Source organism: Phoca vitulina, unplaced genomic scaffold (assembly GCF_004348235.1).
Source record: "Phoca vitulina isolate PV1807 unplaced genomic scaffold, GSC_HSeal_1.0 scaffold5, whole genome shotgun sequence".
In the NCBI taxonomy this organism is placed as follows: domain Eukaryota; kingdom Metazoa; phylum Chordata; class Mammalia; order Carnivora; family Phocidae; genus Phoca; species Phoca vitulina.
Genome location: NW_022589708.1, coordinates 67427073 through 67499161, shown reverse-complemented (window position 1 = coordinate 67499161; position 72089 = coordinate 67427073). Strand labels below are relative to the sequence as shown.

Genomic DNA, 72089 nt, shown 5'->3' with positions numbered 1-72089 from the left:
TGCTACACGATGATGTATTATTTGTAGTTGGTTCAGCTGGGTAAGCACTGTTTGCTTCAACTACTATGAACTTATTTGTTCATCAATCATTTTAACATTCTGCTACAAACCAGGAAATAGGTGGTTTAAAAAGAATAATACCTTGACCGAACCTGCTCAGAGCCCTCTGATGTTTGTAAATCCTTGACTATCTACTCAGTAGACTGTCTTAAAGAGAAAGTTCACAGAATTTGAAATTCCAGAATTTGAATATTTAATGCAAGGCAGGGGCTAGATATTTCCAAATTTGAGGAAATTCTTGCCTGTAACTGAGAAATTCTCACCTATAGTCTTTCCCTATTTGCACTTATCCTTGCAAGCTTTTTTTTTTTTTTTTTAGGAGAGACAAGAGGAGCCACAGGAAACAAGTTTGAGTTCAGAAATAGAGAGAACAGCTGACGTTACCAGCAAGTGTTGGTAGAGTTTGGGCACTTTACCTCCCTCAGTGACAGTGGGCAATTACTATCACTTCCTGGAATCTCTGTCCACAGAAGTAATATGGGGATATTGTGTGTCCTGATTATATCCTAAAGAAAAATGAGTTTCTGAAGAGTGTGACCTTGAGGTCCTAAGCAGGTTGCAAATTTAACTTTTGACACTTGAGATCTGAGACCTTTGCTCTCAGGCTGAACCAGAAGAACCTAAGAAGAGCATTTGTCTCCCGCTGAGTCAAAGTGGAGACTGTGTGTAAATCCATTTGCAATTCACACATATTTAAAAAGCATGGAACTGAAACACAAGGCAGAGTGATTATAGAAAAAAAAAATTGATTTAAAACTACTCCCAAGTTAATTGGTTTTCTTTGGTTCAGTATTTTCAGTTTAAGCAAAGCCTTGATTACCCCAATTACTGGATATCTCTGAGTCAAAGGCTGCCAAAGGCCACAGACCTAAGTCTTGGGGGTGTTGCAGTGTGTAGCTATCAATTTACAATTGTCCAGTAAGGGCCCATGACTTGAGGGCACCGCATTCATTACTTAGGTCAGTAAGAGCTCAGTGACCTGGGCTGACTCTTTGCCTCTCTTTATTGGACCACTCCCCTTTCTGACCCACAGGCTGCCCAGGTGGTCAGCCCAATTCCCCGCACAACCATTTATTCATTCATTTATTGATTCATTCAACAAACAGATGTTGAGTATTTAACACATGCCAGGGACTGATGGAATGAGGGTTGAAACTTAAGGCAAATTTTAGAAAATAAAGTTACATCTTTGGCATCCTGTATTTATGACTGGGTTGTATATTTGTTACCTATCACAGTTGGGAAGAACCACTGATATGCTGCTTCTAGAGAATGTTGTGTCTAGTTCGCTTTCCAAATTTTAAAACAGATATTTAGGAAATGATGACAAACATTTCTAGACTATGAAAAGAATGATAATTGAAGGAAAGTAGGATCCATGAAGATACTTTGAAGATCATGGAAATGCTTCACCAAAGACTTAATGAGGAAAGTCATGGAGAAAGAAGCTGCTATTTACCAAGCACATGCCATGTGCCCATCACAGACTGGGTTCTTCATGGACATGGTATCTAGACTCGATTTCAATGGTTTCCAAAGAGGGCAGTACAAACACAAGATTGACTGTGCCAGGTTTCCTTAAAACCTCTCAAAGGCACATAGCAAATCATGAGAAAAGAACCTCTCTGCAATTTGTTAAAGCTAGATACCTAAACTCAGCAGATGCAGCTGAAAACTGGACAATTCAACACGTAGAATGGTACATGAAGTTCAGTGCTTGCTTTTGTGTAGTATACACATACACACACACACACCATTGATTAGTTATAGATATGAAACTTATGTGTCCTTTAGTTGTATCAACAAATTCCCTTTCCAACCTTGACTTTCCATTGCTTCTCATTACTGACCCTAAGCTTTAACAAAGCTTAACTACTCAAAGTCCATAATTTCGTGCCTCAATGACTTACTTGCTCATCTTATTACCTAACTGAATTAATTTGATCACCTGGCTCAATGTCGTCTCCTTTGAGATGTCTCCTTGGCTTTTTCACAGTTTCTTTCCTTGGCATTCCGTAACACTTTACTTGTCCTCTTATGATAATGGCCTTGTTTCCTTTTGAATTTTAATTATGTTGTATCTGAATTCTACATTTTCAGGACAATTATTAGCCATCATTAATAATAAATCCTTATTTCTACATCAAGGAGTCCAGGTGAGAAGCAGCTCTGTCACAAACCAGTGTCTGGAGTTTGGAATGTCTGATGAGTTACACTATGGGACTCATATTTGAAATCTCTGTGTATAAGTGATTTCATATTTCTCTTCCCATCAGCAGCCATGTGGGCCTCTAGCTGTCCTTGGGAGATGCCTGTGGTATCAGCTAGGGTTTTTCGGTTGAAAGCAACAGAATTGTGGCTGGATGAATTTTTTTAAGATAATTTATTAAAAGACCATAGGGAAACTTTCAGAATCCCATGGAAGACTGAAGAACCAGGCATAAAACAGAGATCAGAACCTATCACAGATCTCATTGCCAGGGGAGGCAGCCAACCTCACTCACCACCAGGATGAGCCAGCTCCAGTAATTTATTCTTTTATGGGATTACTCTGTTCAAGATTCTAAGTCTTGGGAGAGAGAAGCTGTTTGGTCAGTCTTAGTTCACTTGCTTGCCTGTGGCTGTTCTCAGAGGTGGGGAGCACTCATAGGAGGCCCTTCAGCATCTGTTGTGAGAGGGCTAGATACCTTGATTTACCATCTTGCTAATATTGCATGCAAAGAAGAAGTAATGCCTCTCTCCAAAAAAAAAAAAAAGGTACCATTAGATGATGGGTGGCTCCAAATAGCTAATATCTGGGAAGGCAGCCTATCTGGTTGAGGGATTCTCTAAGGTCCCCCTGAGTGAATTTCCAGTATGCTACATAATCTGTATTTTAAGGCAGTACATCCCAAATATGCCTTCCAAATTTGGTGAAAACTGTCCATAAAAAAGTTAATATTGATTATTTAGATGAAAGCTTTTTAAAAGAGACCTTGTGTCTGATTCATCTTATAACAGAATTGGTGCTCAACAAATATTAATAAGTGAAATGTACACATGATACACTTAAGTTTCAGAATTGAACGTCTCTAAATGAATGAATGATATATGTTCACATATGTTAAATATTTGTATGTATAATCATGCAAATAGGGTTTGATTTATAGCACCGGGATCCTGTCAATGATGATAGGGAATAGGTTACATCCTTAGCTGTTAATTATTTTCAGGCTTTTATTATTCCATGAAAGAAGTAAGTGGAATGATTTTGTCCATGTCTCATGCTTGCTCCCTAACCAATCCATTTTGCTCTCAGAGAATATTTTGTTGGTCTCCCCTCCTCGATTCTTTAGTGAAGGGACCATGTCTTACTCATCACAATTTCTGTGCCCTAGCAAGCACTCAATAAATGTCTCATGAATAAATTACAGCAATTTAATATTTGCCCTGGTAATGAGGGCTGAAACCCCTTGCCAAGATGTGAGGCTAGAACAATTATACACTAGTGAGAACCCGGTTTTGGTGACAGGTGACCGTGGATCATGGGGAGAGGGGCAGCCTGAGCTTGTTTGGGGGTTGGCCCCCAGATCAGCCCTTAGTCTGGAGTGTTCTGCCAACACTTGCAAGCTGATGAGAAGAAAGGAAGTGGAGGAGGAACAAGAAGATCAATCATGATCCATGAAAGACAAGTAATCCCTTCTAGCCTGGTGAGTGGGAAGCCTGACTAGAAGGTAGGTGGCTAAAACAGTTGGCATGTTATGCTCTTCCAGACTGGATGTGGCAGCGAGTAGAATAATTATGCAGATATTTTCTCTAAACATCTATCACTGACTCTACTTTCACTGTCCTTTCCTCACATAATATCTTTGCAATGTTACACCTGACAGCAGTGAGCAGCAGAAGTAGGAAATGTGTGGAGAATGGTGCCAAGGGATATTTCTCAACTTTTATTAAAATCCTTAATTATCAACAGCTTGATATCTGACTGGCTCTGATTTATTCCAGGTTGTGAGTGCTTGTTTGCATGACTGTCGCATAGCATTTTTCTTGACAGTTATAACTATGCTAGAATTATTGTGCTCTGAGCATCTGGAGGACGGAGGATGTGCTTTATTTATCTCTGTATCTTCAAGCTCTAGGACAGCTATCTGGAGCTATAAATTCTCAATAAATATTTATTGTTTAATACACAGAACGGAGTAGAGGAAGAAAAAGGGAAAAAGGAATTTTGCCATTGTGATAGTTCTTTAAGAATATGCCCGTTGTTGTCGCCTGGGTGGCTCAGTCCATGAAGCATGACAGACTCTTGGTTTCGGCTCAGGTCATGATCTCATGGGTCCTGGGATCAAGCCCTGCATAGGGCTCCATGCTCAGTGGGGAGTCTGCTTGAAAGAGTCTCTCCCCCTGCCTCTTCCCCAGAACCAAAAAAAAAAAAAATCTTGTAAAAAAAAAATGGAATACACCCATTGATGCCTTCCAAAAGTCCTCCCATCCACTGAGGGCTTCTGCTGAATTTAATGTTTGTAGGAATCCTGAAAACAAGTCAACCCAGTTGTCATTCACCTGAGATATCCCTTGCAACACCCTCAGTCAGGCAAAATGATTCACTCTTTCCCTAGAGGCCTTTTTAGACTGGGCCTGCGGAGACAAATAATTTTGGCAATCTTGAGGTTAGAAATCCTCCCATGCCTCACATTCCCATCCAAAGCGCTGGAAGCCCTGTGAGCATTCCTTCTTTCCTGTAATCTCATTCCACTCCAGGCTGCTGGGTAAACACTTTCACCTGGGTCACAATCATATTGCTCATTGCCCTTCCCCTGCCTTCTCCTTCCTTCCACTTCCTTCCCTCCTTCCCCTTCTAAGCATTCCTGTTGTGCTTTGGAATATTCGATGTGGTAAACCAAACCTTTGATATTGGAAACCACTTGGGACTCTTGCCTTAACTGAAACCTGACATCCCCTTGAAGACACTGGATCTGAACTGCCCTTTTTAAGTGGAGTTGGCCTATTCTTCCAACCCCACATAGTTTTGGGCTAAGATTTAATCTCAGTAACTTTCAATATTCCCTGCCATTTTTGGACCATTAGTACTTCATCTTCATGTAAAAGCAATGGCTCCTCGAACCCTGTACCTCTACTAGTAGCTATAAACTCTTGACATCTATCTACACTTGATGGTCCTTATTTTACTTGTTTTTTTAAAAAATAGCACTTAACACTGTTGCCCACTCCTTCCTTCTTCCTCTGGCCTCCAGCATTTCCAACACCACACAAGCTACTTATTGCCCTACTACTTCTCTACCTGCTCTTTAGAACTTCTAAACTTTAGGCTTTTCTTTCTCTGCTCACCCCTTACATTTCTGCATTTCTCAGTGTGGTGGACATGGGGATGTGCTGCTTGGGTTCCTCTATAGGCAGGGACTTGCTACCATAACTACTGAGAGTACAGACAGGGACTGCTTATCTCAGCCTGGTGTGGTCTCAGTTGCAAAGAAGGTTCTCACGTAAGGTCCACATTATTTCCAGGACACATATCCAATGATTAACTGATGAAGGCAGAGCATAAAGAGCTGGTAATTTGGGCCAAATATAGGATGACTCTGACAGGTCATTCCACCTGGAGAAACCCTTTTGGGGGCGGCATTGCAGCTCAATTTCTCCTTCTTCCTAACCCTGCTTCCTCCACACCCTTTCTGCAGGTGTGGATCTCAAGTGCACTCCTCAATACACATCCTGAGCACCAAACTCTGTGTCAAGGGCTGCTCTCTGGGAAACTCAAACACCAGCATACAGGGCTCCACTCTTTACCTCCTCTCATGTCACACTGTGTGGTTTCCCTTGGTGAACTCACCTGGTGTGCCAACATCAATTACCCTCCGTACATCAACCTCTGTCTTCTGTCTAGATCTCCATTGTGAACTCTGGGGTGTGAATATGCAAGCTCTTCTTTTATACTTCCACTTGGATGGCCCATGAACATCTTAGACTCAAGGGAGCCAAGACTGAGCTCATCTTAAAGTGCCCAACACCCTTCCCCCAGCCTGTCTGTGCTGATTCCTACTGTAACAGAGAGAAGCTATCTGGTAAACTCATTCTCCCTTGGACTGTAAGGAATTGTTTGAGCACAGGGAATAGGGGAACAATGTTAAAAACCAAGGAATAATAAGCAAAGAATTCTACTAATTGTGCCTTCCTGGTCTCCTTTACAATTACCACTCAGTACTAGGCTTATGAGTAACATTTATCCTACCCTAGTGCTAAAGTAAATAGATTTTGGAGTTTTCTGTTATTATCATGGAACTAAGGAGCTATTAATTGCTATCCTTATGTTCATAAAATGTAAGTATCATATTTTTTTATTCTATTCAGATAGATTCCCGGTAGTAGAAATAAAGAAAAAGGAAAGAAAAAGAAAAAGGGTAAGACAGGGTCTCTGTATAAAATGATTTCTAATAGGAAATAATTTATTCTTTCTTTGAGACTTCATGATACTTGTTCTCAAGTTCCAGATATATATCTCCAGTGGATATCTACCTCACTCTGTGGAGGACAGGGATGATTTCCTACAGGTTGGGTCACTCGGGCACTAGCATGATCTGATGCTTTATAAGTAGGTTGCAGTACATGCTTGTTGGTGACGTTATGGTCTCCTCATTGGCCATTCCCAAGGAACTGCTTTCTCATGCACTAAATAACAATGGCAGCCATTTATGCCACGTCTTCTGTGACGTGACTCACTATAACATTTAAATCCATGCCACTGCCATTGTTGGCCCAAAGATGGACGTTCTGGAAAGGTTCTGCCTTTGTACAGATTCACCCACATTTTTCACCTATTCTACCTTATGATATTTGTACCTGGTGGCACTTGTGTCATGGAAAAGAATACAAAAAAACCCATGCACAACAAACTACAGTTTGTTACCATGACCTCAGCAACCACATGTAGTTGTGCTTTATTGATAGTCCAACTGAGAGTTGCTCCAGAACCTGGTAATATTGAAAACAAATTCCATGGACAGTTGGAATTTAATACTTAACTAATAGAACTGCCAAAATCTGCAGTCATATGAGGGTTCTTTCTCCTTGGAACCCTCCTATCTTAGCAAGTCCTCCAAAATGACCAATAACTGTCCTCTCCCAGCCCAACCCTTGAAGAAAGTATCTGTCTGTCTCATGGCTTCCCTCTCCCAACCCCAGTATATATCTTGTCAAATTCTGTCCTTTGGCAAGTGTCCGTTTTTGAAAAGTTTTACATTTTATTGGCCCTTCAAGCTGTTTTATAGGCATGAATGATTATAATTTTTAACATTTAGTATCTAAAGAAATACAGATAGACAAAATGCCCTTTATTTTAATCTCACCACTCTCAGACACCTGCTGTCTTGAAGTATTCTAATTAAACTTTCATCATCTTTGTGCTTAAAGGAAAAGTCCTATTCCCAAAGTAGGCGGTTTGCATTTATAAGTTCTGACAAGTTGCTTGGTACCAGACAGCCAAAAGTGATGAACAGTCTCAGCAGATTAAAATGTAAATTTGATTGAAGAAAACAACCTACAAAAATTTATGCTTCTGTATAATCTATGTGATTAAATGTTACTTGTTTCAAAGCTAATGTTTCTGACACTTTGAATTACAGCTTTTGGAAGTTTTATTCTACATCATTTAATCTATTTTAAATAACTCTCCCTTTTAGGATTCACACACAGTGATGCATGCTTAGCATCAATCTCCAATGCAAATTTGGAAATAATCTCTGTCCACTCTACAGTAAGATTCATTTTATATGGAGGTTACAGGGTTTAAAACCTTAACCTTCAATCTTCTTTCTTATAACTAAGAAAATATTAGGTCTCAGTATAACTAAGAGTGTCCTTTTTTAAAAATTGTGTTTAGAAAACACATAACATAAAATTTACTATCATCTTAACCACTTTTAAGTGTACAGCTCAGTAGTGCTAGCTATATTCACATTGCTGTGCAACAGATTTCTAGAACTTTTTTATCTTGGGAAACTGAAACTCTATACCCATTGAACAACAGCTTCCCATTTTCCTCTTCTCCAGCCCCTGGCAATCACCACTCTACTTTGGTTTCTTTTCTTTTGACTCCTTTAGATACCTCATATAAGTGGAGTCATATAGTATTTGTCTTTTTGTGTCTGACTTATTTCACTTAGCAGAATGTCGAGATTCATGAGAGGGTTTGAAGCACAAGACAGGATTTCCTTCTTTTTTTAAAGACTGAAGAATATTATGTTATATATATATATATATATATATATATATATATATATATATAATTTTATTTATTCATTCATCTGTCAAGGGACATTTGAGTTGCTTCTGTCTCTTGGTTATTGTGAATAGTGCTGCAATGAACATGGGTGTGCAAGCATCTCTTCAAGATTCTGCTTTAAGTTCCTTTGGATAATACACAGGAGTGGGACTGCTAGATCATATGATAATTCTGTTTTAACTTTGGGGGGAACCTCCATCCTGTTTTCCATTGAAGCTGCACCATTTTACATGTCCAATAAGCTATAGTCCTTTTTATGACAGATTATATTAACTAAATATTAAATGATGTTGGTAATTATTAAATACTAGTAAAGTACCAATAATACAAGATCACTAGGCTAACATATAACTGAGCTTTCAGTAGTTTGCATTAGTTTCAAACAGTAAATTTAGTCACGTGCCATTTTGTGGCTGCCTAGCTTTTGTTTTGTTTTGATTTGGGGATTTGGATTGTCAGGGCACTGCTCTACCATAAATTGATCTAAATGAGATTTCCATGTAATCCAAAGAAAATTGTAAGCCCAGGAAAGAAGGGATATTGCCATTTCCAAGTGGTCCCCTCAGTCTGAGGAAAATTAGTCAGGGACTTCTAGGGTTGGGGATGACCGATAATGCCCCCTGAAGTGAACCACAGAAGAAGCATTTCATGTTTTTGCCTCCCATTTCAGGTCAGAGGGCTAAAGTAGGAAATCAAACGATTTTCAAGATTCAAGCTTTCAAGATTAAAGCAAAAGACTAAAGTAAAGGAAAACTAGAACTGCAGAGATTCTTGTGGCCTGACTTTCTCTGCTGCCCTTCAAAACTTTGCTGAGAAAGTTCGGTAAAATAGGCTGTAAACTTGTTGAGGGCAAGAACTGTTTCTATCTTTTCACTGCTGAATGCATTCATTTATTTAGCACATAAATTTGGGTGCCAACCCACCTGGGCACTGAGCTTGGCCCCAGGACCAAAAAGGAAAACAAAATCCAAACACTATCCTGAACTTCTATATCCCACCAAAATGTCTAGTTTTCAAATCAATACCCTCGGGAAGTATTTGTTGACAGATTGATTGAATGACTAAGCTGAGGTTATAGAATGAGGGAAACAGATAGGAACCACAGCATAGAGACTGAAGGAGATCATTGAGACTGTTTTCAACCTAACATTTGTTTGGCCTCATCTTGTGAGAAACCTAACATTCATACTTCAGTGGAAGCTTGTATTTGATTAAAAAAATAAAAACAAAAACAAAAAACAGGTCTCTAGTGACTAAACAGTCCCAGCCTGAAGGTTCAGGTCTCCAATACAATGACAATATTAATAAAGTGGAGCAATCTTTTCTTGGTGGTTCCCGCGTTGCTTGACTTACCATTCCCTGAACAGATTGTCTGCTGTAGGCAGAATGTGTAGGAGGTCACACCTTCACTGGACATGGCAAGTAGGCAGTGTACTGTAGCTAATTTTAAAATGCACAAGTGCCTTAAAGAATGCCAGAGGTAGAAATGTTCCGCCTCAGGACACATCAGGTAGAATCGTAAACACTTACAACATCCTAGAGCAACACCGAGCCTGGCCTTCTGCCTGAAGTCCTCTGGTAACTGCCTTCACATGCGAAGGGGATGTGGGGATTAGTTTCCTTAGAGATACCGGTTCTTAGAACTCCTTAGTTGTTCTAATGGCGATTTATGTAGGAAGAATTGTACAAATATAAGTCCTTGGTCAGCCATCTTATAAAAGCCTATTTTGTTACCAATGAAGGGATTGTGAATAAGTATGTGTAAATCCATCAACAATACTAAAAAAGAAAAAAAAAAGGTTTTAAAAGATCATGTTTTGGTAGGGCAAACAGGGTCTCTGGTTAAATATGGATTTCAGATAAATGGTAAAAAATATTTTGGTATAAGTATGCCCTATGAAATATGTGGGACATACATATATACTAAAACATTCTTTGTTATTTTTCCGTTCGGTTGACTGCAGGTAGGAACAAGATGTGACTGCAAATGAGCACAAGGAATCTTTTTGGGGTGATGAGTATGTTCCAAAATTGGATTTTGGTGGTTTTACAACTGTAAATTTACTAAAAACCATTGAAGTTTGCACTTAAAAATGGGTGAATTGTATGGTATGCAATTAACCCTAAAAAAAAAAAAAAAAGCTGTTAGAAAATGCCCATGTTTTATTTTAGATGATTCAAGGTTAACATGTTTTTTTATTTTATGGTTGGCTCCTTATTTCTTGTGGCATCATTGTGATGAGCAAATGGAGTGATAATAAATGGAGGGATTTTATAAATGCTAGAGTACTATATAAACACAAAGTAGCATAATAATACTTCTTTTGCTAATTGCAGTGTATATGTTGCTTTTAAGATTACTTCATCTATAATAAACTCTTACAAGATGTTATTCTCTGAACTTCAGATTTTGACTAATTCATAGTCACATCATGACAGGGATAGGGTCATCCCACTAGAAGTCATCTGACCCCTAGCACAGTGTTGTTCCAAAACACCATGGTTAATTAATGGAGAAAATAGTTATACTTATCCTTTTTCTCCTATCTTTCATTTTGGACTATAATAAAAATATACAGGTGGAATAAAAATATCAAGATAAGATTGTGTCAAAATAACTGTGTAGGGGCGCCTGGGTGGCTCAGTCATTAAGTGTCTGCCTTCAATTCTGGTCACAATCCCAGGGTCCTGGGATCGAGCCCCGCATCGGGCTCCCTGCTCAGCGGGAAGCCTGCTTCTCCCTCTCCCTCTGCTGCTCCCCCTGCTTGTGCTCGCTTTCTGTCTGTCAAATAAATAAAATCTTAAAAGAAAAATAAAATAACTGTATAAAGATCTTTTATGATAGCCACCATACCTCTCCTCCAGTCATTGAACAATTGTTAATTGCATGTCGACTGCATGTTGAGTAATATGCTAAAGATGCAGCGGTAATGAACAGGGAAAACGCTGCCCCTGTTCTGATAGAATTCCCAAAGAGAAAGGACTCTGTAGAAATTTCTTGTTTTTCCATTTTGACCTATATTATTTATTCTTGCTCCTACACAGCTATTCACTGGCTTAAAGGGTAAGTTAGAACAGTTTTTTTTTTTTTTGATTACTGAAACAGTTCATCCGTTATTCCCCATGAATCCCATTTACTGATAAAATTTTATTCTCCATTACATAAGAATTGTTGGTTATTGTTGAATGGGAAATCACTGTGTAGGCTCCTCCAAGCTCTTAAATTCACATACGGAGTTTCCCAGCCCATTGTTGTTGTAAAAGGCATTATCCTTTCAGTATATCTGATTGAAAATAACCCTGAGGCATTGTGGGACTGGAGAAGTGCTGTGTCAAGGGAATGCTGTTTTATTCCATAGGACTCAAAGGAAGGAATCAGAAAGCTTCAGCTTCCTGCAGGGTCCCAAACAGTTATTTAACATTATCTGAGTGACAGTTAGACTTGGGATCTCTGAATTGATGTGATATGAAGTTAAAAGATCTCCAGTAGCAACTGACAAAACAATTATTATAATTTGCTTCCATGAGACAAAGGAGAAATCAAAATCCTGAAGGAGCTGAAAATTTCCCCCAAGTAGGCATTTATTATAATTATTATTTTTATTGCTACTCTTGGTATTTCTAGTAGTTAATGTTGTTACCATGGAGTTTGAAACCAACTGGTGGCACTGATTGGCATGAAGATGAATGTTCTTAATAAAGAACACACACTGAAAGAACACTTTTCTTAGAGAGATCTGACAGGGACAGAAGTTATTGCTTTTATGTTCTAATGCACTTTTAAGTATTGTTTCCCAATTGCTCTATAAATTAAAAAATCTCCTAAGTAATAAATGTATTCTTCTTCAATACTCTTGCTTTTCTTAGTTTCATTTTCAAAAAAAATGAAATTAGTATTAATGCATGATATTTAGTGTTGGTATCTTCCAAGTATTATTATTCAAGGTGGCATTTATCCTGTAGGACCCCAGCATTACTTATTTATTTATTTTTAATTTAAATTCAAGTTAGTTCATATAGTGTATTATTAAGTTTAGGGTAGAGTTTAGTGATTCATCGGTTGCATATAATACCCAATGAACATTATATCAAGTGCCCTCCTTAATGCCCATCACCCAATTACCCCATCCCCCCACAATTTAGAAAGCTATCTTGCAAATTCCCTGATAACCTTCTCTTGGTATGATTTGGACAGCGTCCCATCATCCATGTCTACTGTCAGTCAAGGCTTACCTTACTAATTACAGTAGTCCCTAGGCATTTGTGGATTCACCATTTGCCACTATGGTTTTGACCTCAAAGGTTGATGACATGTGGAAATTTGCATACATTATGCCTGAGGCTTGTGTATGGGAATGTGTCACTTGGCTCCTGAGTGCATCTTGAATTGGCCTGGCAACCACATTTTTGGTTTCTTATTCTCCACTTTTATGAAATGACAAACTTTCTTCCTTTCTGAAAAAAAAGAGATACCAAAGGAAAGTGAACTTCTAGTCCTAGAAATGCAAGTAGGAAGGAAGTAAGGAAGTTTTATTTACAACTTCTACAACTAGTAGAAAGAAAGGACATTTTATTTATTTATTTATTTATTTATTTATTTATTTATTTATGCTTTACATAAAGAGTGGAATGTCAAGCTCAGTGTTGGCTCAGTTCTGTTGCAAAAACTAGTGTCCACTAATATACTGTACAAATAAAAGAAAAACAAGAAATAAATATGATATTTATTTTAGAAGCAGAAACATTTTAAGTGCTATATAAATCATTTCAGTGCTGATTGGTCATTTCAATATTTCAGTTATATTTCACTCTATTTTATGTGATAGTGGTATTTACACATTTGGGTCTTTAAAACATATTTTGCTTAAATTGTCACAACCCTCCTATATATAATTTTTTAATTTGTTTAATTCTTGTTTTATTCTTCTTGCATCCATGTTTATTTAAGTGAAAAAAATTGGAAGATAAAAGAACTTTAAAAATTCCTCAGAAGGTAGATCACCAAGGTGAAAAGATGAGTTTGTGACATTATTGAGGATGTAAGAAATAATAAGCAACTGTCTACTGCAAGACATTTCACTTTTGATATTACACTCTCAAGTTCAAGTTTGGGATACTTCAACAAATTTCTCAAAAGAAACATTCATTTTAGTTCCATAACCCCTGATGTATTTTTGTATTCCCTTTTCCAGCCTCTTAGTTGTTCTTGTGGAGAGAATAGGAACCACTCAGAAGTGGTTATGTCTATGCATATTATTATGGTGAGTGGGAGAGAATCCTCAGTGCAACTCAGTTTATTAAAGGAGCTCTTGTATTTGTTTCCTAGGGTTGTTGTATTACAAAGTGCAAAAACAAAAATTAGGTGGCTTAAATGACAGAAATTTATTGTCTCATAGTTTTGGAGGCTAGAAGTCTGTAATCAAACTGTCAGCAAGCAAATGATGCTCTCTGTGACAACACCAGGGGAACATCTTTCCTAGCTTCTTCTTGGCCAGCCATCCTTGGCTTTCCTTGGCATCATTATAGTCACATGGCTATCTTCTCCCTGTGTGTCTTCACATTGTCTTTCCTTTGTGTATGTCTGTATCCAAATTTCCCCTTTCTATAAGAACACCTTGTTGTAAGTCATATTGGATTAGGGCCCACCATAATGGTCTCATCTTAACTTGATTAAATCTGCAAAGACCCAGGAAGTGACATCAGAAAGATGGTGGAATAGGAGTCCTAAGACACTCAAATGGTCAAAAGCCACAAAGAGAGAATTTTGAAATCAGCAAAAGTGACTCATCACATACAAAGGAACCCCTATAAGACCAAGTGGATTTCAAAAAAAAAAAAAAAAGACTAAGTGGATTTCTCAGCCAAAACTTTGCGGGCCAGAGGGACTGTAATGATATAGTCAAAGACCTGAGAGAGAGAAAAAAAAAAACAAAAAAAAACGGCCAACCAAGAACTATATCTGGTAAACTGTTCTTCAAAAGCAAAGGAGAGATAAAGACTTTCCCAAATAAACAAAAGCTGAAGGAGTTTATCACCATTAGACCTATCTTAAAAGAAATACTGAAGGAAGTCCTTTAAAGTGAAAAAAGATGCCAAACAACATGAAACTATAAAGCTCACTAACAAAGACAATAATAAAATACACAAATGTAGAATACTGTGAAACTGTAACAGAAGTGTATACATCACTTTAGGAGTTAAAAGTCAAAAGTATAAAAGAAACTATAACTGTAAAATACGTTAATGGATACACAACATAAAAAACAATAATAGACAAATGGGACTACATCAAGCTAAAGAGCTTCTGCACAGCAAAGGAAACAACAGATTGAAAAGGCATGGAATAGGAGAAAAGGTTTGCAAACCATATTATCTGATAGGGGTTAATGTCCAAAATGTGTAAGAAACTGCTACAACTTAATAGCAAAACAAACAAACAAACAAACACAAATTATCTGAATAAAAAAAAAAAATGGACAAAGGCATTTCTCCAAAGAAGACATGCAGATAGTCAACAGATATATGAAAAGATGCTTGACATCATTACTTATCAGTAAAATGCAAATCCAAATTACACTGAGTTACCACCTCATACCTGTTAGAATGACCACTATGAAAAACAAAACAGAAACACCCAGAAAATAGCAAATACTGATGAGGATATGGAAAAATTTGAACCCTTATGATTGGTGGTGAGAATATAAAATTATGAAACCACATAGAAAACAGGGTTTTCTCAAAAAATTAAATATTGAAATACCAAATGATCCAACAATCCTACTTCTGGGTATTTATCAAATATAATTGAAGTCAGGATCTTGCACACTTACTAGTACTCTCGTGTTTAATACAGTAATATTCACAATAGCCAAGATGTGGAAACAGCTTAAATATCCATTGATGGATGAATATATAAAGAAAATGTGGTATATATACACAGTGAAATATTACTCATCCATAAAAAGAATGAAATCTTGTTGTATTAATCAGGGTTCTTCAGAGAAATAGAACCAAAGAGACTTATTATAAGGAATTGGCTCACACAATTTTGTAGGCTAAAGTCCCAAGATATGCATCCAGCAAGCTGGAGATACAGGAGAGCTGATGATATATTTCCAGTCCAAATTCAAATGCCTAAGAACCATGAGAGCTGATTTTGTAAATTTCAGCCAGAAAGCTGGAAGCCTCAGACCTGAGAAGAGCCAATTTTTCAGTTTGAGTCTGAAGTCAGGAAAGGACTTATCTCCCAGATCCAGCAGCCAGCCAGGAAGAGTCCCCATTCATTCAGCCTTTTTGTTCTATTCAGGTCTTCAACCTATTGTATGGGGCCCACTGTATTAGGGAGGGCCCTCTGCCTTATTCTGTCTACTGATTCAAATGTTAATCACACCCAGAAACACATTCACAGATACACACAGTCAAGGTGACACATAAGATTAACCATCACACCTGTCACATACTACAACATGGATGAATCTTGAGGATGTCATGCTAAGTAGAATAAGCCAGTCATAGAAGTTGATAATTCATGATTCCACTAATAGGAGGTATCTCAAGTCATAAAAATCATTGAAGCAGAAGGTAGAACAGTGTTTGCCAGAAGTTGGGTGGAGGGGAAAATTAGAAGTTGCTGCTTAATGGGTATACAGTTTTAGTCATGCAAGATGAAGAAGTTCTAGAGATCCACCTACTGTACAAAGTTGTGCCTATAGTTAACAATGCTGTTCTATACACTTAAAAATTTGTTAAGAGGGTATGTCTCATGTTATGTGTTTTTTTACCACCATTAAAAAAAAGAGACGTGATATGAATGAGTTTTGTAGTAACTATCTACTCTTGTAATTATTGAAGTTCCAGTTATGTTAAATCATCAAAGTAAAGCCCATGAATCACCTCTAAAATATCTGCAAAGACCCTTTCCAAATAAGGTCACATCCTGAGGTAGTGGGAGTTAGGGTTTTATCATATCTTTTTTTGGGGGGGCACATTTCAACTTATTTCGAGTTCAATTTGTCATTTTTTCATTACAAAATTGTTATTAAGACAAAATTGTTATTAAGAAAAATTGTTATGGACTGAATTGTGTCCTTCCAAAACTCATATGTTAAAGCCCTAACCCCCAATGTGCCTGTGTTTGAAGATAGGGCCTTTATGGAGGGAATGAAAGTTAACTAAGATCAGAAGACTAGGACCTTACTGTGATAGGACTTGTTTCTTTATGAGAGCGGGGAAGGATTTGAGCACTCTCTCTCTTCACACATGCACGGAGGAGAGGCCATGTGAAGACACAGTAAATAGGAAGCCAAATGTAAGCCAGAAGAAGAGAGGCCTCACCAGAAACTAATCCTGATGGCACCTTGATCTTGGACTTCTAGCCTCCAGAAGTGTGAGAAAATATATTTCTGTTGTTTAACCCACCTGGTTTGTGGCGTTTCTCATGGAAGCCCTTAGCAGACCAATATAGCAACTTAACAATGACAATACCATGTTTGCTTTCTTACACCTTTCACATTTCTTACATCGCTCTTCAGATTTGAAGAAGCAGTTCAGGTTGAAAAAGGACAAATCAAGGAAAGAGGGTAAAAGAGGAGGAACAATTTGCAGTCTTTTAACAATATGTTACAGTTACGATTTCTGCCATTGTTAGTAATTTCTCAAAAAAGTCTCAAACTTATTCAACCTATGGATTTGCAGATACAAATTATTAATTCTTTAAGGGGTCTATCAAATCAACTGTGGGCAAAGAGAAGGAAAGCAAAATGAAAGAGTTATCCTTTTCTTTGCATACTCAATGTGACAGTAAGTAGGGGTAAAAAATGACAATTTGAATAAAACACCTATGCAGAATATCTGTAAATTTTACCTTACTATCTCTAATTTATAAGCTAATATTTAACATTAGCATGATTATTTCCAATTAAAATATCTTCTTAACATTCCTAGTTCCAACCTCTTGCTGAATCTAATTTTAAGTTGTTTTTTTCACACATAATATAGATAATGGTTTGGCAGTGTGTTAGGCTGAATTTTAAAGATGTTCTTTTGAGATTCCCATCCCTTAGTTATCCGATCAAAGACTAATCTAGGTAGTTCTGTAAAGGAACTTCTGTAGATATAATTAAGGTTACTAATCAGCTCAGCTGCAATAAGGAGATTGTTCAGGATTCTCTTGGTGGGTGCCATCTAATCATGTGAACCTTTAATAAGTAGAATAGGAAGGCATAAGGGTCAGTCAGAGAGATGCAGCAGAAGAGGAAGACAGGAGAAATGAGGCAAAAAGACACAGAGGCCTTGGGAAGGACGCAACTGCCCTTGTTGGCTGGGAAGGGAGCCAGGCTCCAGAGCATGGAGGCAGCCATGAGAACAATCCCCCGCTGACAGTCAGCAAGGAACTGGGGCCTGAGCCCTACGCTCATAAGGACCTGCATACTACCAACATCCTGAATGAAACTAAAAATGGATTCATCTCCAGAACTTCCAGAAAGGAATGCAGCCCTATTCATACCCTGATTTTGGCCTTTTAAAATTGGGAGCAGAGAACCACCTGAGCTATATGGGACCAGATTTCTGATGTACAGAACCATGGGATAATAAATAGGTGTTATCTTAAGCTGCTCCATTTGTGGTCATTTGTTACAACAGCTATAGAAAACTACTACAGGCAGTTATAATTATAGAACTTTTTTCAGTTTCATAATAATTTTTTACCCATTTAGTATTTAGTGATATATATTATTGCAAATTATGATCTCAGTTTCTCAACATACATAATTGAGGGATATGGCAAGAAGAAAAAACAAGCAAAAGATCAGCAACATAATAAGAAAAAGAAAAGGAAACTCTTCTACTTTTTGAAAATTACCATTAATAAAATGAAAAGGCAAGCCACATATTGGGAGACAACACGCACAACGCATGTATCTCACAAAGGACTACATCCACAATACGCGAAGAATTCTTACAGTTCAGTAAAATAAATCAACTCAATTAAAAATGGGCAAAAGATTTGAGTAGACCCTTCACAAAAATACATATGTCAAGAAGCACATGAAAAAATGCTTAGTATCTAGTCACAGGAAAAATGAAAATTAAAACCCCAATGAGATAACACTTATACACTCAAGACTAAAAACAAACACACAAATAAACAAGATGCCAAATGTTGGCAAAGATAGGAGCACCTGGAACACTCATACATTGCTGGTGGGAATGTAAAATGTTCCAACCACACTGGAAAACTATCTCGCAGTTTCCAATACAGTTGAATATACCCTTACCCTTATGTGAGCAATTTTACTCAGATATTTACTCAAGAAAAATGAACACATATGTCCACAAAAGGCTTGTACCTCAAGGTTAGTAACATTTTTATTCGTATTAGCAAAAATTTTGGAAATGACCCAAATGTCCACCAAAAGGTGTGTGGATAAATTGTGTTATAGCCATACAGTGGAATATTTCTCAGTTATTAAAAGTAAAAACTACTGAGACATGGAGCAACACAAATGAATCTCCAAGTATTATGCTAAATGGAAAAAGTGAGACACAACAGACCACGTACTCTCTGATTCCATTTATATAAACCTCTAGAAAAGACAAATCTATAGTCATTGAAAGAAGACCAGTGTTCTTGGACTGAGGGTGGGGGATGAGAATGGAATGGGAAGGATCACACATGGACCCTTGGGTGATGGCAATACTTCATTTCTTCATGTGAGACATTTATACAGATGTTTATATTTGTCAATATGGACCTGTAAACATTTTATGGTATATATATTATACCTCAATATCGTTGATTTTTTAGAAAGAAAAATGGGAACCAAAAAATAATAGTAATAGGGCGCCTGGGTGGCTCAGTTGGTTAAGCGACTGCCTTCAGCTCAGGTCATGATCCTGGAGTCCCAGGATCGAGTCCCGCATCGGGCTCCCTGCTCGGCAGGGAGTCTGCTTCTCCCTCTGACCCTCCCCTGTCTCATGCTCTCTCTCTCTATCTCATTCTCTCTCTCAAATAAATAAATAAAATCTTTAAAAAAAAATAATAGTAATAATAATGGTGACCACTGATTTGATATTGAATAGAATTCAAAGCTTGATTTCCAAGCAAAATAAAAATCTGACTATAACTTTAACGTATATTCTTTAACTTTAACTATATTCTCTAACTTTAACCATAACTTTAAGGTCTGGGTCTGGAATGCTCCCAATTAGTTTCTGGCCATACATCTAAGATGGTTTCTGGCCAAATGCACCAGCTCTATGTTGAGTCATCAGCTTGGAAATAAATTTTCTGGCTTCAGATCTTGTCTTGAAGCTATTTGATACCATTTCTTCATCCTTGAGATTGCTTGTGCTTAGTGTGAGCGTGGATAGATCTGGCCTTGCTAATACAGTATCAGCCACTTCGGCAGTATTAAAAGTACCGTTTCATCCATTAGCCTCAATTCCAGCATCATCTCTTTAGGGAGGGCTTCCCTGACTGCGTTAGCTAAAGCAGACCTCCCTCACCCCACGCCACAATGTGACACACGATCACATTACCCGACATTATTGTCTTCATTACACTCCTCAATGTCTGAAATTATACTATTGCTTATTTTTTACCTGTCTCCTCCCACTGGAATGATCCCAATGAAAAAAAGGACCTAGTCTGCCTGTTCATGAAATCCTTAAAACAGTGCTCGGCTCAGAGTGGCACTCAATGAATATTTTGGAGTGAATTTAACTATACAATTCAGGGAGAGATTTTTTAAAAAGTTACATAGAATCTACATTTAATTTCTCTCAACCATCTCTATTCATATGCTTGATGAGTAAAAATCATTTAAAATAGAAGATTATATTCCATGTTATTTGCCACCTACTGATGAGAGATCTATAAACAAAAATTGCCAAAATGCAAACTGCTTTTCTTTAAACTTTAATTCCCTTTAAAAGATCTTTTAAATTCTTAAAGTAAAAGTAAAGTTTAGTCTCAGTGGTATAGTTAATACTATTTAGCTATGTAGCAGATATACACATTTACTTTATGTTGGCATCAAAGAACTTCAGTTGATTTTTTGCCCTTTTCATGGTTCAGAGCTTCCTATCTCAAAACTGTAAATAAAAGTTAACTGAAATATGGAAATGTTCAGGGTAGAGTCACCTAGTGAATAAAATTGCAATATGGAGAGAAAAAGGTGTGCAAGCAAGGTAGGCAGTGTTCTGTCTTCTTTGATTTATTGCTATAAGGGGAAGAAAAAAAGTAATGATGACCCAACAATTCCAAAAACCTTTATCATTTTAAATTAATGAAAAAACACATTTTTATAAGGGGAAAACGCAGCATGTAGAAAAATATAAAAACAGGACTCTCCGTCTCCATCAGCTTAAAAAAGAAGTATGAACAGAATACCCCGAGATCATTTATTTTCAGTAGAGTTCCTCTTAGGTTCGTGGGTTAGATCAATCAACCCAAGTTTGGGTCTCATTGTCTCCGGCCCCCCTTGACATCATAAAAGCTTGGTGTTCTACCCTGGGATGGTTGTTATAGTGAGAATTATGTCCTTCCAAATTATGTCCATGTCTTAGCTCCCAGTACCTGTGAATGTGACCTTATTTGGAAATAGGGTCTTTGTATGCAATATTAAGTTACAGATCTCAAGACGAGAGGATACTGGATTTGGGGTGAGCCTCAAATCCAATAATTAGTGTTCTAATAAGCAAAATGCAGGAGGTTTGAGACATCCAGACACAGAGAAGAACCAGAGGGAAGACATGTGAGGACTGAGGCAAAGACTGGAATGATGTGTCTATAAATCAAGGAAAACAAAGGATTACAGGCAAACTAGGAAAAGAGTAGCTAGGCGGGAGCCACAGAATGAATTCTCCCTCTGAGCCTCTAGAAAGTACTAACCCTGCAGACAATTAGATATCAAACTTTCGGCCTCCAGAACTATGAGAGAATACATTTCTGTTGTTTTAAGCCACCAAATTTATTATAACTTGTTATAGAAATAACAGGAAACAAACATAGTTGTATAATGTTTGAAATAGCTTTTATTTTTTTAAATTGTAATAGACATATGCTTGACATATAATACTAAATTAGTTTCAGGTGTACAACATAGTAATTCAACAATTATATTCATTACAAAATGCCCACCATGAAAAGTGTATTACAGTATTCCTGACTATATTCCTATGCTGTACTTTTCATCCCCATGACTTATTTAATAGACTTTTGTGTTTAAAAGTTTGCCAAACACAATGTCTTGTTGCTTTGTAGACCACTGTGGGGCACTATAATCTGTGTCTTTGGGAAGCAAACTTTGAATGGTGTTTAATTAAAGTTTCATAGGCTCTGCAGCAACACAGAGTTCACTTTGGGGAACAACAGTGATAAGTTCAAGACTCAGGTAAAAGAATCTCAGCCACCCGGGGGCTAATTGAAAACTCTGCTTTTTCATTTTATAACACAACATTTTGGGGGGAAAATTATCATTTAGTAACTAGTTCCCTTGGAAGTAAAAGCAAATTTTCTTTGAAGTGGTTGCTTAGCAGAACTGTTCTTCACTCAGCTATTCTGTGATATTTTTATTTTAAGGTGTCATAGGAAAATTTGTTCTTCTAATTACTAATAAAACAAGTAAAAGTAGAGGAGGGGCAAGGGTAAAACTGCATCCTTTAAGTGTTTACAACATTCACTAAGGGCTTGGACTATAATATTAAATTTATAATATACTAGGTAAAAATTTAGGAACAATTCTATCGATTTAAAATGGATTTGAGGGGCGTCTGGGTGGCTCAGTCTGTTAAGTGTCTGACTCTAGATTTAGGCTCAGGTCATGATCTCAGGGCTGTGAGATCAAGCCCCACATCAGGCTTCACACTGGGTGGAGCCTGCTTAAGACTCTCTCTCTCCTTCTCCCTCTGCCCCCCAATTAATTAATTAATTAATTAAAATGCATTTGACCTTTCACAACTCAGAAATAACTTTGATACTACTCAGTCATTTAAACAAGAATTTTAGAAACATTTTAGAAACATTCTGACAACTACTTCTCTCCACCCCCCCTTACCCCATTCTCATCTAAATACCTTTTAAATATCCCTCCTCAATTCCACTGTCTTAGAAGAGGCTCACATCATCCCACAACTAGATGTTCATAGTATGTTTCTTACTGGTCTCCTCGCTTCATCATCTATCTGTTCTAATCTGTCATCTATGCTGCTTCTAGGGTTCCATATATATTTTAAACAAATCACAGGAATTAAATCTCACGTATACAAATTCCTCAGCATGATACAGAAGACCTTTCCTTATCTGACACTTGGCCTAGTTTCCCTTCATTTCTCCCCACTCCCCAATCCTCATACTGTACCTGTTTTGGCAGATGCTCGTAGTTGCCTACTAAAAATCTAATCTCTCCTTTTCCCTATTCTTAGATAACCAGTTTATTCCAAGGCATCGATATGCCCAGTTTAAAACACACACACACACACACACACTGTTTCTCATCTTTGTTTCAGCCAGGAGTCATCATCTAACAAAATTCTGGCCAGAGAGATGTAGGCGCCTGTTGGAAATCTATGGGAAGAGGTTGGTTTCTTGAAAAATGCCCCCATCTTCTATTTGCTAGTTGTTGTTGTTGTTGTTTTTCTTCTTTCTGCCTGGCTAAGTGGACTGAAGCCTGGAGGTAGAACAGCCTTTTTTTCACCATGAGGCCAATGAGGATGACAGCTACCAGCTACAGACGGTGGTGCGGAAATGCAAGGAGCCTGGGATATGGAGGATGGCATGGTATTGCCGCACCAGCCCTGGGTTGCCTGTCTCTGGTCTTCTTTTTTTGTGAGAAAAATCAATCTCTATTTGGTTATACCACTAACTCAGGTCACTTTGACACGGAACCAAATGCAATCCTGGCAGATACAACCATTGACAGCATACCATTCATCTTTTCTTGAATAAATCTCTGCTATCAAGTCTGTATGCCTCAGTAAATTTCTCTCATGGCCTGGAAAAATTCCTATTTATCATTTAGGATCCAACTCAAGTGGTACGACCTTAAAGATGCATTTCACAATCTCCATCCTAATTACTACTCTACCTCAGTCCCCCTACCTGTTGGGGGCATACCCTAAAGTGAACATCATTCTGTGAGACATGCCACTTCTCTAGTAGTACTGTCTAGAATATAAACCTTACTTGAAATTGTCAGTGGGTCCACCCATTTAAGTGCTCTTAACAAAGTCTGAAAAAAATTTTAACTGATAGTTTATAGAGTCAAAGAAAGAAAATAATAATTTTAAAAAGTGCTTTTATACCAAAAAATTAATATAATATATACAGTTGCGGTTAGCACAATCACACACACACACACATATATATACCTATTAATGTGCATAAATATACACACATCTGTACACATAGCACATGTGGTGTGTTTAGATAAGTGCATGAAATATGCAACTCTGCACACAAGAAATATAAATTCTATATAAATAGAACAATAATTCTGAACTAACATAAGATATCTTAATTGAGATATAGGTTAGTATTTCTCAAAGTTTAATGTATATGAAAATTCCCTGGGGCTCTCATTAAAATATAGACCAGAAGCACTCGAGTGGGGCCTGTGAGTCTGCATTTCTAACAACTTCCCAGATGTTACGGATTGCTGTGGTTCGGGTACCACCCTTTGAGTAGCAAGGATACAGGTACAGTCCTCTTCTATTTCCTTTTTGTTTTTCGGATTATGCAGTTTATGCATAGTCACAAATATTTGGTGAGGCAGAGGATGGCTATGTGTTCTTTAAGCCCCTTTTCTCTTATACTGGAACATACAGCTGGGCTATTTTCCCAGCTGCCATCTGAGTTAGATATGGCTATGTCACTGAGTCTAGCCAATGGGGTGTGCTATATCCTACTCCCAGTTCTGGCCCCGACATGCTTTCACATGTGATTCTACGTGCCCTTTTCCTTCCTTTGGCTTGATTCAGACAAGCATGGTGACCTTGGAAGCCAGCTGGTGAAGACAGCAGAGACAGAAGATGGAAGGAGCTTGTGACCCTGTATTGCTTCTTGCAAGAGGCACCTGCTGTTCTAGAATCATTCACTTTTGACCTTACATAAGTGAGAAATAAAGTTGCAGAATTTTTGAGCAATTATACATCTGGGGCATCTGTTTTTACAGTAAACTTCCTACCCTACTTAAAGCAGTGGTAATTTTGTAATCTGGTGGAAAGATACCATGATATTAGTGCAAGATTGGTATTGTTTGGGACTGGCTAAGGTTTTCAGTGTTTTTTGCAGGGGGTGTTTATAAATATAAATTACTGTTAAACTAAGTTTCTTTTTATTTTTATACCCGTGGTCACAGGTGGATGAACAAGGCTAATTGTATGCCGTAAAAACCATGTTCTAATTTGAATAGTAACTGTTTTATTTAGAATTAAAAAAAAACACATTATTTAGAATGTGTCTAGTTTCACCAGTGAAATGTGGCACAGAAATTGCATGAACAATTTTTTGTTATAGTAGTTAATAACAAAATTATAAGTAAGTTCAAAATATTAATGGCTCTTAGGAAAATATCTAAAAATACATGTGCCCTTAAAACCATAAGTAAACAGAACTGCATTTTGAAACTTGGTTTCTAATGAATAACATTCAAAAGCACTATAGGAAAGGACATAGTAATTCGAAATTCCCTTCATGGTAAGTAGCTCCTACAAAATCATTCCTAAATTTGAAGGTAGGAGGGATAAGGAATTTAGCAGAATATTTGTCAAGAAAGCGAAAGGGACATAAAGGAAGTGTGAGGAATACAAGGAAAATCAATTGGGTTCTATTAGAAGTCATTATTAATCTTTTACATTTTCACTTGTATAATCAGTTGTTCATAATAAAAGCCATTTATATTTCATAGCATTATAACTATTGGTTATAACATATATTGTCCACCACTTAAAATAAATGAAACTAAAGGGATTTCTGAGCCTTTTCTTTCCAAAAATGAAACAGAATTGATTTCTATATAACAGATTATTGTGTAAATAAATTACTAAATGGTCAGATGTACTTTGCTTTCCATCTCTGAGCATCATCTGTGGACAAGCTGTTATTTGTAGGAAAATATAAATAAATGTATTTTTTTCTATTACACATTTTTGTGAATGAAAACAAGCAAATCTCCTTTAACTTGTGAAACCAAAGTGGTAGCCTTCCAGATAACGGTTTATCAGCTGCTGGCAATCCACAATACTGACAGATGGGGAGTGTTTGAATCAATGATAGTCAGAATGGAATCCTCCCTTCACCTTTCAGTCAACCGTTCCAGTACTTGCCTACCCCAAAGGTTTCCCTCTAGTATCAAACAACGGCTAATAAATCAATACATCAAGGGGGAAATAAATCAAATACTGCTTGATTTGAGCTTTGGTTCTTTCTGAGAAGATTTGAGCCAAATGTTCCAAGGTCTAAGCAAAGTTTGCAAGGCAAAGAGTGTGGGCTGAGTCTGGCCTGCAGATGTGCTCGGTAGGTCTGCACAGTGTCATCGTTTTTCTCAGGAGATTAGGAAAAAAAAAATCTGGACTAGGACTTTTCTCAAAACATATGGAATTCTATCCCCACTGGGCTGGGATCCTGTTGGGGGGATCAAGTGAAGCTGAGGGGCTGCCACCCCTTTTTGGTGAGGACAGACTTCCTGTGTTCTCTTCCTGTTTGGCTCTCCCAAAGCCTGGACCATGTATGTGCCTGTTTGGTCCCTGTTGGCGTTTCTATCTGTAACTCCTGTGTAGAAGACTAGGGGTGGGGTGATAGGGATACGAAGAAACAGCAAGTTTTAAAACCTCCACAATTTAGATCTTTATTCAAGAGAAAAAAACGGGAATTGATGGTGTTAGTACCACTTCTAAAACACGGCATTTATTATAATGGACTGGATCATTCACAGCAGCTGAACAGAAATATTAAAAAAAAAACCAAACTTTTTAGTTTGCTGATATTCCTTGACATGCCTGTCTCTTTTGATTTTTGTTTTTTTTAAATGAGCTGGATAAGGAATACTGAAACAAAGAAATAACAGCTGTTAACTTAGCATAAATGCATTTGTTTTTCTACCTACACTATGTGTTGAGGGCTTCCTGTCTCGTTCAGTCAGTAATTATAATTTGAAAAAAGTATACCTCCATCTTTAAATTAATGAATTTGAAGTTTTCATGATGAATCTCTAAATTCTTTTGGGGGGAGGGGCAGAGGGAGAGGGAGAGAGAGAGCGGAAGAGAGAGTCTTAAACAGGCTCTAAACCCAGCACAGAGCCCGATGCAGGGCTCGATCTCACAATCCTGAGATGATGACCTGAGCTGAAATCAAGAGTCAGACGTTGAACCCACAGAGCCACCCAGGCGTCCCCGGTGATGAATCTCTAAATTCTTAATAAAATGTAGAAATCTTAAGAAGAGAATAAATAACTCAACAGATTTGACTTCTCTAAACTCTTTGTAATATCTCACAGTCAAAATAGCTGCATTTAGGTTTACATTTCACATATTTTGAATCATCTAAGCTGTCCTCTTCCTATCTCTCTGTTTTTGTTAATGGCACTATGACTAGTGCTTCTTAAAATGATAGAGTGGCAGCCCCAAGAAGAATAAAAAAATTAAGTCTTTCAAATGAAAGCTAAGGCGTGGATATAGACTACATAGGTATTGCGTATTTCATGTTCTTTTCTTAATTCTGACCATCTAAGAACAATTGGGAACTGTTAAAGGAAATTTTCAACTTTTAATGTTTGTGGACTCTGCTCCTGGGCTCCCAGGGAAGCTACACTTCAACATTTACCAAGGTCAAAATGACTCCGAAAAATCTCAAGGCAAGGGGCTCTATTTCTGTCCCGAGCACACATTGTACATCTGCCTCGTTAAAGAAAATAACCAAAAAGGAGGATTCTGAACACAGAGGGTAAGAAAAAGTAAGAAACTTTCCTGGTTCCCATAAGATTAAAGTCATACAGCCCTGCGTGTAATAGGAATTTAAGGTCTGCAACTTTCTGAAATGTTCTTTGTCTAATAATTTATAACTTTTTATGTAAAAAAAATGTATGTTCTCTTTCCCGAGCACTGGCTTCCCTGTGAAGATTGTGTATCCCAGACAGCTGTCCTAATTTGGGCTTGAATAAAACTCTATTCCTTTTTTTTAGAAATTCTGAAAGGTTTGTTCGTTTTTTTCGTCAACAGAATCATGACACTTTAAAAAAGCAACAACGGTTTCTTGGTATGGCAGGACAAATGAGATTAGCCCTTCAGTCACACTGTTGAGTATAAAAAAGTAGGATGAATCCATCGTTTATAAATTTCTTGGCTTTTTCTACTTAGTTTTTCCTTCTCCTTGGTCTTAGCATTAGTGTATTTCAAAAGAAAAACAAAACAAAACCCCAAACAATACAAAAGTGCCACAACAATGATTTCCTTCAGTGTGGCCTTTCCAGCCATAGACTCTTGGGGTTCTAGTCAGGACCTGCTTATGACTGGTTTTCTGAGAAGATGTGATTCGATTTGAGGAAATTTCAGACTACTGTGGCCTTGACAGCTCCGCATCAGAAGAACAGCCCCTCCTAACAGAAGTAGTGATTCCCTCGATTTTTGAAAGACATACTTACCAAGATTTTAGATTAGCCACATTCAACCCCTTCCAAGTGTTTGCTCTAGTTGTTTGCTGTTTTGTTTCTAAATGGCTAATGTATCGATGATTTGTGTATTTATTTATGCACACTCTGCCATGTTTGAAAAGATTTAAGGTGGTTAGACACATAACTTTTAGCAAAATAAATCTCTTTTCTTTTCTTTCTTTTCTTTTTAAGATTCCATATATTCGGGTGCCTGGGTGGCTCAGTTGGTTAAGCGACTGCCTTTGGCTCAGGTCATGATCCCGGAGTTCCAGGATCAAGTCCCGCATCGGGCTCTCTGCTCAGCAGGGAGTCTGCCTCTCCCTCTGACCCTCCCCCGTCTCGTGCTCTTTCTCTCACTCACTCACTCACTCTCTCTCTCAAATAAATAAAATCTAAAAAAAAAGATTCCATTTATTCATTTGTCAGAGAGAGAGAGAGAGCACAAGCAGGAAGAGCGGAAGGCAGAGGGAGAAGCAGACTCCCCACTGAGCAAGGAGCCCAACACAGGACTTGATCCCAGGACCCCAGGATCACGACCCCAGCTGAAGGCAGACGCCAAACCAACTGAGACACCCAGGCATCCTGCAAAATAAATCTTAAAGCAGGTGAAAAGTGAGGTATTAGGTACTAAAAGTAGGAACATTAGAACAGAGAGCACATACCGCATGCATGCAGAAAGCTTTGATGGGCTGGCAAGAGGTGGGCTGCTCACTGTTCTCTACCATCCATCAGGAGAGAGGGACACAGCTATAGAACTCACGTGCCACTCTTTATTGCTACAGACAGAGGTATTACAAGAGGCAGGAAGTGGAACAAAACCTTAATGATTGAAATGTTGCTACCTTCAAGGAGGAGGCTGAAACAAAGGATTAAGAAGAGGCCCTGGGTTATTTCCATCTTTGAACTATTCATGCTAGCTCTGCCCTGCAGAAGCCATGGGAAACTGAAAGCAAGCTGCACCTTGACTAGACTGGAGCAGTTAATAACAGCAGGCTCCACAGCCCCAGAAGTTTAAACTGAAAGGTGAACCAGTTCTGCTCAACCTAGCTGTTCTAGAGTCCAGGACAGGATCCTTTTCAGCCTGAAAAGCCTAGCTTTGTGTTTCCTGCATCAGGGTTCTGGAAGATCCAAAATGAGGCTTTTTCCCTTTCTAGGATTGAGCTGCATTGCCCTGTGGGGTCTTCCCCCAAGGGGAAATGTGACAGGACACAAAATCTCACCCTATTAACATTAATACATTAATGACATATCCTCAAAATACTCAAATGCCACTGGCTTGCTTCCAAGAACTGCGATATTTTACAGAGTCCTTTTTCTACATCCCACATTCCTAGCTGTTGTAGAGCTTGAAGTATGTTGTATCTCGTGTTGGTGATGAGCTGTTGTCAAGACTGAGCTAAGCTGGTGAGATCTGAGTTGCCAGGTGTTAGGGCATCCATTAGGACAGTAACCCAAAAGGAAAGTAACCACTGACCTTTGATCATTGTGATAGCATAAGTAAGAAACCAAATAGCCCTTCTTTTCTCCACCCACGATGTTCCATTTCCCCTGTGGAAGGCTGCTGGGTGGGAGTCCTGTGTATCAGGCAGATGAGAGGATTGCCTCCTTGCCAGGGGAGCCCCATACAAGAGGCTCCTGCTGCAGATGATACATGGAAACCGGAAAAATCATCAAACAAATGGGGTAACGAGCTGCTGTGATTACAGGAAAAGCTTAGAATGTTGCTAAAATTATCTAGTTAAAAAAATGTGTATAATGATGATTAATTTCTAAGAGAAAAAAATCAAACTATATTTTTGCAAACAATGTTGAAATGAAGTGATCTAATAATAGACTGACATCAAGATCATCCTAGATCATCATCTCTGCATCCCATTTGCGTAAACCAACACCCGCCGATATCGTTATCCCACTTTGTAGACACATCTCAAAAAATGGGAAGTTGAGGAATTGCTAAATATCATGTTAAAAAGAGGAGTTTGACACAACAGTGTGAATACTTGTGAAGTGTGAATACAGTGAAGAACTAGGTGTTCTTCCTTCTGGCAAAAGCCCAGAGGAGTACAAGGAGCTACAGTGTTCAGGCTTGCAGGGCACGTAGAGGTTACCCCATGCAGCCTTTCATTTTGTGGACGAGTCCATTCAGGCCTGGAGAAAGCGACCTGCCCAAAATGAAACAAGAGGCCAGGGACAATGCAGGGCCCCCAGCAGAGAGCTGTCCATCAGGGCAAAATTCCTGGGAAAACAGCTTAGGGCTTTAGAATTGCAGAACATTGCACTTGGGAAGAACCAGCTTAATCCTGTTACAGACCTGGGAGGTAACGAGAGGAAACTCAGGATATAGACCAAAAAAAAAAAAAAAAACCAAAAACAAAAAAACAAAAATCCTTATTAAAAGCTACAAGGGCCGCCAAGTACAATCTCTTCATTGGCCTGTTCCGCCATATCTCCTGCCTTTCTCCTTCGTGTTTACTCCTCTCCGGCCAACAAGTTTTTCAGTAGGAGCCCTGAAACTTGCCCATCCAGGGCCTACACAAGTTTTGGTCCTTTATCCTGAAATACACTCTCCTCCCTTTCTGGCTGATTCCAACTGTAGCTTCATTCTAAGTGTTACTCTTCCAAAGAAACCTTTCCTGACTGACCTGTTTAGGTGGGTCTCCCTAGAAAATCCTGCTTAAAAAAAATTTTTTTTTAGATTTTACTTATTTGTATATTTATTTATTTAGAGCACGAGCTGGGGGGTGGTGGGGAGAGGCAGAGGGAGAGGGAGAAAGAGGATCTCAAGCAGACGCCACACTGAGCACGAAGCCTGAGTCAGGGCTCGATCTCACAACCCTGAGATCACAACCTGAGCCTAAACCAAGAGTCGGATGCTTAACTGACTGAGCCACTCAGATGCCCCTAGAAATCCCATTTAAAGCTAGTATTGAAATAAACAATTTAATATGAATGGCAGTAGAGACCAGTATATTCTTTGGGCTCACTTTGTATTAATCATTGTATTGTTTACTCAATTTTTACTTTTATCAAAGGACATTGTAAGAAAAGTCAAAAGGTTCCACAAAGGTTGGTTTGAAAAGTGGCTCCCCCTATCCCTGGTCTCTGCCTTACCAATTGATTTCCACTTCCCGAAGAAAACACTTTCAACTCTTTTAGTATGTGTGTATGCATGCGTGTGTGTGTGTGTGTGTGTGTGTTTTAGTATTAACTCCATATTTCTTGATAATATACTTATCCTGCTTTTTTCTTGATTTTGAAAAGATAGCCATTGATTTCCTACTATGGAAAATGAGGTCTGATCTCTCTTACACCAGTCTCTTCTCTCACACTTCCCAGTGCATTTACAGCATAATTTCTGGTGAGGTAGATATATGGTGTTTATGTTATTTTGATTATGTGTTATTTACATTTGAATATGTGTTATTTATAGTTCAGCCACAAGCTATAATGTTATCACATTTTCTTTCTTAGACACTCTATATCCTTTTATATAATTTTTATGTTTCTTGCTCTTAGTAATTGTCTTGTTTTTCTCTTTGACTTAGTTTTTAATGTACCTATTGCTAACTCACCCCCAAATTCTCTTGCACATGTGTAAACCTCATTTCACTATGTGTGAGCACATCAGATATTAATTTCATCTTCTGGAGACAGTTGTTCTCCTGCTCTAGCCTAAAGCACTCATTTTCTAAGCTTGTCTGTCACTATTGCCTGGAGCTTTCCCACACTGGGACCCTGGAATGTCCTTTTGCTCTGCTCCACAATGCGATCTCCTGTTTTCAAGGTCCGTCTCTCAGAGGCCACAGATTGATCATTTTTGAAACCCATCAAGATGAAGTGAAATCTGTGACAAGAGCCACAGAACCTCAAAGGACTAAAGGCCCTTCTTTTTATATCAGACATTTAATCACATTTTGTGTTTTTAAATTTGTAATTGGTTTCTGATGCCATTTCATGTAAAATAAATTCTCCCTTTTAACATTTATGAATGACTATTTTCAGTTTTAATATACTACCTTTCAAGAAGGTAGCAAGGGCAATTGAAGAGGTGTTAAATATATATCACAGTTAAATCATGTGGAAAAAAGTGTTTTTTCGTGTTTGCAATTTTTGCTGCATACATAAAGGATTGAGTAAAATGGATGACAGGTCTGGAATGTGCTCACGTGGAAAAAATATATTTTATGATTTCCAAGATCAAGAAGATTAAATCTACAATGTTCAAATACAGACTTAAATGCTTATAACTAACAACCCTCAAAAGAATCCTAACCAAGACTTTTTTGTGAAATTGACAAGCTGATTCTAAAATGTATATGAAAATGCAGAGGACAAAACTGGCAAAGACAACCTTGGATAAGAACATAAAGAGTCCAGTGACCAGAAACAAAGCCCTATTATAAAACTATAGTAATCAAAACAGTGTGGTATCTCTGCCTGGATAGACAAATAGACCAATGGAACAAAATACAGAGTTCAGAAACAAATACACACATACATGGTCACCTGGTTTATGACAAGGTGATCCTGCAGTATAGTGGAGAAAGTTCTTTTCAATAAATAGTGCTGGTGTGGGGCACCTGGGTGGCTCAGTCAGGTAGGCGTCCAACTCTTGATTTCAGCTCAGGTCATGATCTCAGGGTCATGAGATGGAGCCCCAGGTCAGGCTCCAGCTCAGTGCAGAGTCTGCTTGAAATTCTCCCTCTCCCTCTGTTCCTCCCTTCTCTCTTTCTTTCTCTCTCAAATATAAAAATAAATCTTTGAAAAAAAATAGTTCTGGTGTAACTGAATATCCACATGGGAAAAAAATGTATCTTGACGCTTAGGTCATACACCAGACAAAAAAATAAGTTTCAGTGGATTTAAAATCTACATGTGAGAATCAAACAATAAAGCTTAAAAAAAACCCACAGGAAAACATTTTCATGAGTTTAGAGTAGGCAAAGATTTTTTAAAACAGTATGCACTGGACTACATTAAAATTAAGAATTTCTGTTCATCGAGATAAACCATCAAGAGAGTTCAAAGCCAAACCACACATAGGAAAGAGGTATTTACAATACATATGTTTGAAAAACAAATCAATATGAGACCAAAAAATTGGCAAAAAGATTTCAATAGGCACTTTACAAGAGAATATTCTGATCACCGATACACACATGATAAGATTCTCAACATCATTCATTATTAGGATAATTAAAACCATGTTGAGATTTCTCTACAAACCCACCAGAATGGCTAAAATTAAAAAGCTTACTGGTTGGTGAGGATGTGGAGAAACTGTAACCCTTGTGCATTATTGGTGGGAATGTAAAATTGTACAGCTGCCATAGAAGACAGTTGTTTTCTGTTGTTACTCAAAAAATCAAACATAGAATTACCATGTAATACACTTACATTTCTGGGTATGTACCCCAAAGAACTGAAAACAGGAGCCTAAGCAGATATTTGTATACAAATGTTCCTGGCAGCATTATTCACAAAGGCCAAAAGATGGAGACAATCCAAATATCTATTGATGGATAAATGGAGGAACAAATTATGGTATAAACTTACAATGGAATATTATTCAGCCTTAAAAAGAATAAAAATCTGTTACATGCTACAGTACAGATGAACCCTAAAGATAATATGGTGAGTGAAATAAGCCAGACACAAAAGGACAAATATTATATGATTCCACTTCCATAAGGTACCTAGAATTGTCAAACTCATAGAGAAGAGAAAGAATGGTGGTTTCCAGAGCCTGGGGTTTACCAGCATAGGGAGTGACTGTTTAATAGGTGTGGAGTTCTAGTTTGGCAGGATGGAAAGTTCTGGAGATGGATGGTGGCAATGGTTGCACAACAATGTGAATGTGCTTAATGATACTGAACTGTACACATAAAAAGGGCTCAAATGATTCATGTTATGTTATGAATACTGACCACAATAAAAAAAGAAACTTGTTGAGGAAGATGGAAAACATCTAACTTTCAGTTTTTGCTGATGGGTACGTATATTAGTGCAAGTATTTTGGAAAACTCTTGTCAGTATTTACTAAAGCTAAATATATGCTTGCCTTATCACCTAGGAATGTCTTTGCTAGATGTATATATCCAATGGAAATTAGTACCTGTCTCAAAAATATATACAAGAATATGGGGCCCCTGGGTGGCTCAGTTGGTTAAGCCTCTGCCTTCAGCTCAGGTCATGGTCCCAAGGTCCTGGGATCGGGCCCCTCATCGGGCTCCCTGCTCCTTGGAGATCCTGCTTCTCCCTCTCCCTCTGCCTGCCACTGTCCCTGCTTGTGCTCTCTCTCTGTCAAATAAATAAATAAATAAAATCTTTAAAAATATATATATACAAGAATATTCAACAAAATTATTCTTACTAGACAAAACATGGAAACACCCCAAATGTCCATCAACAATACAACAAATAATAAATTGAGCTGTATTGATCAGGTCTGGTTATATAATTTAAGGGCAATTTTAGAGTGCAATATGAAAATGCAGGTGCCTTGCTAAGAAACGATTAAGAATTTCAAGATGTCAACAGCAGAGCATTAAAGCAAACAGGAGGCTATGTGACACTGCCCACGTGACATTCCCATGAAGCCTGTCCTGATATTGATGCAATGGAATCCTACACAGCAATAAAAGACGAACAACCTATTACCACATATAATAAATGGATGAATTTTGCAGATCTATGATGAGCAAAAGAACCCAGGCACAAAAGAAAAAGTACTATATGATTTCATTTACATGAAGATTAAGAACAGAGAAAATAATATATGATGATAGAATTTAGAATTGTGGCTACTCTGGGGGATGTATTGAATGGCAAGGGGCATGAGAGAGCTTTTAAGGGTAGTGGAAATGTTCTATATCTTGATATAGATTGTGGATATACAGATATAAATATGTATAAAAACATAAGTAACAAGACTTGTCAGATGGAATATAAAAGCACCACATGTTATCAGCTGCCTCTACCCTCAGGTCCCTTTCACCCAGCACAGATCTGAATCTTGTGCTTTGACTCTTGTTTGGATGCGGGGTTGTTACAGAGTCCTACGGAGTCACGTGATTCTACTAACTACCAAGAAGCTTGGAAAAATTACCCGTGTACCCAGGAAGATCAGGAGATTTGGTGAACACAGAGCATCGGCTCTGCCACAATTTTAAAATGAATTTTACCTCTCCTCTCTCTCATTGGGAGTTTTAAACTATTGTTCTCAAGTTATCTGCAGCAAAATCTATACTTACTTATTTTAGAAAGATAAATTTCATATTATTGCCACCAAAAAATGTGACATTATGTGAAGTTCCTGTGAGAAACCTCTGTTCAAAATTCTTTCCAGCTTACTATTTAATGCTATTTCTAAAGTGCGGAGAGGGATCTGCCCATTGGCCCTTCCCCAAATGGAGAAACAGAATTACAACTGGACACTATCACTGACAATTTCAAAGAATAAATTATAAGAAAAAAGGACCAGAACACTCCCTCACTTTAAAGTAGAAGCAAGGATGCAGCAAAATTTGCTGGGTATGCTGTCTGTAAAGGAAGGTCCAAATCTTCTCAGACACATGAAAGAGAAAAACGTGAAGCCAAAGTGATAGTATTTTTTTAAGAGGAAGTAAAATTACACACACTCTTTGACTAGTCTCTAGGCCTCTTGAGATGGTGACATATCTGCTTTGTTACTTCTCTTTAAAGAAGCCAAATTAGATCCAGCCTATAGAAAGACCTTGCACCTGATTCTGGCAAGAGCTGATTATAGGTTTGCCCGAGAGAGGTACATTGGGATAATATGCCAAGGGTTAGGAGCAGATCAATCCTTGAGGGTCTTTAGAAGTTTAGGTTGGTCCTGCCTAGCCTTGAGTTACAGGTACAAGATGATAGCTTTATCATTTTTGTTTGGATGAGCTCAGTGGAAATTTAACCTTGGTGTGTTCTTAACCATCTCTGTATTCATGCCCCCTCATTCTGTATCACCATGAATATTTTTCTCAGTAAAACATAACCACTAATTATTGAGTACCTCCTATGTGGTTGCTGCTTACATTACCTTACTTAATCCTCAAATGAACTATGTAAAGCAGGTTTCATCAACCCCATTTTAGGGCTGAGGAAGCTGAGTCATCCAGTGATTGGAGCTATTGTTTGCTGGCCACTGCTTAATATGCATAACCACTTCTCGGAACACTTCTTTCATTTTCTGACTCTTCCCTGAGGATCCTATTTTCCTCTGCAGCCATCTCTCACTTCCCATATATTCAAGAGTCTGGAGTAGGATTGCCAGATAAAATACAGGACACCCAATTAGATTGTAATTTCAGATAAACAATGAATATTTTTTGTATAAGTATGCCCATGCAATGTTTACAGTAATATTTAGTATACTAAATATTATTTGCAGTAATCCTAAAAAGTTATCTGAAATTCAAATTTAACCAGGCTTCCTATATCTTTATTTGTGGAATCCGACAACCCTAGGTGAGCTAGGGTCTTTCTTATGTATTATTGTCCCCTCCACACCAATTTTTCCTTCCTTAGAACCTCTGGCAACTTTGAAACACATGTCTACATATCTTCAGACTCCATTCTCTCCTACCTTTCATAGTAGTAGAAGTTGTCTGTCATGCTCAGGGTCATTGTCAGTTCATTGATCATTTTAGTACCTGGTTCACTTTCTTTCTCTGAATAATTATTTCCATTATTATTTTTTTCAGGATTCCATTACCCACATAGATGACAACTCAACATCTTTGCTTCTGATTTCCTTTACCTTCTAATTTCAAACATTTTTTCCCTTCCATTCCAATTCAACAGGGGAATAGCAGAGGGAATGTGGAAGGCTTTGTAGTATTAAATAGGGCTAGGGAGGCCTCACTGAAGAGATGACTTTGAGCAAACACACTGAAAGAAGTGAGGGACCCAGCTCTACTGACACTTGGACAAAAGTGGTCCAGGAAGAGGAAATTAAGTTCAAAGGTCCTGAGGTAGAAGTCCCCCAGGCTTGTTTCAGAAAGTTTCTTGAGAATAGGGGCTATATCTTATAGTTCTTGGTGCTGTTGATTGTGCTCAATAATATCTTGCCCATAGGAATAACTCAGTAAATATGATGACTCACAGAGCACAATAAATTCTTGTTTAATAAAAGAATGAAAGGGGGTACTCTGATAGGTCATAAAACATATTCTGAAATAAATGCCTGTCCTGTAAGAACTTGAGATCCAATGACAGGCTTCTGAACAATATATAAAATAAGACCATAACTTAAATAAGGAATTAATTTTATGTACAACTGGAAAAGTGCATTTGAGAGGTGCAGTTTGAGGGGCACAATTCAAGTTTTATAAAGGCTTGATATGCAGAATATTTTCCCAAGGGTTTCATATTATTCTTATTTTAATCAGAAGGGTGTTCAAGCATTCTGGACTTAAGATAGCATACTAACCTCATATCGTCTCTCCTACAGGCCACAGTTCTGTAGTTTTTCACGACCTTTTGATTCCCTTGCTTTCAACCCAGTAAGACCCTTGAAGAATGGAAGTAAGGAAAGATAGTGAAGATTAGATTTTATTTTTAGCAATTTATTTTAAAAAACTTTATAGAGAGCCTGCCCAGTGAGAAATGCCCCAAGTCGTATATATTCTAGTGCCAAGAACAGAGCTCAACACTGTAGATATTTTGCAGGTTTCTGCAGAACGAATGAGTGAATGAATGAATGAGCGAACGAAATTGAGGAACATGGCTTCTTTGAGGTACCTGCATTTGAAGCCGAAGTATCAGAGCCAAATTTCCAATTTTGTTTAGTAATCTCTGGACTATCATGGAGGGTGAGAACAACAAAAATGATTACATAAACAATGAACATCAATGACTGGGTGGGGGGGGCACCAACACTGCGGCTAATACTGTCCCCACCCAGCTTCCGTAGTCTTTAGATCTTAAGTCGCGTACGCCACCGGGCCGGTAGTGACGTCACGAGATTTGGAATTCGCGGGAGAACTCGTCTCAGCGTCCGCACGGGGAGAGTGCCCGCGCGCGGGACTTTCAAGCGACTGACCCCGGGAATTCGAGCTGGAATGAGCCTCTGGGTGGACAAATACCGGCCCTGCTCCTTGGGACGGCTGGACTATCACAAGGAGCAAGCGGCCCAGCTGCGCAACCTGGTGAGTCTGCGGGACGGAGCGGAGGGGGGGGGGCGGGGGCGCGGAGGTAGGCCTCAGCTCGGGAGTTTTGCTCCGCTAGGGAGTGGTGCATCGTCCACCCTCTGCAGGAGGTGATGAGTGCTGTGGTGAAAAATGAAACAGGGAAGGGGGAAGGAGTGTGGAGGGCGAGGTAGTGCTTGTAAACATGGAAGGCCTCCCTGAGAACTGTCCTCTGAGCTAAGACCTTAAGTGGGAAATTCTCCAGGAGAAATATGAGGGAAGAGTGGAACAGGTAAGGAGAACAGCAAGTGCAAATTCCTTGAGGCAGGAGCGTGCCCGGCCTGTTCTAGGAACCGCAAGAACGCCACTGTAGCTGGATAATAGTAGGCCAGGGGGGTGAGTAGTAGGAAATGGGGCGAGGGTGTGTGTCGGGGCGGGGGAGGTGCAGATCCAGGAAATCCTTACAGGGTGAGATAGGGAGCCATTGGAAGGTTTTGAGCAGAGCACTGACATCATCTGACTTTACTTTTTAACAGGTTTATTTAAAATTTTTTGGTGTCATTGCCCTTACTTACAAAAAGGAAGGTATTTATTATTTTCGGAGGTCATTTCTAATTCTAAAATAGGTTGTATTAGGTTGTCCTTGAGTTTAATTCCTCGTGGAAGATTTTTTTTTTTTTTTCCTTTTCTCCAGCCTGTTGTGTATTTTCGTGTTGTAGTTGGTAAAGTGTCTAATGGCAATGTTTTCTGAAAAGCAAACTGAATCTTTCAGGAAATGTAGAGGGAAGAAGGGTCTTGAGAAAAATCTAGTGTCTGTGGAAGCTATTTATCCAGTCCTTTTAAGAATCTAATAGTACTGTATGCTAATGGAAGTGTTTTGCTCAGCTCAGTTTCAATACCCACCTTCTTTCAGAGTTATAGGTACTATCTGTTAAGTATTTTTTAAAAATGAGAAATAATAAAAAAAAAACCCTCCATCCTTATATGAAAATCATTAGAAAAATTGATAATGTTGTGAGATTGAGGGCTTTTTTCTTTTTTTGATGGTATTCCATCTAATATAAAATAAATCTATTACAGCTATATACTTCATGTTTAGACAAATTGTGTTTTCTCAGAATAGCTTTCACTTGATTTTCTTAGCTATAGGATACATTTTATATTCTATGGCCATCTTTTTGTTGTACAGAATTTGGAGTAAATATTTTGGACAAAAATTCAATATCCTGGTCTTGTGTGTAATAGATTGCTTTTAAAAAATGTTCACCCATTTTACTGTTGAATCTACAACTTAATGAAACTATGAAGTCTTTAAAGCATACCCTTTATTTTGGCTAGATCGAGTTTAAAAAGCAGAGGCAACAAGTATTTGTGAAGCACTTGCTATTTTCCATGCACTGTGTGGGGTAAATAGTTCCTTTCCTTGAAACTTTTTTTTCAGTGCCAGAGATCAGTTTTCAAAGTATTAAAATTTATTGCAGTAATGACTTCTGTTAAGGTACTTATTTCATTTTTCCTATAATGCTTACCTAGAAGCTTTTGCTCCACAAGATTTTATGGCCTTGAAGTTATGGTTTGTGTTTTCATCATTTTTATACCCTTCATAGCACTCATTCCCAAACCTGACTGATCATGAAAGTCACCTGGGAAGCTTTTTAAGTGCACACAGTCTTGTAGTCTTTTGCAGTACTGTCAGTGCTCTACTCCATCCCATTGCTCTTAACTTGTAAGTGCACACAGACTGACTTCCAGCTTCCTGGATCCGCTCTTCCTGAAGGCTTTCTTTTGCGGACACCCCTAAGCAGACTTGATGCCTGGGAATTAATGCCCTCCCTTAATTCCAACCACTTTCCCAAGCAAGCTTCATCAAAGGACTGATGAGAAATAGCATATTATGCTCCAGCTTCCCCCTGTCTCGGATGGGTTAGTGCTGTCGTGTTTTTTTCACACTGGCTTCAAGAGTATCCCCAGCAGAATTAAAGCCCAGATGCCCAGTGATATTTAAGCAGATAATGCACTCATTGGCCACCTCCCTGACCTTGCATTGCTTCCCTATTCCCCTACAAAATTTTCCTTTACCTTTCAAATAAACCAAATATACTCAGTTCTTATCAGAAGGACTATAGAAGCCCAAACTAAGACAGGCATCAATCTCAGAGTTGTTGAATCATAATCATGGATGGAGTCCAGTAATTAATTAGTCTTTTATTTTAAAAAGTTCTCTAGGAGATTTTAACAGACTTGGTTTGGAAGTTTTTGCTTTCTAGCACATGGTGTTGTATCCTGCATGTACTGTGCTTGGTATATAATTATATAAAATAATGCCAGGGGAATAATCAACATTTCAGTTAATTTTAAAAATCTCTGTATATATATACTCATACATACATATTTTTAAATATCTCCACCTCAGAGATGGAGACAAAATATTTGATACCTAAAAAGTAGTTTAATTCTACCTAGAGTAATCATTTGACCAGGGAAAATGCCTCTTTTTTTTCCAGGTGCAGTGTGGTGATTTTCCTCATCTCTTAATGTATGGACCGTCAGGTGCTGGAAAAAAGACAAGAATTATGTGTATTTTACGTGAACTTTATGGTGTTGGAGTGGAAAAATTAAGAATTGAACATCAGACCATCACAGTAAGCATTTTACTTTGAGGCCTCCAAATATTTATAGCAGGGATTTTCAGTCCTTATCATATATACTTGTGGCCCCAGCCATTGTTTCCCAATGTGTGTTTAAGAATTTCACAGATAACCCAGGTACACAGGATTGAGAGCTACTGATGTATAGACCTAACTATTAAAGCCAGATCAAAGTCAGTTATGTTAGAAAATACGAGTAACAGGAGATTTTGAGTAAAATGTAGGTGGTGGGATTCCTTTTAGATTATCTAGTGAATCAGTACCTCAGCTGGAACGGGAACTCAAGTCTCTAGAATTCATTGTTCTGAGAGCAATAGTGGGTTTGGGAAGGGAATGATTTTGAGAAAAATTTTGAATATGGAATCAGGCAACTTGGTAGAGACTGGGCAGCTGACTGATTAGAAAAGGAGGCATGAAGTTCTGGGATGTTCAGAGAATTCCCATGATCTTGCCCTTGGCTGAGCTTTCCAGCCTCATACCATGCAGTGCATTTTCATACTCTCCTTATAGACAGTGTTTAAGATTTAGCTGAAATACCTCCTCTTGTTGTGCCCCCCAATCCCTTTAGAATTAATTTTTCCTTCTACCATCCATAGTTTATACTTCTTAGAATACTTTGTTTGGCCTTGATTATAGTTTTTCATACCTTTTTTTTTTTTTTTTTTTGACAAGATTGTGTTTGTTTTGAAGTTATGTAGGGAACATGTCCTATTCATTTTTATATCCTTCATAGGCCCTGGTATAGCATCTTGTACATATTAGGCACTGAAAAATTGTATACTGAGTGACTGGATGGTGAGTAGTGCTATTAATGGAATCTTTACAAATGGATTTTTTTTTTAAAGATTTTACTTATTTACTTGAGAGAGAGAGAGACAGCGAGAGCGGGAACAGGCACGGGGAGTGGGAGAGAGAAGCAGGCTTCCTGCCAAGCAGGGAGGCCAATGCGGGCTTAAATCCCAGGACCCTGGAATCATGACCTGAGCCGAAGGCAGACGCTTAAGGACTGAGACACCCAGGTGCCCTGAAGACAAATGGATTTTAGGCTAATGTTGATGAGCTTGTATTTAGACACATTGAGTTTGAGGTGCTGGTGGTACACCCTGATGGGAATTCTTAAAAAGTATGCAGGAACAAATTTAACAAGAAAAGTGTGAGATTTGTGGAAAGAAAACTATTTTATAAAAGGACAAAAAACAAGAGTTGATGAAATGGAAAGATGCAGCAAGTTCTCAGAGGCTTAATACTTTAAAATACCTGTTCTACCCAAGTTACAGTATAAATTTCAATGAAATTACAATTAAAATCCAACATGTTATTTTGTACGAAATGATCTTAAAGTACATATGGAAGAATACATTTCTGAGACTAGCTAAAGTAATTACGAAAAAGATTGTGAAGTGGGACTTGTGTTATGAGATATTAAATCCTATTGTAGGGCTATTGTAATCAAAACAATATTGTTTTGGCTTGGGAGTAGAGAATTCAATCAGTGGAACTTATTAGAGAGCCCCAAAATATGGTAGCTATTTCAAATCAGTATTAAAAGCATGAGTCAGCAAGATGTGCCAGCATAACTAGTTATCTAACCTGAAGAAAATAAAGTTGAATCCCTCTGATTCATGATTTATAAAGATGAATTCCATCTGAATTAAAGCCTTAAATATTAAAATGAAATACTAAATTTCTTAGATTAAATGAACAGCCTGTGGTCAGGAATACCTATTTTTTTTTAATAATAAAAACATGGAAGTGATAGAAAAAAAGAAATATGTGCTTGTATATATATGAAATTTACAAGTTTGTGTGACAGAAGATAATGTATGTAAAATCAGTAGAAAAATAGAAGGTTGTCAAAAAATATTTGAAAGGAACATGTTAGAGAAAAGATTTTACAAATTGATAATGGAAAGACAACCTGGTAGAAAACTGAATGAAAGAGTCTCAAGAAAGAAATATAAGCAACCAGTAAACATGTAAAGATGTTTGACGTTTGTGATAGTTGAAGAGAAGCCGTGAGTCTGTTATGAAGTTGGCAGAAATTGAGGACATTATATAAAACCTGCAGAAGGGGAATGTTGGGGAAGAGTATTTGTTACCAGTGGAAAACTGATGTGTTAGATTTTTTTTTTTTTTTGAAAACAGGCTGGTTATACATATACACACACATACACATAAAACTTGAGAAAACATATCCCCTTCAATCCAGCAAATCCTTTATTGGGCATCTGTTACATAGAAATGAAGTCAATGTGTTAGACATGTGTAGAAGGATGTTAATTGTGGGATTGTGTAAGATGTCAAAAAGCAGGAAACAAAACGCCCACCGGTATAACTGCTTGGGGACATCCAAGTTACAGGTTGATATGCAGCTGCCCTATATCAGTATTGGAGGGTAATTGCCTAGATGTATTGTTAACTAGGAAAAGTAAAACAGAAATAGATATGATTGCCTCTTTTTTTATAACTCCTTTTTTTTTTTTTCAAGAAACACTGACACTCTATAGAAATATATAAAAATATATAAAATATGTAAAAATATATTTACATATATATATACACACGTGTGTGTTACGGTAAAGTCTGTGAACGGACATATGCAGACCATTTACAGTGATGATCTGCTCATAATGGAATGGTTTGTAGAATTCTGGAGGTAGAGGGAATAAATAATCGTAATAAAAACAGGATGTGTGATGTGACCCAGGTTATATAGAAACATGTTTATTTGCACATAGAGAAAAGAATGGGATTAATGAAGTTAAAATATTAATGGTGGTTATCTAAAGTTTTTTTTATAAAGCATAAATTGTTTATTTTTATTTTTTGTGTTTTTTTTTTAATTTTTTTTATTGTTATGTTAATCACCATACATTACATCATTAGTCCTTGATGTAGTGTGCCATGATTAATTGTTTGTGCATAACACCCAGTGCTCCATGCAGAACGTGCCCTCTTTAATACCCGTCACCAGGCTAACCCATCCTCCCACCCCCCTCCCCTCTAGAACCCTCAGTTTGTTTTTCATCGTCCATTGTCTCTCATGGTTCATCTCATAAATTGTTTATTTTTAAAAAACAAATACAGAAAAGAGGAGAAATGGCCAATAAATAAACTTTAAAAACATCTATTTTCTTTGTCCATAGACTCCATCTAAAAAGAAAATTGAAATTAGCACTATTGCAAGCAATTATCACCTTGAAGTTAATCCAAGGTAAGGCTACTATATAGAAATTAAGACTTTTTTTTTTTTTTTAAAGAGTAGAACCCGTTCTTGAAATAGAATCATGTATGGAAGGAAGCACAATATATACACAGATAAAAGTAATGCTGCTCAGTGTGAAATAAGGAGCCTAGAACCTTTCTACTTCCCCTTTTCTCTTTGACTCCTGAGTCAAATAATTTTAATAATTAAATTTTCTTGCTCTACAGAGCTCAATGTTTTATACAGAGTACATTTCATGTCATTAAATTTTTGTTATATTGACTAATTCAGAACTGATGAGCAAAGTTTGTCTAAAAAGTTTGTAATGTCTGGAGTGAATATTTCAGAATGTGAATTAGGGTTATTAGATCTTTTTTTTTTGCCACTCCTTTGTTTCAGTTTCTTGATTAGAGTATGTTATAATAGTCTAACAACCAATGTCTGTATTATTTATCATGATTAAATAAGATTAGAATCCTGTTGGGAGGCACATTGAAAACTCATGCAGTACTGCTTAATAGTGTAGAAGTGATTGTATTGGGAACAAAGTTGGGTAAAGCTTCAGGGTTGTCTGGGGCCTGATAATGTTCTTTAAGGAGTACAGAATCAAGGACATCTTCAGGCAAAGGCAACCTTTTTCGGCAGTGGAACAGAGATGAGGATGAACATCCATTTCAAGACTGAGTGGATCAGGAGGAATATAGTTATAAGCTACTGTGTATTCAGTAGTAGGCACTGTGTGAGGAGCTTTACATGGATTATATTTAGTCCACAAAACATCCCTAACAGGTGTTACTATTTTCTCCAGGTATGTCCAAGAAAATTAAGAGAACTAAGATTGGTGGGAAAGGGTCTTATCAGAAAATTAGAAGAAAGTGTTAATTCCATCGACAGAAGGGAAATGTTTTGGATTCTTGACTAGGAAATGATCATGAAAGAGACACTCTAGGTGTATTGATGTAATAGTGAATTGAGAAAGATGTGATGGCTGTTTGGGAAAATAAACTAAAGCTGATTGCTTTGCCCTGTTTCTCATTGTGAGTTCCTCTGTAGCAAGAATAGTCAGAGATTGAGCTGATTTTTTTTCAGGTGTTTGAAATTGGCAGCCTAAATTAACTAGGTGACTTACGTTGGTTTGTGAATTGCATGACTTAAGTGCCAAAGCGATAATGCGAGTATAAATGACAGATAATGCTTATAATAAGTCAACAGCTTACAGAGTTCTGACTATCTTAAATTCCATTTGCTTGTCCCATCCACTTGCTAAGACCCTGAATCAGCTCCATGCTAGTGTTGGGAACAGACCTGTCTAGGCTTGTTCTCTTTCAGACCTTTACTATTTGGGGGATGGAGAAGAAGAATGGAGATTAAATTTCTGTTTCAAGAGTTATTTTTACATTTTGAGTAACTACAGATAATTAAGAAACTTAAGGATTAGTATTGCTCTTTTTAAGTTACAGTAAACTTAATATAAGAACATGTCTGTTGTTTTCAGTGATACTTATCAAACTGTAATTGAATATTAGAATATTGTTGTATTTAATGACCCCTAGAATATTTCACTTTGAAAGTTTTGTGAATGTAATTAGGTGTGAATAATTTTGATTAAAATTTAAATAAGATCTTCAATGTTTTTCTTACAATAACAGATTAAGAATAAGGGCATAATAAATTCTAAATAGTTACACCAATATTACCATTATTTTTGTTTTGTATAGTGATGCTGGAAATAGTGACCGGGTAGTAATTCAGGAGATGTTGAAAACAGTGGCACAATCACAGCAACTTGAAACAAACTCTCAAAGAGATTTTAAAGGTATGTGATAAACAGATTTCTTTTAAGGCAGACACTGAAATTGTACACAGTGAGTATAAGAGAAAATGTAGTGGGAAACATAAATTCCATCTATTTAGCCAATATTTATTAACATCCTATTCTATGCCAAACATTATGCTCCCTTATTTTTGGATATAGAAGTGAATAAGAGAGGCATGATCTCTGTGCTCATGAAAGTGTATAGCCTAATGGAGTTGAATTTTGGTGGAAAGAGGACTATTTGAGCTACCTGTTTGTTATTTTAGAACTAGATGAATAATGAAAAAACACTTTATTTAAAACAAGAAATAATATTTAAAAATAACTGTTCCTGGGACTAAAGTTATATGTTCATTATCAAATATTTAGAAGAAAATCAGCTATAATTTTGCTTTCCAGAGACAATTACTTTGTCATTACCTTCCAGTATTATTTATAAGCATATATATGTGTACATTCTCATAGAAGATTTTGTGATGATAAATATGCCAGCATTTAATACTTTTGATATATTTCGTCAAATTCTTCATCTGAAAGGTAGTGTTATCCTACCACCAGAAGTATTTGGGAGTGCCCTTTATTCCCAGACATTTATCACCACTGCGGTTAATTATTTATTATTTATTTTTTTATTATTTTTTTTGCGGTTAATTATTTTTAATCTTTGTCAGTTTGAGTGGAGAAAATTGTTTTTTTTTAGTTAGTGTGATAAGTTTTTCTTTTGTTCATTGTCTTTTTTACTGTTTTGTGAATTGTCTGTGCATATTTCAGCCTATTTCTTATCTTTTCTCTTTAGTTCACTGTATTTCAGAATAAGTTTACATATATCTTTTTTTTTTTTTAATTCCTTTATTTGAGAGAGAGAGAAAAAGTGATTGTGGGGAGGGGCAGAGGGAGAGAATCTCCAAGCAGACTCCCCGCTGAGCATGGACCCTCAGTGTGGCGCCTCTTCTCAGGGCTCAGTCCCACCACACTGAGATCATGACCTGAGCCGAAATCAAGAGTTGGCCGCTTAACTGACTGAGCCACCCAGGCGCTCCTTATCTATTTTTTGCCACTATAAAAGGAGTCTTTTCTTATATTTTCTAACCTTTGTGTACATATGTGACAGCTATTGACGTTTCTGTCTTAATTTTATATCTTACTATGTTATTACATTCTTCTCTTGTTTGTAATAGCCTTTCCATTGTTTCTTTTGAATTTTCATATATATATATATATTTGTATCATCTGTGAGTAGAGAAGATTTTTCCCCTTCTTTCCAATTTGTATGGCTTTGAACACTTTCTCTAACCTAATTATGTTTGCCAACACCTCCAATACAGTGTTTAATAGTACTAAAGATAGTGGATGTCCTTGTCATGACTTTGGAGGTGGGCCTTAGAGTTTCCCCATTTAGTTATTTAGTTGCTGGATTTTTGGCCTGAGGTGTATCTATTTGATCATAATAAGAAGGTAAGCATCAATTCATATTTTGAGTGTTTCTAACATAAATGTGTGTTGAATTTTTTCAAATGCTGCTTCTGCATCCATGAATGAGGTTTTATGATTTTTCTTCTTAGCTGTATTGGTATCGTAGATTATATTGGGTCTTCTAGTGAAACTGCTTTGTATTTCTAGAATAAAGCTCACTTGGTCATGATGTGTTAATTTTTTAAATATGCTGCTGTTTTCTGCCTACCAAGGACTTATTTTTATATCAGTTGGTTTGTAGTACTTTGTTAAGTGCTGTCTTTGTTAGATTTGGGGATCAGTCTCTTTATTTCTATTTTCCCTGTTCTGTTCCATTTGGATTTCTATCTCCAGAATTTCTCCTCATTGTGAAGGATTGTCTTGGAAGGGAGCTTCATTTTGTTGTTTTCAGTTTACTGCTCTGTCAAACCTTGTTGCATCCAGGTTCCTTTGCTCTAACCCATAAATTGAACCCCGTAGGTGTTCTCAGATTGGCCCATTATACTTCACAGTGTGCTGTTGTGGACGATTTGGGGTTCTGTACTAAAGGCTGTAAAAACCTAGTACACCCCCTCTACTTCCTCCCACACATAGTTCCCTGTTCTCACTTGCTCATATTCGGGGTTTTTAGGTAAAACCTGTCACTTTGTTTTGATATAAATGTTATCGATGAGTCTTTGGTCTTGGAATCTCTGTTTTCATGGGGGAGATTCAAATCTACACTGCTACCACTACCATCTTCTAGAAATAACTTAGTCTGATGAAAAATACAGGGGAGCCTGGGTGGCTCAGTTGCTTAAGCGTCTGCCTTCGGCTCAGGTCATGATCCCAGGGTCCTGGGATCAAGCCCTGCATTGGGCTCCCCGCTCAGTGGGGAGTCTGCGTCTCCCTCTGCCCCTCCCCCTGCTTGTGTGTATTCTCTCTCTCTCTCTCTCAAATAAATAAATAAAATCCTTAAAAAAAAGAAAAAGAGAAATACAATAGTGGGATTCAGTTCTTACCTATTATTCCTAAAACACCTTAAAGCCAATCCTTTATTGTGGCCAGGTGGAATCTTACTGTGTACATGACCAGATGTATTTATTCCTTATTGACTATGTCTCTTTCATTAGTATTTTCCAAATTATATTTCTAGGAATGGTAAGATTGGTAAGAAATGATAAGAAAGGTGCTCCTGTGATAATCATTTTGGGGAAATGCAGCACAGTATCTCCCTGTCTTGGTAATTTTTAGTTCATATAAATATAATAAATGCTGCAGTGAATTCTACAAAAAAGTAACCTCTTTAACTTCATTTAGCGTAGTGTTTCTTAGGTTTGTTTGATTGGGATTTTTTTAAATAAAAATAAAATAAATTATTCTCACCTACCTTTGACTTTTATATGTCCTTGCCAAAGCAAAGAGTAGTATATCAAACTTACTTAGGATTTCACTCTAAATAATGAGGAGGAAGAGAAAGAGATAGATACTCAAGTTAAAGTTTGTTTTGTTTCTCCTTGACTAGTGGTATTATTGACAGAGGTTGACAAACTCACCAAAGACGCTCAACATGCCTTGCGTAGAACCATGGAAAAGTATATGTCCACTTGCAGACTGATCTTGTGTTGCAATTCTACATCTAAAGTGATACCACCTATTCGTAGTAGGTGCCTGGCAGTTCGTGTGCCTGCTCCCAGCATTGAAGATGTAAGTCAAGTGAAACTTTTCAGAAATTATTTCAGATTCTGTGAGTACTATGTTTATATCCCTGTCATGTTCGTTTTGTAAAAACATAGTGAAGTGTATTAGTAATTCAGGAACATCTATGACCTGGATGCTAACTGTTAGTAGAAATATAAGCCAATATATATATGTTGTGTGTGTGTATATATATACATATATATATATAGTAGTATATATAGTTGTATATATACTATATACTATAGTAGTAGCAGTATACTATTATATAGTATATATAGTAGTACTACATATATATAGTAGTAAATGCCAGATGCCATTATATGGAAAATGTGATGGTAAGCTCTGTTAAGAATAATATTGTGTATATGCCATCAGTATTTAGGAAGTTCTTTTTAAGTCATTTTTTACCTTAAGCAAGTAGGTATTATGAATTTTACTAAACTAGGCAAGGGCTAGTTACTTAGTGTCTTCTACCTCAAGCTGATTTAATTGGCTTTGGAAATGACTTGAGGTTGGAGGATATAGATTTTGCAAGGAGATTAATGTGAGAATACCTAGTTCCTAGTTAGGGGACCAAAATTAGTCTGAAACAACTTAATACATGTTTTTTTTCCTTTATCGTTCTTAATACTTATAAATAAAAATGCAAATTTCTCACAATAAGCAGCTTTCCTGCTATTAATAGATTTTGGGTGATTTTGTGCAAAGTAGGGATAATAGGTGACTGTGACCTTGTGTTGCAAAGTGGTAAAGTACTTTTATTAAAGGTTTCACTTATAAACATTTTGATATAGTTAAAAATAGTGTGATATAGTTAAAATTTAATAAAGTTAACAAGGCAGGGCTACCAGGTTGCACCACTCCTATGGGCACCGTTGGCATCTTCATGCATGCAAATAATGACCCTGAGTCATGCAGAATTCAGCCTTTGCAGCTCTACTTGGCAGCTCTGTGAGTGGTGTCCTTGTAAAAGACCTAAGGCGCTGTGTGTCTTCCTCACAGGTCCCCCAAGGTGGCTGGCAGGCTTGGAATTTAAACCAGGTCTTTCTCTGGTTGTAGAGCCGGTTGCTGCCCCTTCCTTACAGCTAGACTAGACCCCTGGCTTTCTACTTAAAGGAACATGTGAGTTAGGGTAGGGAGTGACAAAAATAAATAAAATAACAAGGGTCTATAAAGATGTTATCAGCAGAATTGCGTCCATGTGCTGTTTGACAGATTGCTCAATTTTGTTAATAACGTTTTGTTTGTAGATTTGTCATGTGTTATCTACTGTGTGCAAGAAGGAAGGTCTGAATCTTCCTTCACAACTGGCTCATCGACTTGCAGAGAAGTCGGGCAGGAATCTCCGAAAAGCCCTACTTATGTGTGAAGCCTGCAGGGTGCAACAGTGAGTGAAAGGGGCTGCTACTTCAGGAAACATTTTGGGACACAAGCTCACTTCCATTTAATTTATTGTGTACTCTTTTTATCATGTAGATATCCTTTTACTGCAGATCAAGAAATCCCTGAAACAGATTGGGAGGTGTATCTCAGGGAGACCGCCAATGCTATTGTCAGTCAGCAGACTCCACAAAGGTAAATAGTATCAAAGATGACCATAAAAGTTTCATCATGGAAATAGTACAGATGATCTGAGTTTTGGATTAGCTGTTTTATACTACCAATATGCCATTTAGAATTACAGTAAATCTTGTATCTGAACACTAAACTTTCAAAGAAAAGATATGATTTAATTTTATAAATTTAGTGTTTCAGAATAGCTGGTAGGTAGTATCATGGCTTTTATTAAGCTATTGACAGGTAAATATGGAATTTATACATAAATTAAAACAAATCTTGGAAGTTTTAGTTTTCCTTCCAGAATCTCAGATGACTTAATATTAGTATGTAACATAATGTGCTTAGTTTTCTAATATTGAAAAGAATAATATATAACTTTGTAATTGATGCATCACATCCTAGAAAGACACCAGCTTATGAATCAGACTTCTGTGGATTTTTAGCTAAGATTCTTCAGGTAACTTCATTTTAGAGTTTGAACTTTTTCATTTATGTAATGAAAATACTGTTGTTATTACCCTGCTAGGAATACTTGGGCCTTGGTTGTGAAGAGCAAGATTGTGTGATAGTGGTTTGAGAACTAGAAAACTTTGTGTTCATGCATGATGATAAGCTCTGTTAAGAATAATACTGTGTATACAACACCAGTATTTAGGAAGTGTTTTGTGTCACATTTGCTGAACAGTTGTTTACATTTACTTCTGTGGGTCTATTATTCAGTAGTGGGCCATCCTGAAAATACTTCAACCATTGATTGTTTGATTTATGATAGCTTTGATTGAGAAGGGCAGTCTCCTCTTCTGTAAATCAAGAGTGACAGTCTTAAGGCCCACTACCTTTGGGAAGCCCGGAGATTTTTAAGGCTCATTGATGTGCAGCCTCCTACTCTTACTCACTGCCTGTCAGAACTGAGAAACCCTCTTTGGAGTTAAGAGAAGGTAGTTAATCGCTTTAGGAGACAGACTGGACTGAGTTCAACCACTGAAGTTTAAGCTTCTTGGTTCATATGAAAATAATCATGAGAAAAATATACCATGTTTCTCCTCTTGGGGGATATATCTGATGAATTCTAATTTTTATAAAGATGCTTCAAGAGGATTATAACATGAACTCTTTGGCTCCTATGTAGATTAGTGGAGGTGGATAATCACACATAATGGGTACTTAGTATTTCCTCAGGGTTTGCTTTGAATTCCTATAATTCAGTTATTTTAGTTGAAGAATTTAATAGTTTTTAAAAAGTGCCAAACATTATAAGTAATCTCTTCAGAAAAGAAACCTTAACTTTAGGAAAAAGTGTACATTCCATTTTGTAAAATGTTAAGCTGTGAAGTAATCTCAGCTTTAAGGAGATAAAATTCAAACAAAGCCTGTTTTAGGAGCCTTTTACTTTTGTAAAATATTTCCACATTGAAGATGACTTTCTTGTTTTTTGATTTTTAAAGAAGAAAACTTGGTGGTAGTAGTTGTAGAACTTTCCTAATTTTAAGAGAGCTTGGTACAAGATGTTGTAATATTTGACAATTACTAGTTGTGTTTTTAAGACTTTAGTTGATTCTTGCTTTGCTTAATTCTAGCTGCTGCTACCTCTTCTTCCAATTCTCCACATAAGTTTGGGAGGCTCTCAAAGTTGTTTAAGAAGAGGTGCTGTTATTTCCTGTGTAGACTAACAGTTGTGGGAATTGATTCCATTGTGTTACATAAAAAGAAATTTCAATTCCCAAAAGCTTCCAGGTTGACCGGAAATACTGGGAGGGCTGGTGTCATTCTGATTGTTGGCTCACACATTACCAAATGACTGTTTATTATTTTTGACCCCTTAGTCTTGATTCTTGTCTGATTTGTTTTAGAAGAGTCATAATGTTCTAATTTGAATAGCAGCTAATATTTAGTGAACAATTAGTATGTTGGTTCTTAATACTGTGATGTCTCACTTAAGTTATAGAACAGCCCTATGAAGAACACTATTATATCATCTTTATTTTGTAGATAAGAAAACTGCTGTTTTGGGAGATTGTTGCTTATTCACAGATATTCAGTTAATTAAGAATCAGAGAGAGTTCTATAATACCGTGTTTCTCTGACAGAAGAATTTGCACTCTTTATCACTTGCAATCCCCAAGAAATAATGACACAAACATAGGAAATGTAGAATATGTCCATTTTTAAGAAGCTAAGTCACACTAGAAATGAACTCAGACTAAGCTGAGATGCATGTAACATACATGAGATGAACACAGCGTAGTTATAGCACACTTGTAGAGGGAGATAGATACCGATTTAACTCTTCAGAAATAAACTATATGCATAATTATTAAAATAATTTCATACCATCTGTCATTTGTGTCTGTTTCTTACTTTTTAATAATCAGGGTTGCTGTTTGTTTGTTTGTTTGTTTTTGAGATCTACTACCATGGCCAAGAAGGATCAAGGGCTTTGGAGTCAGACTTGAATTAAAATTTTGCCTCAACTACATGAGTGTTAGTGGACGCTTAACCTCTCTGAACTTAAGTTCTTTTCAGTAAAAGAGTGGTGTTGTGAGGTCTAAATAGCATACTGTAGTGAGCATCTTACAGAGGAAGGGGTTAAATAAATGCTTTGACAGACATTGGAAGGGTATGGATTTGGGAGTAAGGCAGATCTGTTCTTAAATCATGGTTCCGCTATAGTCAATTTTGTGAGGTTACTTAAACTATCTGATCCTTAGTTTTTTCATCTAAAAAAATGGAGATAATGCCTCCACTCAAAGCTAGTGTGAGGACTAAGTTGTTACTGTGTCTTGCACATAGCAGGGGCTCAAAATATGCTAGTTTCTTTTTTCACTTTATTTACTTTTATTGTGGCACAGCTTCCAACTCTTAGGGTCCCTGGAAAAGGATCTGAACTTCCACTTTTAAGAAGTCTTTGATGAATCACTTCTCTGACTGATCTGAAATATGGAACATCTGTGATACTATTTTAGTAAAGATTCAGAACAGTATTTTCCCTTTAGGATACTAAGTATATATAGGGAGATAAAGATAATTGTTTTATGTGTATTTACAATTTTACTTATCACTTTTTTCTTTCTGTTTTAAAATGTCATATGTATATTTCCCTCCTTGCCCTTTTCTTTTCTCTCCTGAAACTGTTATAAGAAGGGCCTAGAATTAAGAGCTCAGAGGTTGGAATGTTCATATTCACTTAGGTAGCCTGATTCTGTGCTTAATCTATGACCTCTTGCACTGCCCTCTCTGTGACAGGACAGCTTTGTTTCTTTGCCACACTGCCTTTTTACTTAGCAGTTGAGATGGTACCATATATTACATATCATGCTTATATTCTCTCTTACTTGTATAATTAGTGATTGTTTAATCTTTTCATGACCATTTTCTAGATGTCTGAATATAAATGTCTGACTTTAAAAGAGTTCTGAACATTTTTAGAAAAATGAACTGAAATTAGGAAAAGCTTAAATGTGTATCTTAAGTATGATAAGCCATTTAAGAAAATGTCTGTATTGGATTGTTTAACTCATAAAGTAAAACAGCATAGTAGGAACTTGAAAAAATGTCTTATTTTCATTATAAAATATTAATTATCTTGTTTTATATAGGCTCCTTGAAGTTCGTGGAAGACTTTATGAACTTCTAACTCATTGTATTCCTCCTGAAATAATAATGAAGGTAATCTGATTTCAGATCTTGAGCCATTTATTGAACCATAAAATTTGGACTTTGGGTATGTGATCACAGGGCTTTTGCAGTACTGAGACACATTGTCATTTCTTTCTATCCAACTCATTAATTCAACAGATATTTATTGAGCCTCTCTGTGTGTCAGACACCATTAGGGGAGTGTTGAAGAAGACTGGGGAGGGCCTGCTTTCAGACAATTTATATTTTAGTGGGGTGAAATGGGAGACAAGAAGCAAAAGGGTTCAGAATATTGTAAGTGCTAAAAGGAAGTAACAAGGCGAAATGATAGTAATGGAAGTTGGGCTGTGGAAGGTCAGTGACAGCTTCTATGAGGAAGTCATGTTTAAACTGAGACTTGGAGGATTAAAAGAAGAGAACTATGTAAATAGATGGGAATAAGTACAGGTGACCCTTGAACCTTGTGGGGGGATTAAGTCCCTGACCCCCTGCATAGTTGAAATCTGCATAGAACTTTTAACTACCCCCAAATTTAACTGCTAATAGTCTGCTGTTGACCAGAGGCCTTACTGATAACATAAACAGTTGATTATTATGTGTATATATATTATACACTGTATTGTTAAAATAAGCTAGAGGAAAAAAAAACATATTAAGGAAATCATAAAGAAAATACATTTATAGTACTGTACTTACCGAAAAAAATCGCAGTTCAAACCCATGTTGTTTAAGAGTCAGCTGTATTTCAGAGAGTGATGTTTAGTGCACATGGGGAATGACATTAAAGAAGTTGGTGAGTCTGGACTATGTAGGATATTGTGAGGCATAGCTTTAGGTTTGGTCTTTTAGCCACCTAGCCAGCTGTGTTGATTGACTTGGATGTTAGGAAATGCAGGGTTTTTGTTTGTATTTGTTAAAATTACATGGCAATACTTACATGAAACAATTCATATTATACTAAATTTAAAAGAAAAAAGTGAATGTCCACCCTTCCATTTCCACAAGGGTGAATAAGCACTTTCAACAGACCTGTATTCTAGTCACATAGAAATAAGCCCATATGTATGGCTATGTATGTGTAGTCTCACAAAACTTCACTGTGTTTTGCATTGTGTTTTTTTTATTCAACAGTGTAGCATGAATGATGTTTTGTGACAGTATGGATTTATTTTATCCTAGTGGATGAATGGAATTTCATTGTAGGACTATAGCATAGGTTTTCAATATGACCGTGTTGGTGGAACGTCAGATTGTCTACAGATTATTATTATAACTAATAATGCTGCAGTAAGCATCTTTGTACTTATATCTTTGCACCCTCAAGTTGGCATTTGGAATATGATTGATAACTACCACATTTTTACATTATAGAAAGGGTATACAATTTTTTGTTTTTTTGGATGAAGACTGCCATTCCATATAAAAGAATTAAAGATTTCGGAAAGCTTATTCAGCCTTCTTTTCTTTTTAGTGATTACTTTTTAATTACAAGTTATCTTTTTTCAGGGCCTTCTCTCAGAACTTTTACATAATTGTGATGGACAACTGAAAGGGGAAGTGGCCCAGATGGCCGCTTACTATGAACATCGTCTACAGCTCGGTAGCAAAGCCATTTATCACTTGGAAGCATTTGTGGCCAAATTTATGGCACTTTATAAGAAGTTCATGGAGGATGGATTGGAAGGCATGATGTTTTGACATCTTGACGTCTATCCTTAATTCTTCCTAATATTTCTCAGTATCAGCATTTACATTCAGTTTATATTGGAAGAGCTGCAGGTAAAATAAACTAACTTTACTTAATCATGTCTTATTTGTGGGTTTTTTTTTTTTTGTAATAATTCCCCTGTGGATTATTATTATACTTTAAGTTAAATAATTGCTCCTTTATACTAAAGAAGTACATTGAAAAGACACAACTTAGAAACTTCAGAGTCCAAAAACATGATTTTAATGTACTTTCAAAATTTGCTATCCAAGTATGCAATGCTGGTCCTCTCATTTTCCATTCATTCTCTGATCTGTTGGAGGAAATTTACCACATACAAAAGCAGAGATTATTTTTTACCCTCTAAGGGACCATTTTTGGCCATGGGCACATAACTCTTCGCTTGGCAGGTCATTACCTTTAATCATATTTTCCCTCAATCAAGAACTGTATTTTTGCAGGAAATATAAGGATTAATTTTGAAATGTAATAGCATGAGTATGAAGAAAATTGTTGGAACCATTTCTGTTGAAACTACAGAAATCCAACTTTTATTTCAGTGATTCAGATTTGGTATTAGGTTGGCTACTAAGAAGTATGCATGTTTTCATTATATGCTTGAGGTTCCTGAAGAACATGTGTCATGTGGTTCACACCAAAGGTATATTAGTATAGAAATTACTCTTTGAACAAGTATATTTTTCTGTCATTAATCTATCCTTTGGAACATATTTTCATTAGAAATTTGGTTCATGGAACAAAGAATTTGCTTGACAGATTTGTATTACAGGCTCCAAACAGTTTCTTTAATTTGGGGCAACAGAAGCATGACTCCAAAAAAAGCTAAACCAACAAGGTGAAATAAAAGATTTTAAGTTTAAATAAGTTAAATTATCTCTGTAAGGGTAACAGGGAGACATGTTCTTCCAGCAGTTAGTAATAAACAGGAAGCGTTTAATTGACAGACACAGCTGCACACATGCAAAAAGCCTAATACAATTTTAGGCTTATGGGAAACTGTTAAGGTCAAGAGAGATGATGATTGCCTTTTTGTGTTTGTTTTGGTGGTACTAGTTAGCCCCAGTTGGCAGTCCCAGTTATTGAGGGGTTTATAGGCCAGGGGCAAAGTGAGATTTGGGAGAGCTAAGAAAGTTTTAATTTGGAAAAAAGAAAAGTAAAAATATGGTGACTGTCTTTTAATGTTTAGAATAATGCACTTGGAAGCATGAGTGGTCTTATAATATGCATATCTCTAGAGCAGTGCTTCTCAGAGTAGAATCCCTGGACCAGCACCAGCATCACTTGGGAACTAAGAAACACAAACTCTCAATTTTCATTCCACATCTACTGAATCGGCAACTATGGGAATGGGCCTCAGCAGTCGTTGTGTTGTACCACTTCTTCAGGGAATTCTGATGTACGCTTAAGTTTGAGAACCACTGCTCTAGAGAATGTATACTTAGGATCAATGGGCATAGATTAAAGAGAGACAATTGGAGGTAAAGAACAACTTTCTAACCGTGGCTATCATAATTGTATGGCAAGCTTGAGAGCTCCTTATAAACAGGAAATGTTCAGGTGGAGAATTAATGGAGAATGTAATGCTTACATATGTTAGGCATTGCACTGGGAACTTTCTATGTATTACTATAAACTTAACATCGTTAGGAGGTATTGTTCTATAAAAATAAAGAGGCTGAGATTTAGAGAAATGACATATAATTTTATATAATAAAACATGCCCATTTAAAGTCTGTGATTTTTGACAAACATATTCAGAGTAGCCACCATCCCAATCAGGATACAGATTTCATCACCCTAAAAAGTTTCTTACACATTCCTTTATGGTCAGTCCACCCCTACCCTGTCCCAAGTGACCGCTGATCTGTTTGCTGTCATTATAAGTTAGTTTTGCCTGTTCAAGAATGTAGAGTCAAATACTGTATCGTCCTTTTGTCAGGCTTCATTGTCTCAGAAATATAATTGAGATTCCTCTATATTTTTGAAACTTAATGTTTCACTAATTTTAATTTTTATTGACCAGTTTGTATATGTTTTAAACCTGTTTACTTATTGATGGACCCTTGGGTGTCCAGGTTTTGATTATTATAAACAAATTTGCTCTGAATATTGTTGTATAAGTCTTTTTCTGGACTTAAGTAAATATGTAGGAATAGAATGACTGGACATAGGATAGGTGTAAGTTTAACTTTTAAGAAGTTGCCAAACTGGTGGGAATGCAAGCTGGTACAGCCACTCTGGAAAACAGTATGGAAGTTCTTCAAGATGTTAAGAATAGAGCTACCTGACAGCCCAGCAATTGCACTACTAGGTATTTGCCCCAAAGATACAGACGTAGTGAAAAGAAGGCACGTGCACCCCAATGTTCATAGCAGCAATGTCCATAATAGCCAAACTGGACGGAGCCGAGATGCCCTTCAACAGATGAATGGATAAAGATGTGGTACATATACACAATGGAATATTACTCAGCCATCAGAAAGGATGAATACCCACCATTTGCATCCACATGAATGGAACTGGAGGGGATTATGTTAAGTGAAGTAGGTCAAGCAGAGAAAGACAATTATCGTATGGTTTCACTCATATGTGGAACATAAGCAATAGCACGGAGGACAATAGGGGAAGGGAAGGAAATCCAAAGGGGGAGAAATCAGAGAGGGAGATGACTATGGACCCCAAGAAGCAATCTGGGGTTTCAGAGGGGAGGAGGGTGGGGGGAGGGGGTAACAGGGTGATGGGTACTGAGGAGGGCGCGTGCTGCGATGAGCACTGGGTGTTACACCTAACTAATGAATCACTGAACACTACATCAAAACTAATCATGTACTATACAGTGGCTAACTGAACATAATAAAACCAAAAAAACACAAAAGTTGCCAAACAAGCTTCCCAATGAGGTTGTACCATTTTACATTCCTACCAACAAAATATGAGAATTCTGGTTGTTCCTATAAAATTGGTTTCATTGATTTTCTGTACAGTTTTATATTTTATTGATTACCTTTTTATCTTTATTAATCCCATCCTCCTACTTTTGATTTAGTTTGCTCTTATTTTTCCAGAATCTTAATATGGAAATTTAGATCATTGATTTTAGACCAATTTTTTAATATCATTTAAAATTAAAAATTTCACCCTGCATACTGATGTAGCTTCCTCTACAAACTTTGATATCTGTGTTTTCATTTCCATTAGTTTAAATTATTTTTTAATTTCACCTGTGCTTTTTTTCTTTGAGTGAATTATTACTTGGAAATGTGTTAATTTCCAAATAATTAAGTTTTTTCCAGATACGTTTTCAGGTCATCTTTATTCTTGTTAATTTTCTATCATTTACTGAAAGGAATATTGAAATCTCCAGCCATAATTATGGATTTGTCTAATTCAGTTCTTTTGGGTTTTACCTCATACATTTTGAAGCTCATTATTAGGTGCAAACATATTAAAGATTATTATGTCTTGCTGATGAATTGACACCTTTGTCATTATGAAATGTGCCTCTTTATTTCTGATAATACTTCTTGTGCTAAATCTACTTTATTTTTTTTAACATATAATGTATTACTTGTTTTAGAGGTACAGGTCTGTGATTCAACAGTCTTACACAGTTCACAGCACTCACTAGCACATACCCTCCCCAATGTCTATCACCCAGCCACCCCATCCCTCCCACACCCCGCCACTCCAGCAACCCTCAGTTTGTTTCCTGAGATTAAGAATTCCTCATATCAGTGAGGTCATATGACACATGTCTTTCTCTGATTGACTTATTTCGCTCAGCATAATACCCTCCAGTTCCATCCACGTCGTTGCAAATGGCAAGATTTCATTCCTTTTGATGGCTGCATAATATTCCAGTGTGTGTGTGTGTGTGTGTGTGTGTGTGTGTGTGTGTGTGCGCGCGCGCGCGCGTGTGTGTATACATATACACTACATCTTTATCCATTCATCTGTTGATGGACATCTTGGCTATTAAGATAGCCTCTCCAGCTTTCTTTTGCTGAGTGTTTGCATGGTAGACATATTTCTTTTAGTTAAGGTCTGCTAGCGCTGAATTCTCAGTTTTGTTTATCTGGAATATATCTTTTCATTTATAGAATTCTTGGTTGAATTTACTTTTATTTTTTTTTTCCACAGCACTTTAAATATTTCATTCTACTACCTTCAATTATTTCTGCTAAGAAGTTGATTAAGATGTGTCAGGGGTGCCTGGGTGGGCCAGTCAGTCAAGCATCTGACTCTTGATTTGGCTCAGGTCGTGATCTCAGGGTTGTGAGATTGAGCCCTGTATGGGGCTCAGTGCTCAGCGCAGAGTCTGCTTGTCTCTCCCTCTGCTCTTCCCCCGCTTGCTCTCTCTCTCTCTAATAAATTCATAAAATCTTTGAGATGTGTCTTGACACTATTTGTCTTAGTATTTTCCTATTTATATTGCTTCATATTTGTTGTGATCCTTTGAGTTGTGGGTTTATGTATTTTATCAAGTTTAGAAAAATTTAGCTGTTTTCTTCAAATATTTTTCTTCCCTATCCTCTGAGACTCTAGTTTTATATCTCTGACTTCCTGATAGTGTCCTGTAGAATCTCTTTTTTTCCAGGCCTTTTCTCACTGTCCTTCAGTTTGAATAGGTTCTGTTGCCTTCGAGTTCACTAATCTTTTGCACATGCTTTTAAGACCATGTGGTGAAATTGTCATTTTAAATAATGAATTTCTCCACTTTGGAAGTTAAGTTTCATTTGGTTCTTTTTTATATTTTACATTTCTCATTCTGTTCATGATTTTTAAAAAAATTCTTAAATATATTAATAACCCTTTTGAAGTCTGATAATTCCATCATATCAGTCATTTCTAGATCTGTTTCTGTTGACTGATAATTTTTCCTGATCATAGGTCAGGTATCCTGCCTTTTTGTATGTGCATGAATTTTTACTGGATGCTGGCTATTTTGAATATTATATTGTAATGTTACATTTTGAGTATCTGAATTCAGTTGTCTTTAAAGAGTTTTTTTTTATGATTTTATTTGAGAGAGAGAGAGAGCACTAACGGGGTGGGGCAGAGGGAGAAGCAAACTCCCTGCTGAGTAGAGAGCCCCACGTGGGGCTCCATCCCAGGACCCTGGGATCATGACCTGAGTTGAAGGCAGACACTTAACTGAACCACCCAGGCATCCCTAAAGAGTTTTATTTTATTTATTTATTAGAGCACATAAGCGAGCATGGGGGGTGGGGTGGAGGGAGAGAGAGAGAGAGAGAATCCCATGCAGATACTGGATATTGGATATTATCAGATATATGGTCTGCAAATATTTTCTCCCATTCAGTAGGTTGCCTTTCCATCGTATGTGGGACTCGATCTCATGACCCTGAGATCATGACCTGACCATATATGGTCTGCAAATATTTTCTCCCATTCAGTAGGTTGCCTTTTCATTGTATGTGGGACTTGATCTCATGACCCTGAGATCATGACCTGAGCCAAAACCAAGAGCCTGACACTCAACCGATTAAGCCACCCAGGCTCCCCTAAACAGTTTTGAACTTTGTTTTAGCAACAGTTATTTGATTAGCAGCTTGATCCCTTTTGCTGCTTGTTTGTCACCTTTTTTAGAGTAGTTTTTATCCCTAGTTGAGCTTTACAACTGAGGTATGATTTTTGTGGTGTTCTACTAAATGCCCTGGCAATCACTGAGTTATCTGTATCCTGGATCACCAGAAATCAAATGTCTTCCAGCCCTGCGTGAGCTCTGGTAATTTTTCAGCTTATAGTTTCCAACAGATCTTTTCCCAGTAGTTTTTTTTTTTTTTTTCTTTTGGTCTGGCTTTGTGGAGTCATACCCAATGCATATGTGGCTTAGTAATCATCCAAAGATGCAAGGAAATCCTTATGCAGATTTTTGTATGCTTTTTCTGTATAAATCTTTCCAGATCTCTGCTGTGTGTATTCGGCCGCCTCATCCTCTGAATTCTGCTCTTTTCTCCAGCTCATTGTTACTACAGTTGTCTGCCTGGATTTGCCCTTCCTACCTGCAGGAAAATGCCTCTAGGCAAAACTCAGGGGTGATTTTAGAGTTTATGTCATTGGTTTCTTTTTTCTTATGCATCACAGTCTTGCACTGCCTGCTGTCCAGTATCCATTATAGAGTTGCTATATATATTTTGTCTAGTTTTCTAGTTGTTTACAATGGGAGGGCAAGTCTAGGATCAGTTACTCTTTTATGTAGTGAAAGTCTTGAATTAAGAATTTTAACTGAAAGCCCTGATTTCTGTGTGTGAATCTTACACAGTTCTTTAAAACTGTGATTTATGTACTTTTTTCCCCAGGATATTGAGATACAACATTGTGTCAGTTGTAATTTGTACAGTGTGTTGATATGATAAACATAATTGCCAAATGATTATCACCAGAGCTTTAGCTAACCCCTCTGTCACATCATGAAATTACATTTCATTTTTATGGTGAGAACGTAAGATCTCAGCAACTTTCAAATATATGATACAGTATTATTAATCATAATCACTATACTGCACATTAGATCCCCAGAACTTACTCATTTTAAAACCTAAAGTTTATACTCTTTGACCAATATCTTCTCATTTCCCCACTTCTTAGCCCCTGATAACTATAATTTTACCATCTGTTTATATGAGTTTGGCCTTTTAAAATTCCATACAAGTGATGTCATACAATATGTGTCTTTGTCTTTTTCACTAGCATAATGCCCCCAAGGCCCAGCCACATTGTCACAATGGCAGTATTTCCTTCTTTCTCATGTCTGAATAATAATTCCATTGAATCACATCACATCACATCTTTATCCATTCATCTGTTGAGGGACACTTAGGTTACTTCCATGTCTTGGCTATTCTCAGTAATGCCACAATGAACATGGGAGCGCATATATCTCTTCAGTATCCCAAGTGAGATTGCTGGATCATATGGTAGTTCTTTTAATTTTTTGAGCAATCTCCATACTGTTTTCCATGGTGGCTGTACCAATTTACATTCCCACCGATAGTGCGCAAGGGTTTCCTTTCTCTGTATCCTCACCAAAACTCTTATTTCTTGTCTTTTTGATAATAGCCATTCTCACAGGTGTGAGGTGATAGCTCATTTTGGTTTGGTTGGCATTTTCCTGATGAGTAATGATGTTGAGCATCTTTTCGTGTACCTATTAGCTATCTGTCTGCTTTAGAAAAATGTCTATTCAGATCTGCTTATTTTTTATTTGGATTGTTTTCATTTTTGCTCTTGAGTTGTATGAGTTCTTTATTTTTAGGTATTTGGGTATATACTTTGGATATTGGATATTATCAGATATATGGTCTGCAAATATTTTCTCCCATTCAGTAGGTTGCCTTTTCATTGTATTGATTTCCATGGCTGTGCAGAAGCTTTTTAGTTTGATGTAGATCCACTTACTTGCTTTTGTTGCTTTTGCTTTTGGTGTCAAACTCAAGATCTGTGTCAAGGAGGTTACTACCTGTATTTTTTTCTAGGAGTTAATTTATGGTTTCTGGTCTTACATTCAAATCTTTAATCCATTTTGAGTTCATTTTTGTTTGTGGTATAAGATAGAGGTTGAATTTCATTATTTTTGCATGTGGCTGTCCAGTTTTCACAACACCATTTATTGAAGAGACTGTCCTTTCTCCATTGTATAGTCTTGGCTCTTTTGTCATAAATTAATTGACCATATACACATGGGATTATTTCTGGGCTCTCTATTCGGTTCCATTGATCTATGTGTCTGTTTTTATGCCAATACCATGTTGTTTTATTTACTATAACTTTGTAATATAGTTTGAAACCAGGAAGCACAATGCTTCTAGCTTTGTTCTTCGTTCTCAAGATTTCTTTAGCTGTTTGGGATTATTTTGTGGTTCCATACAAATTTTAGGACTGTTTATTTCTGTGAAAAATGCCACTGGAATTTTGATAAGCAATTGCATTGAATCTGTAGATTTCTTTGGGTAGTATGGACATTTTAACAGTATTCTTCAAATTCATAAGCACGGATTATCTTTTGCATTTCTATCTTCTTCAATTTCTTTCATTAATGTAGTTTTCAATATACAGGTTTTTAACCTCTTGGTTAAATTTATTACTGGTTATTTTATTCTTTTTGATATAATTATAAAGGGATTATTTTCTTTATTTCTCTTTCTGGTTTGTTATTAGTGTATAGAAATGCAACAGATTTTTGTGTATTGATTTTGTATCCTGAAACTTTCCTGAATTAGTTTTAACACTTTTTTGATAGAGTTTTTAGGATATTCTCTCTTTATATATATCAGGTTATTGGCAGACAATGACAGTTTTATTTTATTCTTTCCAGTTTGGATGCTCTTTGTCTTTTTCTTGCCTAATTGCTCTGGGTAGGATTTCCAATACTGTGAAGTGGCAAGAGTGGGCATCCTTGTCTTGTTCCTGGTCTTAGAGGAAAGGTTTTCAGCTTTTTACTGTTGAGTATGACATTAGCTGTGGGTTTGTCATATATGGCCCTTATGTTGAAGTACTTTCCGTCTCTACCCCCTTTGTTGAGAGTTTTTAATCATAAATGGATGTTGAATTTTGTCATATTTTTTTTCTGAATCTATTGAGATGATTGTAGGATTTTTATCCTTTATTTTAGTAATGTGATATATCACATGGACTGATTTGCAGATTTTGTACCATCCTTGTATCCCTGGAATAAATTCTACTTGATTATGATGTATGATCCTTTTTATGCACTTTAAATTTGTTTTGCTAATAATTTATTGAGGATTTTTACATCTATGCTCATTAGGGATATTGGCCTATAATTTTCTGTTCTTGTGGTATCTTCATCTGGTTTTGAAATCAGAGTAATGCTTGCCTCATAAAATGAATTTGGAATAGTTCCCTCATCTTTAATTTTTTGGAAGAGTTTGAGAAATATTGGTATTCTTTGAATGTTTGATGGAATTCACCAGTGAAGCCTTCTGGTCCTAAACTTTTATTTGTTGAGGGTTTTTAATTACCAGTTAAATCTCCTTACTAGTAATTGGTCTGTTCAGATTTTTCCTTTCAATCATGATTCAGTCGTAGATTGTATGTTTCTAGGAATTTATCCATTTTTTCTAGATTGCCAAATTCTTTATTGGGTAAATCACAGATCTATTTGTCTTTAGGTTTTTTTTTTGTTTTTTGTTTTTTTTTAAAGATTTTATTTATTTATTTGATAGAGACACAACGAGAGAGGGAACACAAGCAGGGGGGGTGGGAGAGGGAAATGTCTTTAGGTTTTTTTTTACCAGAAGGTGATTGTGATCCTTTGGTGGAATCATGTTACCTTGATTTTTCAGGTTCTTTGAAGTTTTGCATTACTTTCTTTACTTCTGAAGTAGCAGTCTTCTCCTCTGGGCTTCACTAACTGCTTTTGGTATAGATTGCCATGATATAAATTCTGAAGCTATCCCAGATCTCTTTTGGGTCCAACTGTCACTTCTTGCACCCCTCGGATAGCAGAGTTCTTAAGCTTTAAAGCCTTTTCTGCATCTTACAATCTAGCAGGCCAAGTGCTGACAGTTTCTCTTTTGTTTCCCAAAGGTGGTGCTAAAGCTCAAACTTATGGTCTCTCCCTGGCCTGCAGATTTGGCCAACTATGTGCATATTCACTATCCCCTTCCAAAGTTCACTCTAGCTGCCACCATTGGGAGCACAAACAGGTGGCCACAGGATAGGGAGGTTTGTATATGAGGTACACAGAGTGCTGGGGGTTTCTGTGGGGCAGGTGGGGTGATCCACAAGTGAGCCGTTCCCAGCAGCTCACAGGCAGATTTTTTGATGGAATCTGTGATGCAGGTAGGATCTGAGTCCCTTATTATCATCCAGTAGTTATATTTGCAACTCTCTTTGTCTCTTCCTGCCCCCCAGTCATGTAGATCATGATTCTGTACAATAGAGAAAGGAGCCTCTTTGGTAGCATCAAGTACAGCTGGTGAAGCCAGGTGTTCACTCACATGCTCTTCTTTCCCCATGGGACAAATATGGTGAAGGAAGGTGTCCTTTTGGCCCAAAGTTGTGATGCTGTGGGGAGGGGGTGAGATGGATAAAGTCAAACTTACTGTTATCACTACAATGCACTGAAACTTGAATTTTTTTTGTCCAGTGGAGTGCTAGAACTTTTTGGAAACCTGGACTTCCACAAAGGTTTTCTCCTCTTTAAGTGATTGTCTTAAGTTAATGTTCTCCAGGGGGCTGTTTGATTGGAGAGGGCCTGGAGCCAGTTTATAGGCCACTGCAGGGTCAACAACTGGGACCACGGACTATTTGTCTATTACTCTATGCACAGATGTGTGAATCCTCTAGGGTCCCTTGACCTATGTGGCTGAACCCCACAGTCTGCCCATGGCTGCCCAAGTTTTGTTGTGGGTGGGTGACAAAAGTTGGGAGGTCTTAAGCTGCAATGATGCTGATATTGCTCTCCTTTCATGTTTTTATAATATAAATTAAAATTTTGTTCCTAAAATCTGAAGTTGTGCAATATATATCACAACAAAAAGTCTTGCTGTGGTTTTTATAAAGTTCTGTTTTATATCCAGATACACCAGAGCTGAGTAATAGGAATTTAAGTGTTATTTCCAAATTATAGCACTCCAAATTGTGAAACACAGTTCTTAAGAAGTAAAAAAATCAACTCTTGGCAGCAATTTTCCTTGTACCTAGTTCTCAAGAAAAACATAATCGTTTCATATTTTTCAAATTGATGAACTAGATTTCACTAGCTATTTGCCCTGGTTTCTTTCCTGTTTATAATTCCTATGGAAATTGGAACATTATCACAAGATGCTCTTTATCAATTTGATTGTGGCGTGCAAGACTTAGAATAAATTACTTTCCTCTCAGTAGCTTTGCAAAGATAGTGGTCCCTATAAACCTTAGCTCATGTCTAAATTGCAGCCTAATGCTGGTTATAAACACTATATGGTACCTTTGTGGCTTGGTATCTTAGGTGCCTGTTGCAGCTGATTGCCTGCTGAAGTCACTGTCTCTTTAATACAGCAGCATAAGAAACTTCAGCAACTTCCTGAAGAGCAGCTGTACAAAATAATGACTACTAGTAGGCACATAAAGAACTCTACACAGCCTTTCCAGGATAACACGAAGTACCTTTGTGTGAGGCACTGTACTAGATTCTTCCTAGGCATCCTCTCATTTAACTCTCCTAACAGTCTCAGAGCTAGGCGTTGTTATCCTGTTTTGCAAGTGAGAAAATGATCCAGGCAGCTGAGCACAGGCTCCACTCTAATAAATTCAAAGCCACCAACTAAGAAATAGGCTTTCAATACTGCCCAACAAATTTACATTTCTCTAATTAAGTCTCCACAGTGTCTCTTTCAAAACTTATCTCCTTATCAGCCAGCTACCACCACCAAATGTGTATGCATTCTATATTACTATATGTTCATCTGTATGCATCCTATATACTCTATATATATTCATATTCTCAGATATAAAGAGAAGCTGCTCATCTCCTTTTAAGCCTAATCTTCATCAATTTTAGCCTGTCTCTAAAAACCTGACATCTGTCCTTTCTTTCTCTTGTATTTTCAGTCCTCTCAAAAGTAGATCCTTGCTTTGATTTTGATTTTCCTAATATCTTATTATTAAAGTTTCCAACATACAGAAAACTGAAAAAAATTGACAGTGAGCATTCATAAAATATTTTACAGTGAAATTTAACTATTTACTTTATCATATATCTATCCCTCCCTCCATCGTTCAGTCCTCTTACGTTTTTGCTGCATTTCAAAGCGAGTTACATCAGTACATTTTCTCCCAAGCCTGTTAGCATGTATATCATTAATAAGCTAGTTTATTAAGGGAAGAAAAATAACATAATGGGCATATTAAGCAAACAAAAGGATGAAAGAAAATTCTTTGTATTGGACAAAATGATTGTTTTCCTAGAAAAATTCTAAATAACAATTCCTTTGACAAATGAGTGAATTTAGTAAGATCATAAGATATAAAGTTAATGTATGGAAATCAATTTATTTAGTAATAGTAAACTATTGGAAAATAAAGTTTAAATAATTGATTCAATTTATAATACATCAGAAAACCCCCAAAATAATATGAAATAAATTTAATAAACGATCTTAAGACCTGTATATTAAAAATAAATTGTTAAGAGAAATTAAATAACATGATATAAATGGAGAAATTTGTCTTGGATTTGAGGACTCCAAATATCAAGATGTCAATTCTCTCCAAAGTGATCTATGATTTATGTTGTAATTATCATATGTTACATCTACAACCTTATATAACTTATAGTACAAAATTATTTTTGCTTAAACAAAAACAGTTCCAGGTACTTTAAAAAAAATTAAGAGCAGGGTGCCTGGGTGGCTCAGTCAGTTAAGCATCTAACTCTTGATTTCGGCTCAGGTCATGATCTCAGGGTTGTGAGATCGAGTTCTGCGTCGGGCTCAGCACTGGGCGTGGAGCCTGCTTAAGATTCTCTCTCTCCCTCTCCACCTGCCTCTCCCTGCTCCCCCCAAAAAACAGTAAGATAATAAGAGGAAAAATAGATTTTAACATTTACTATTTACCTTTTCTGAAACTTTTTCCCCCTTAATATCCAGGATTCAGTCTGTTTTGCTTTTCATTGAGCCAGAATAATTTTCTATAGCATTTTTTATCGTGTAGGTCTAATGGCAGATTCTCTTAGTGTTTGTTTTGTCTTAGTTTTTTGAAGGACATTTTCATTAGATGTGAAATTCTAGATTGACAGATTTTTCTTTTATCACTTGAAAGTTGTTGCTCTGCTATTTGATGACGGTGATGATTTTAGTAGCTTATCATTCATTTCCGGAGCTCAGAAGTCCAAAATAGGTTTCAGTGGGGTAAAATCAAGGTGTCTGCAGGGCTATGTTCCTTCTGGAGGTTCTAGGGGAGAATCAGTTCCTTGCCTTTTCAGATTTTAGAGGTTGTTTGAATTGTTTGGCTCATTCCTTTTTCCTTTATCTTCAAAGCCAGCAATGTAGCATCTTCAAATTTTTCTCTGACTCTGCTTCCATCCTCACATTTTCTTCGATTATCTCCCCAGGTTTATTGAGATATAACTGACATATAACACTGTAAGTGTATAATATGATGACTTGATACACATATATATTGCTAAATGATTTCCACAATAAGGTTAGTTAGCACATCCATCATCTACATTTTTTTTTTTGTAGTGAGAATATTTAAGATCTATTCTCTTAGCAATTTCCAAGTATATAATACATTGTTAACTATATTCACCATGCTGTATATTAGCTCCCCAGCACTTCCTCATTTTATAACTGGAAGTTTGAAGGAAGTACCTTTTGACCTTCATTATTTGTGATAAGTCCTTGGTCATACATATGTGTGTATGTCCTTCTCCTCATATGTGTAATTTCAGTTTTCTTTGCCTGCTTTTAAGATTTTTCCTTTGAAAATTGTTTTATTATTTTTAATTGTGGTAAAATACACATCAAATTTTCCATCTTAACCATTTTTAACAATACAGTTTAGTGGTGTTTAGTACATTTCACATTGTTGCGACCATCACCACCATCCATCTCCAGAACGTTTTTCATCTAGGAAAACAGGAACTCTGTACCCATAAAAAACTCCTCATTCCCCTTTCTTAGCCCCTCACAACCACTATTCTACTACCTGTCTTTATGAATTTAACTACTTTAGGTACTTCATGTAAGTGGAGTAGGACAGTATTTGTCTTTTTGTGACTGGCTTATATCACTTAGCATAATGTCCTTAGTTAAGTATTTTCTTAACTTTGGATTTCAGCATCTAACTATGATATGCCTGATATTATCTTTGTAATCATCTTAGGGTTCATTGATCTTAAATCTGTAAATTTATATTTTGCACCAAATTTTGGATTATTTTCAGCCATTTATTTTATGAAAAAGTTTTTTCCAACTCATTCTCTTACACGTCTCCTACCAGGAATCCAATTACACATATATTTGACTTGTTGCTGTTGTCTCATAGATACCTGTGTCTTCATTTTTTAAAACATTTTTGTCTCTTTGTTTTTCAGATTGGATAATTTCTCCAGCTCCTTTGTCATCCTGATTCTCCCATTAGGACCATCCAGTACATTTTTTAAGATACTGTATATTTTAGTTCTAGAATTTCTGTTTTGTTCTTAAATTAACAATGTCTATTTCACTACTGGTATTTTCTCTTTTTATTCATTATAAATGTATTTTCCTTTACATCCTAAAGCCTGGTTATATACATTGCATCAAGTTCCTTTTCTGTGAATTTTACAGTCTGGATCCTTAAGAGGCTGGTCTGTGTGGGTTGTCTTTTCTCTTTATAATAAGTCCTGTTTTCCTACTTCTTGGTATATTGAGTAATTGTGAATTGTACCAGAGGTTCTGAATGATTCAGGCATTAGCCACAGGCTCAGGCTCAGGCTCTCTTGTTCTCTTTTTTTCTGAGATTGTCTCTATTAACTTTCTAGCAGTTGTGGTTACCCTAGTCTTCTAGTTCTTCAATCAGTAAAACTAGGATTTCTGTGAGGTATTAGATACCCATCTTAATGTAGACCAGGGCCTGCTCTTAGTAAAAGCCCTAAAAAATAGGAAACTCTGCCAGTGCTCTCCCCACATCCCAATGGTTGACTCCCTTCCAGTTGCTGCTATTTTTCTTCTCTGCCCAGCAACTGCTTCTTATAGTTTGTTCAGTGTTTATCATTGTCATCTACTGGAAGGTTGGCCTGATAGGAGCAGTCAGCCAAACCAAAAGCAGAATTCTTTCCCGTTGTTTGTAAATATTTTCAAGTCTCTCCTATTAAAAAAAATTTTTTTTTAAAGGTGTCTATATGCCCCATCTTTCAGCCTTTTTAACTACTCTTTACAAACTTCTAAACAAGTGGTTTCTGTTCTCATTGCCACAATTTTCTCACTTCTTAACCCATCTCAACCTGTTTTTCCCTCTCATAACTTCGAAAACCCATCTAGTCTAAAAACAGGTGTGTGTATGTCTCCATCCAATGAATTTATGCTCTATATCCAATGAACTCTTTTTATTTGACGTCAGCAATATTTGTTACTCTTAGTTGAATTCCTCTTTTTTCCATGGCTTCCCTGAGACAAATGCTCTCTTGTATTTTTTTTTATCTATTTCTTCGCTCACTTTACAGGCTATTCTTACTAAACTATCAAGTACAGAATATGGCTTTAAGATGTGGTATATATGTATACAATGGAATATTATGCAGCCATCAAAAGGAATGAAATCTTGCCATTTGCAATGACGTGGATGGAACTGGAGGGTATTATGCTGAGCGAAATAAGTCAATCAGAGAAAGACATGTATCATATGACCTCACTGGTACGAGAAATTCTTAATCTCAGGAAACAAACTGAGGTTTGCTGGAGTGGTGGGGGTGGGAGGGATGGGGTGGCTGAGTAATAGACAATGGGGAGGGTATGTGCTATGGTGAGCACTGTGAATTGTGTAAGACTGTTGAATCACAGACCTGTACCTCTGAAACAATACATTATATGTTAAAAAAAAAAAAAAGAAGAGGATAGCAGGAAGGGAAGAATGAAGGGGGGGAAATCGGAGGTGGAGATGAACCATGAGAGACTATGGACTCTGAGAAACAAACTGAGGGTTCTAGAGGGGAGGGGGTGGGGGGATGGGTTAGCCTTGTGATGGGTCTTAAAGAGGGCACGTACTGCATGGAGCACTGGGTGTTATACGCAAACAATGAATCATGGAACACTACATCAAAAACTAATGATGTAATGTATGGTGATTAACATAACATAATTAAATAAAAAAAGAATATGGCTTTATCTTTCACTCTTCTGCTCGTAAAACTTCCTTGAGTGACCTTATCCAAGCTTAGGGCTTCAAACACCACTTCTTAGCCAATGATTTCATTTGAATAAGCTCAGACTTTTTCTGAATTTCAGACTTCTACATCTAAACATTTGAGACTTACTCACAAATACTTCAGACATCGCAACTTAAACATGTCCCAGACTGAGCTTTTGATCTTCCCAGCTCTCTTTTCCGGTATTCCTTTTCTCAGAGTCATCTTTTCTGATTGTTTTCCATGTTCTACAAGTGTTGGAATTTCCTGTGGTTCCATCTAATTTTCTTTATTCAATGACCAGTTTAGTATCTTTGTCTTATGTTCCCTGAGACAACTCAGTTTGGGGTTAATAAATGATGCATATGC

General features: G+C 37.0%; 1 protein-coding gene across 2 annotated transcripts; it reads left to right on the top strand.

Annotated features, from left to right (window-relative positions):
- The first annotated feature begins 37974 nt into the window (after positions 1-37974).
- On the top strand, positions 37975-57743 carry RFC3 (replication factor C subunit 3). 2 transcript variants are annotated; one of them, XM_032403209.1, is made up of 9 exons: positions 37975-38156; positions 40640-40777; positions 43930-43997; positions 45707-45804; positions 48761-48942; positions 50187-50323; positions 50413-50511; positions 54093-54162; positions 55639-57742. In XM_032403209.1, exons 1-9 carry the CDS (start codon positions 38070-38072, stop codon positions 55828-55830), a joined length of 1071 nt encoding a protein of 356 aa, XP_032259100.1. In that variant the 5' UTR covers positions 37975-38069; the 3' UTR covers positions 55831-57742. The 2 variants fall into 2 exon arrangements, with proteins under 2 accessions (XP_032259100.1, XP_032259098.1); XM_032403207.1 differs by lacking the exon at positions 37975-38156 and adding an exon at positions 38238-38427 and having other exon boundaries at positions 55639-57743.
- The last annotated feature ends 14346 nt before the right edge of the window (positions 57744-72089 follow it).

Bases quoted from the DNA above. Each gene is read 5' to 3' on its own strand.
- RFC3 (XM_032403209.1), top strand. From the start codon at position 38,070: ATGAGCCTCTGGGTGGACAAATACCGGCCCTGCTCCTTGGGACGGCTG. The intron at 50,512-54,092 runs GTAAATAGTATC...TGTTTTATATAG, and splicing joins AGTCAGCAGACTCCACAAAG to GCTCCTTGAAGTTCGTGGAA. The intron at 54,163-55,638 runs GTAATCTGATTT...ATCTTTTTTCAG, and splicing joins CTCCTGAAATAATAATGAAG to GGCCTTCTCTCAGAACTTTT.